The sequence below is a fragment of the Phaseolus vulgaris genome, chromosome 9 (assembly GCF_000499845.2).
Source record: "Phaseolus vulgaris cultivar G19833 chromosome 9, P. vulgaris v2.0, whole genome shotgun sequence".
In the NCBI taxonomy this organism is placed as follows: domain Eukaryota; kingdom Viridiplantae; phylum Streptophyta; class Magnoliopsida; order Fabales; family Fabaceae; genus Phaseolus; species Phaseolus vulgaris.
Window position 1 is genome coordinate 30,630,518 of NC_023751.2, and position 72,089 is coordinate 30,702,606.

The 72,089-nt window shown below is 31.8% G+C and overlaps 7 protein-coding genes across 20 annotated transcripts in view; 4 read left to right on the forward strand and 3 right to left on the reverse strand.

The window, feature by feature from the left end:
- The window catches only part of LOC137821795 (putative phospholipid-transporting ATPase 9), a 6,448-nt gene extending 942 nt beyond the window's left edge, over window positions 1-5,506 (forward strand). For both annotated transcript variants that reach the window (XM_068626548.1, XM_068626549.1), the window contains 11 exons: window positions 1-46; window positions 398-1,746; window positions 1,861-1,971; window positions 2,235-2,511; window positions 2,709-2,797; window positions 2,881-2,989; window positions 3,231-3,440; window positions 3,605-3,730; window positions 3,841-3,939; window positions 4,259-4,450; window positions 4,563-5,506. The exon at window positions 1-46 is cut by the window's left edge. In XM_068626548.1, coding sequence (XP_068482649.1) covers window positions 1-46; window positions 398-1,746; window positions 1,861-1,971; window positions 2,235-2,511; window positions 2,709-2,797; window positions 2,881-2,989; window positions 3,231-3,440; window positions 3,605-3,730; window positions 3,841-3,939; window positions 4,259-4,450; window positions 4,563-5,192 — 3,238 coding nt within the window. In that variant the 3' untranslated portion in view covers window positions 5,193-5,506. The remainder of the gene's footprint in view (window positions 47-397; window positions 1,747-1,860; window positions 1,972-2,234; window positions 2,512-2,708; window positions 2,798-2,880; window positions 2,990-3,230; window positions 3,441-3,604; window positions 3,731-3,840; window positions 3,940-4,258; window positions 4,451-4,562) is intronic.
- A 2,601-nt stretch (window positions 5,507-8,107) lies between these two features.
- On the forward strand, window positions 8,108-8,938 carry LOC137821699 (probable calcium-binding protein CML15). The gene has a single exon (XM_068626414.1). The coding sequence runs from the start codon at window positions 8,253-8,255 to the stop codon at window positions 8,787-8,789; it is 537 nt and encodes a 178-aa protein (XP_068482515.1). The 5' UTR covers window positions 8,108-8,252; the 3' UTR covers window positions 8,790-8,938.
- Window positions 8,939-14,422: 5,484 nt separating this feature from the next.
- On the reverse strand, window positions 14,423-17,478 carry LOC137821352 (exocyst complex component EXO70E2). Its single transcript, XM_068625904.1, has one exon. The coding sequence runs from the start codon at window positions 16,507-16,509 to the stop codon at window positions 14,608-14,610; it is 1,902 nt and encodes a 633-aa protein (XP_068482005.1). The 5' UTR covers window positions 16,510-17,478; the 3' UTR covers window positions 14,423-14,607.
- A 9,150-nt stretch (window positions 17,479-26,628) lies between these two features.
- LOC137823031 (uncharacterized) lies at window positions 26,629-29,569 on the forward strand. Its single transcript, XM_068628100.1, has 2 exons — window positions 26,629-28,334; window positions 28,921-29,569. Exons 1-2 carry the CDS (start codon window positions 26,929-26,931, stop codon window positions 29,093-29,095), a joined length of 1,581 nt encoding a protein of 526 aa, XP_068484201.1. The 5' UTR covers window positions 26,629-26,928; the 3' UTR covers window positions 29,096-29,569.
- Window positions 29,570-33,288: 3,719 nt separating this feature from the next.
- LOC137821983 (ninja-family protein AFP3-like) lies at window positions 33,289-36,160 on the reverse strand. 12 transcript variants are annotated; one of them, XM_068626814.1, is made up of 4 exons: window positions 35,970-36,160; window positions 35,716-35,813; window positions 35,296-35,620; window positions 33,289-33,902 (listed from the first exon to the last, which is right to left on the reverse strand). In XM_068626814.1, the coding sequence occupies exons 2-4, from the start codon at window positions 35,764-35,766 to the stop codon at window positions 33,496-33,498; spliced, it is 783 nt and encodes a 260-aa protein (XP_068482915.1). In that variant the 5' UTR covers window positions 35,767-35,813; window positions 35,970-36,160; the 3' UTR covers window positions 33,289-33,495. The 12 variants fall into 12 exon arrangements, with proteins under 12 accessions (XP_068482915.1, XP_068482913.1, XP_068482919.1 ...); XM_068626812.1 differs by having other exon boundaries at window positions 35,710-35,813; XM_068626818.1 differs by having other exon boundaries at window positions 35,761-35,813; window positions 35,970-36,152.
- A 7,232-nt stretch (window positions 36,161-43,392) lies between these two features.
- LOC137820149 (uncharacterized) lies at window positions 43,393-45,234 on the forward strand. Its single transcript, XM_068624005.1, has 2 exons — window positions 43,393-43,731; window positions 44,784-45,234. Exons 1-2 carry the CDS (start codon window positions 43,507-43,509, stop codon window positions 45,204-45,206), a joined length of 648 nt encoding a protein of 215 aa, XP_068480106.1. The 5' UTR covers window positions 43,393-43,506; the 3' UTR covers window positions 45,207-45,234.
- Window positions 45,235-57,834: 12,600 nt separating this feature from the next.
- On the reverse strand, window positions 57,835-60,237 carry LOC137821924 (transcription factor TCP5-like). 2 transcript variants are annotated; one of them, XM_068626730.1, is made up of 3 exons: window positions 60,109-60,237; window positions 59,742-59,799; window positions 57,835-59,321 (listed from the first exon to the last, which is right to left on the reverse strand). In XM_068626730.1, the coding sequence occupies exon 3, from the start codon at window positions 59,266-59,268 to the stop codon at window positions 58,144-58,146; it is 1,125 nt and encodes a 374-aa protein (XP_068482831.1). In that variant the 5' UTR covers window positions 59,269-59,321; window positions 59,742-59,799; window positions 60,109-60,237; the 3' UTR covers window positions 57,835-58,143. The 2 variants fall into 2 exon arrangements, with proteins under 2 accessions (XP_068482831.1, XP_068482832.1); XM_068626731.1 differs by having other exon boundaries at window positions 59,906-60,237.
- Window positions 60,238-72,089: the final 11,852 nt, after the last annotated feature.

The window sequence follows — 72,089 nt, forward strand, 5'->3', positions numbered from 1 at the left end:
TACAATGGGGAAAGAGGCTGTGGAGGATTGGAGGAGGAAAAAGCAGGTAATGTTCTGATGACTATGTCTGCTTTTGCTTCAAATCTGTTATGAGGCTGTTCTGTTCTCTATGCAAATTGAATATGGTTGATTTTGCCTACAGATATTATTTATTATTTTAAGAGTTGGTTTTGGGAAATTCTGGTGAGGTTTACTGTGATGAGGGAATTGTGAGGGGCAAAGCGCCTACTTTGCTGAACTCATGCCTATTCTGATGAGAATTATTTTAGGAATATCTACATGTGAGTGGATGAATGCAAATTTTGCTAGTTTGTCTTTTCAAACGTGTTTGCAATTTTTTTTTCATGCTCCTTTTAATTATTATTAGGCCTGTAATGTAGTCTTGTGATTTCATCAGGATATACATATGAATAATAGAAAGGTTAAAATGCACCATGGAGATGGTGTTTTTGACTATTCTAAATGGAAGGATTTGAAAGTTGGAGACATAGTAAAGGTTGAAAAGGATGAATTTTTCCCTGCTGATTTAATCTTACTTTCATCAAGCTATGATGATGCAATTTGCTATGTTGAGACCATGAATCTTGATGGAGAAACAAATCTAAAACTTAAACAAGCACTGGAAGAAACATCAAAGTTGCAAGAAGACTCGAGCTATCAAAATTTCAAGGTTATCATCAAATGCGAAGATCCAAATGCAAATTTGTACTCCTTTGTAGGGAATTTGGAGCTTGAAAATCAATTGCATCCTCTTGCACCTCAGCAGGTGCTGCTTAGGGACTCAAAGCTAAGAAACACTGAGTTTATCTATGGTGTGGTAATTTTTACAGGCCATGATACAAAGGTTATGCAGAATTCAACAGAACCTCCTTCCAAGAGAAGCACAGTTGAGAAACGGATGGATAAAATCATTTACTTTTTGTTCGTTGTCTTATTTTTAATATCTTTCGTTGGTTCAATTTTTTTCGGGATTGCAACTAGGGAAGACCTTGAAAATGGAGTTATGAAGCGATGGTACCTCAGACCAGATGATACGACAATTTACTTTGATCCAAAGAAAGCACCAGTTGCAGCAATGCTGCAATTCTTGACTGCACTCATGTTGTACAGTTACTTGATTCCAATTTCTTTGTACGTTTCCATTGAAATTGTAAAGGTTCTTCAAAGCATTTTCATCAACCAGGATTTGCATATGTATTACGAGGAAACTGACAGGCCAGCTCATGCTCGTACCTCAAATTTGAATGAAGAACTTGGTCAAGTTGATACTATACTTTCAGATAAAACCGGAACTTTGACTTGCAACTCTATGGAATTTGTCAAGTGTTCTATTGCTGGGATTGCCTATGGCCAAGGAGTTACAGAAGTTGAGAGAGCTCTAGCCAAGCGAAAAGGATTACCTATAGGTGAAGAGTTGGCAGAAGATGGTTATGTTCCAAAGACTTCTGAAGTAAAGTCTTCCATTAAAGGTTTTAGCTTTATGGATGAAAGGATCACAAATGGAAATTGGATCAATGAACCTCACGCCAATGTAATCCATAGGTTCCTGCAGTTGTTGGCAGTATGCCATACTGCAATACCTGAAGTTGATGAAGAAAATGGTAGAATTTCATATGAAGCTGAGTCACCTGATGAGGCAGCTTTTGTGGTTGCAGCCAGAGAACTTGGGTTTGGGTTTTATGAAAGGACACAGACAACTATCTCACTGCATGAGTTCAATCCCAAATCAGGAAAAACAACTGAAAGGTGAGGTTTTTGTCCTTGTATGTGTGTGCTTGATTTCCTATATCTTACCTTAATCTGCAACATTACTCTTGGAGAGTAGGTTGTGCATATAAGAATATAATTTCACTTTTGCAGGTCCTACAAACTTTTGAATATGCTAGAGTTTAGCAGTACAAGAAAGCGGATGTCTGTAATTGTAAGAGATGAAGAGGGGAAATTGCTACTATTTAGCAAAGGAGCAGACAGGTTTGTGATCTTGTTCATTATTTTTAATTCCTATTGTTAGGAGTCCAACACTGAGTTGGATAAGCCATTTGATGTGGTTCTTAAGCCTTGAGGCTTTCCCACCTAATGGACTGGTCATTTTAGGTTACCCTTCAAATAAAGCATAACCTACTTTCTTTTGAAGTATGAATACAGTATAGGGCAGGGATATCTTAAACTAGGTGAGTATCATTTGTTTTATGTTCAAAATGTTAAATTTTTTTTTTTGTGGCTTTTACTGTCAGTGTCATGTTCGAACGACTTGGAAGTAATGGAAGAGAGTTTGAAGAGAAGACTAAGCAGCACATTGATGAATATGCGGAAGCCGGTTTGAGGACCTTGATACTTGCATATCGGGAACTTGATGAAGAAGAGTACAATATATTCAATAAAGAATTTATGGAGGCCAACAACTTAGTAAGTGCAGATAGGGAGCAAATTGTGGAGGAAATATCAGAAATGATTGAGAAGGAGTTAATTCTTCTTGGTGCAACTGCGGTTGAAGACAAACTTCAAAATGGGGTATGTTAAACAATGTTTCTCTTTCAGACATTAGAGTGAATCAATGACCAAATTTCTTTTCTTTTAATGCGATACTGAAACTGCTTGAGTATTCAGCAGAGCTATGTGTTCTTTTGAAATTAGCCATGTTCTATGATGTCATTGAAACTTGTAATTATTCTTTATGCTATGTTCCTATGAATCTTTGTGTCATACAGGTTCCTGAATGCATCGACAAGCTAGCTCAGGCAGGAATTAAACTATGGGTTCTGACTGGTGATAAAATGGAGACGGCAATCAATGTTGGGTAAGTTCAAAGTATATCAATAGATTCTTACATCTTTTGTGATAATGGGACCTCACTGATTGAATAACTCTATGTGACTGCAGGTTTGCATGTAGTTTGCTCAGACAAGGAATGAAGCAAATTATAATCAGTTCAGACACTCCAGAAATCAAGTCATTGGAGAAAGTGGAGGACAAGTCTGCTGCAGCAGAGGTAAACCCCAACTCTGATTTCTTTATGTTATATGATTGAAAGAAAGCAGAACGTATAACAGTTTTATCCCATGCACAAGACATTTAAATCAAGGCACATGCATCTGAAAGTCCTTTATGTTCCGCTGCCAGTTTGTGATCTATATTGTAAGGCATAACCCCATACAATAAATTAGTCTTTTAACCATTGAACATCAGGGTAATGGATGCTTGATTTTGATGGAAGCTTTATGATTCTTCAGGCAATCAAGGCAAGTGTTATTCTTCAACTAAGGAAAGGAAAGGAATTACTTGCTGAATATGATGAAAACTCCGAGGCATTAGCTCTCATCATTGATGGGAAGTCTCTTACTTATGCACTAGAAGATGATGTGAAGGACTTATTTCTTGCACTTGCTGTTGGCTGTGCATCTGTCATATGCTGTCGTTCATCTCCCAAGCAGAAAGCACTAGTAAGTTTTCCATGTACTTCATAGTCTTTGTAGTTGCTCGCTCTTCCTTTATTGAGAATATTCTTGCTTGAAATAAAACAAGAGTTTTATTTATCCTTGAACTCCTCCTATGGTGATATCCACTTTTTCAATCTGTTAAAGTATTTACTATTATGATACTACAGGTTACTAGACTGGTAAAGATTAAAACTGGTAGTACAACTCTAGCAATTGGTGATGGAGCAAATGATGTTGGAATGCTTCAAGAAGCAGACATTGGGATTGGTATAAACGGTGTCGAAGGAATGCAGGTAAATCTGAAATGTCCTACTTACAACAAAAAAATTTCTTTCGATTTACCTTCCTATAAACACGACCCTTAATTTTTTTTTCTTCTGCTTCGTTTCTATAAAAATTTCAGGCAGTTATGTCAAGTGATATTGCCATTGCCCAATTTCGGTTTCTAGAGCGTTTACTTCTTGTGCATGGACATTGGTGTTACAGAAGAATCTCATCAATGGTAACAAACTTGTCTTTGACAAAGTATATACGTTAAAGCATAGGCTACTCCATTTAATATTCACAAAGACTGTTCTAATTCCAATGCTTAAGTCATTTACAAGAAATCTCGTGTTCACATCAGCAGTACTTCTTCAAACATATATTCCTTGGTTGGAATGAATATTTTGTGACGCATGTGTTGCATGGTAACATAACTTCATAAACAACCCTGTCTGTGTTCTACTAGTCAAATATTTTGCCATTCTTATTCTCCATTACTCTCACCACACATTCCTTCAATTAATAAAACTATATCAACCCTTTTTTTCATTTGGCAGATCTGCTACTTCTTTTACAAGAACATTACCTTTGGCTTCACCCTCTTCTTCTATGAGATCTACGCCTCGTTCTCAGGGCAAGCTGCATACAATGACTGGTACCTCTCACTATATAACGTATTCTTCACTTCCCTTCCAGTAATTGCCTTAGGAGTATTTGACCAGGATGTCTCTGCTAGATTATGTCTCAAGGTACCCCTTTATCTTTATGCCATTCTGTTTGATGAAATTTGTTTCCTTTGATACATAAAACACACCATTACTTTCACCCCATAACATCTTTCTTAATGAATTCTACTCTCAGTTCCCATTATTATATCAAGAAGGTGTGCAAAATGTCCTCTTCAGCTGGAAACGGATCCTGGGTTGGGCATCTAATGGAGTATTGAGTGCTAGCGTAATATTTTTCTTCTGCATCAACGCAATGGAGAATCAAGCATTCCGCAAAGAAGGGGAAGTTGCTGACCTGGAAGTTCTTGGTGCAACCATGTACACTTGTGTGGTGTGGGTGGTGAATTCCCAAATGGCACTATCCATCAGTTATTTCACTTACATTCAACATTTGTTCATATGGGGTGGCATTATTTTCTGGTACATATTCCTCATAGTGTATGGAACAATGGATCCCACTGTATCAACCACTGCCTATAAGGTCTTCATTGAAGCATGTGCACCAGCACCATCATACTGGCTCCTCACTTTGCTTGTGCTTGTTGCTTCACTCCTTCCATACTTCGCCTATGCTTCAATCCAAATGAGGTTCTTCCCCATGTTCCATCAGATGATACAATGGATTCGAAATGATAAACAAACAACTGACCCAGAATACGTTCATGTCGTGAGACAGAGATCCATAAGACACACAACAGTTGGCTTCACGGCTCGTTTTGAAACATCCCAAAGTTCGGGAGCATCAAAGAGCATTCAAGTTTGAACATGTTCTGTTTCTTTGCCGCATGAAAATGGTCCTGAACATAGATAGGCCTAGATTTGTTACGTCCTCGGATTGTATATATTTAAGGTAGAGTTGATAAAAAATGTCTAGTGATGCTCCTTAATAAGGGAATCCTTTTAAGGTAATCTTGTGGATCAAAATAAAAGTGTGATAGAAAAGGAGACTCCAATAAAAGTATTTGTAAGAGACATGCACTACTACATGAGATAAGAATAACTTCTAGAAAATATCTTAGTTATGAATCATGATTAAATTATAATATACAACTACTGAGTGCAAACCAATTATATGGAGTTTTGGTTTATTAAATTGAGCTAGATTTTCATTTTACTAAGAAAAAATTATAATATAAATATTCTAAGACCGTGTAATATGTTTTGTTAAGCAGGAGTATGAATAGTTAGTGATTTTTTATTTTTTTCGTAAATGATGTAATTTCATTTGATATTCTTTTAAATAGAAAAAAAAATATTCCAAAATTGAGCAAGTAGTATTTGTAACCTACTATTTCAACTTTTATATTAAATTGATGAAGTTGTACTTAGCATGTACGGTCTCAATTATTTATTAAATTTAACTAAGTCAATAGTCACATGTAAAACTTGTTCAATTTTAAGACAATTTATTTTTTCCGTTTTCGAAAATATTAAATGAAATAAAACATTTAGGAAAAACACAAATTTAGTCTTTATATTGGTTATAAAATACACTTTATAATGGGTACAATAAAGGAGCAAAATTCTTTGTTTAGACAAAATTTTAACGAGAATCATTTATAATTTTGGGAACTAGTATTCTTTCCACACGAATGAATATTTATTATAGAGGAATCTACCCTTGCATTTGCCGTGATTTTAGTTAATTACAGCCTAAATTTCTCCATTATTTGATCTTAAAAAAATCCCTAGTTGTTTTAAAATTTCGTTAAATTGTTAATAGAAAAGTAGTTTATGATGTTGTGTTTTTCTGTAAATGAATTCCAATACCTCTATGTTAATTTTTTTAATATATTACTTATATAAATACATACATATACTAATATTTTTTCTAAGACAACATTAATTATTATTATATCGTAATATGTATTGATTATATCGTTTTTAATTGAATTTTTTATATAAGAATTATTATTAAATAAGAAGTAACTATAAAAAAATTTAATATGTACTTTTATATATATTGAAAGTGATATGTTGAGACAGGAGTAAGTAATCTATCTAAATTATAAATTATGTTATTTAATTGGAATTCTTGTTTAATGTTTATTATTTTGAAAATATCTTGTTTGTTTAATTCAAGAGTTAAAAGACTAAAAATTTTATGAGCAGATATATGGAGACAAGTAAGGTACTAAATGAATTAGTGGACACAGATCTCATTAAGTAGATTATATTGAATTGGTGGACACATGTTTGATCAATTTATTATATATATGTTAAACCCAAAACCTTAAACTCGATTTTCAACCTTCTTTTTATCTTCTTATTCTTATCTTTTAAATTTCTTTTCAAACAAATACAACCTCCTTTTAACTATTCTTATTAACTAACAATTGTTATAGAAAATATTTGAAATCTATCTTATTAAGTCTATAATTGAATTTGTTGGGAGACTAATTGTAGTTAACAGAAGCTAACTATATTTAATTTTTGTTTATCTCATTGTAGTAGATGTTCTTAAGCTTTATTTAAGTCTCCTCTTTCTACAACTAATAATTTCTTTCAACGATAATTTAAACCAACGCTTTAAATTTCATATTCTAAAATACACCTTTAATATTCCAAGTATTTTTCTTAATTTTATTTTGCTCAAAATTAATTTTTAAATATTTGAAGTTAATTATTACTCATAATTATATTTTATGTAATTTTTAATAATATTCATAAATTAAGATTAAATATTAATAATGATAAATCATAGCCACTTAATTCTTAGAACAGATGCTTTTTTTTAATAATGATTAACTTTGAATATGGTTTTTTTTTAAATCATATTAAATATAAAACTATCAATCAAATTTATTGTTTCAAAATTATTTTGCATTGAAATTTAAAAAAATAAAAATAAGTTGGAGTTAGAGTTCAACGAGCCAAATTGGAGAACCGTGACCAGAAATTGGATCTGAGACCAATGTAAACTTTTTCTATTGTTCTATTAAGGATTTCTTTTTATTTAGGTTTATTGGAGAAAAAAAAAAGTTGTTGGTTGAAGGCAAATTCGGAGATGAATCCACCACCATGAAATTAGAAGAAGCCACCTAAAGCGCCTCCGCCACCGCCTTTTGTGGTGAACCACGTGACCAGTGCTATCTAAAATACGATCATCAATAATGGATACTAGAAGACACTGAACAACCGTACCAGCAACACCAAAAATATTAATATAATAATGGATTAAAGAAAAAAGGAATATGCATATTTGTTTATTAAAATTTAATTTTGTCAAATTAATTATTATGCATAAATATATTAAAATAAGAGAGAAATAATTGTTAAAGAAGTGAATTTAAATATAATTCAATCTTATAAAATCAATTTATAAAATAAAGTTTGCACCAATTTATACATTATAAAATGTAATAATAATTATAATTTTTGTAAAATCAACATCCATGTAAGAACGTTAATAAATAGTGTTAATGGACATGTGTATGATGACATGAGAATGAGAATGAAAATTGGGAAAGTTGGTAAGTAATACAATGTAAGACAGTTTCATTGGAACGTAAAACCAACTACGTGTTTTTTGTTCCTAAACTGTCTCCTTAAGATATTAAAATGAAATAAATGTCACCTATTAACGAATCAAAACCAATGACACTTCATCCCATCATACTAAAATAAGCACCTTCATCTTTTCTTCCTTCTTAACCTCTCCAAAATTCTGTTAGCGTGGAACTCATGTGTTTGCATGGTTCCCCGTCTTGATATTGAATTCATGTTTTCTTATTCACGTCCAAAACTTTTGGATTGATCACGTCAATCCAAACATTTTGTTTCATTTTTTCTGGCACTTTTGTTTGTGGGACGCATTTCACCCATGTATTGTACATCCCTATTGCATTGTTGTTTCGTTGATTACCTTGAGAACAACATGTCAAAACTTAAAGTTAATCAACTTCGCCAATTAAGGGATATTTTTGAAAAATTCGACACAGATTCAGATGGTAGCCTAACGAATATGGAGCTAGCTGCCCTCCTTGGGTCGTTAGGGTTAAAGCCCTCAAGTGAGCAAATCCATGTGTTATTAACCAACATGGATTCAAATGGAAATGGATTTGTGGAGTTTGATGAGTTGGTGGATGCAATTTTGCATAACATAAGTGCAAAGATATTGTTGAACCGAGAGATGCTTCTTGGAGTATTTAAATATTTTGATCGTGACGGGAATGGTTTTATAACAGCCGCAGAGTTAGCAGGGGCAATGGCCAAAATGGGTCAACCCCTTACGTATAGAGAGCTCAGAGAGATGATCACGGAAGCTGATACAGACGGGGATGGTGTCATTAGCTTCAATGAGTTTGCCACTGTGATGGGTAGATCAGCCTCTGACTTCTTAGACTTTGCATTGTTGTAACCAGAGGTTCCTCATTGTAAACACGATTTTGCGAATTGGAACATGTTTCTTGTCCTTGATGTTGTGCTAAAATAAGGCTTCATACAAAAAGGAAAGGAAAAGCTTCCTCATGTAAATTTTTTTCTTCAATTTTTCATATTTTCAGATTATGTAGCATTTTTTTTACTCATTTTCGGAACATATCATCTGATTGACAATTTCAGAAGATTAATGTTATGTTTAGTAAGGAATGATTCAATGAATCAAATATTAATATTGTTTTTTGTTTCTTCTTCCAATGTGTCCATAAATTATGGTAAATATATTTTCTTATTTTAACTAGTTTTAAAAAGGATAAAGATGTATGGACATCTCGGTAGTTACATCGACATGAAATTATATATTTAAAATTTTCTAATAGTATTTTATAGACTAATATATTGTATTAATAATATTTTAGCAAAGTTTTTCTTCTCTTCTCTAACGATTTACTCTCTCTAGCCTTCTCCTCTATCTCGTCACCTCTCTGTCCTCCTTTCATAACTTCTTCTTTGTTTGTGGTAGTTCTTGTTGTCTATTGTTGGTAGGGTATCTTGTCTTGTTTTTTCGCATGCTCTTTGTGGTCCTTTCTTTGTTTGGTCGCTCCTGACTTTCCTATCGTTATTTTTGGTGGTTCTAGTTGTCTTTATTGTCACCGTCGACATGGAGTTTTGGTGGGTTACCATTGTTGTTGGTCGCAACATTACTTGTTGAAGACATAGTTGAAAGATATTTATATGGTCACATGCAATTATGTTTTGATACCAGATACATTGTGGTTCTTGCCTTTTTTCTTTGTTACAGTTAACCTTTTTTGCCCTAATTTTCAATGTTGTCCTTGAAATCAAATATATTGATTTTCTCTAAATTTTTTTATATGTGCCAGATTCTCACAATTCTAATATTGATTTAGGCACACAAATTGAGTGAATGAAGAGAAAATATCATGAAATGAGCATGTTCCCACTTAGAATGGTAGGTTGATTTAATTGTATGATCTTATACGAATTTTGATTAAATCTTCCAGGAAATAGAAGAATAACATCAACTAAACTAAAGTGGAGCAAAATAGACAATCCATTGAGCCCAAGCATGAAGCACTGAGTGGATTGATGGTAGATAAGGCCTACAAGAAACACCATCAAGCGTTGAGTGACTAGAAAAACATTGAACGGATCTGTGCTAGAGAGATGCATAACCAAATGTCACGATCTGCTAAGCAAGGCCATGAAGCGTTGATCATAAAGAAAACCCCAAGACCAAAGAAACCGCTTGACACAACAACAGAGGAGCTGGGCGCATAGGATTCCTCATGATGAAGAAAATCAATCCGCTAAGCGAATGCATTATGCACTAAGCTGAATTTATGAAAACAGAGCCAATGACTCAATATTATAAATAGAAGATGCATGGTTCATAAAAGCATGTGGAAGATAATGTAACAATTTTGTTTTGTATTCATCATTATGAGTAACTAAGTTACTTATGTTGGGATTGGAAGATAATGTAACATTTTTGTAATATTTTTGCTACCTAAATGCATGTATATTTTAGTCCATTTGATTTGATTTTATGTTTAATGCTTGATATGTGAGGGATCACTATTATTGCCTTTAGAACTTCAATGACTCTCATTTTTTGAACTAAATCAAATCATCCAAAAAATTTAATGTTGAGGGACATAATTGAAGTGTTTGACTTATATTGTTCCATCAATAATGAAGATTCAAACTATTGGAAGTCAATGAATTGACTATGGTAGTTTTCTTTCTAAATAACCATGATTAAGGAGTTAACTTGGTTTGACTTTAGGAAGCAATGAATTTGAGATACATTGCTTTTATAATCATTGAGTGTAGATGAGTCTATTCAATCTCAATATCAAATATGAATTCTTCAACTTTTGCACCTATTTTCAGTTATATAAACTTATGTTTGTTTATTTCATCAATATCTACAAGATTTAGAATGATTGCGATTATACTCTATATTGAAGAGTGTATTTTCTATATTTACACCTAGTACTTGAGAATACAAAAATTCTTCTTATAAGTTGTATTACAGTTGTCACCCCTCTATTGTCCATTCAAAACTTTCTCTTTTTTGTTTGTGGTGGTTCTAGTTGTCTATTGTTGGTGGAGTATCTTGTCTCGCTCTTCTGCATCCTCTCTATGACCTATTCTATCTTGGTCGTTTGTGAATTTCTTGTCGTTGTTTTTGGTGCTTGAATTAGACAGAAGCAACACAAGATTCTTGGGGGAGGAAATAGTCAACCCAAGAGAAGTTAAACCAGTTGAAAATTTATCGTTAAACTTGATGAACGATGGTTCGATGGTAAGAAGTTCTAGAAACTTCATCTCTTGTGTTCTCATGACCTTCCTATGTGCAAACATGCCCACCATGATTTCATCATATACATTAGCCATGTGTACCTGTTGGATAAAGTGAATAAAGTTTACAACAATTTGTTTGGGGAGCTTAAACATGAAGATATTGACCAACACACAAAGATCCTCAACTTTGCCCCAATCTACTAATAAGAAGAAGATCCAAATGTCATCCAAAGTCATCAAGAATTAGAATCGAAATGAATATCTAAAAACAAGATCGACCAAAGCTATGCTCCCATTATCACATCAAACACAAAGAAGAAATCATTGATTTTATGAACCTTGACCTCAACTTTACACAATTAATTATTTTGTATTTTTATAATGTCATTATCAATGAATAAACAACTCATTTCTTTATACAAATCAAAATTATGTAGTCACTTCTACAGAAATTCTATTTCTTATTTAATTACAATTTATTTAAACTATTAAAGATATTATTTATTATTATTATTATTATTTATGCAAATTGTATTTCTTACTTAATTACAATTTATTTAAAATGTTAAAGATATGATCTATTTTTTTTCATTAAACATGTCCACCACCATAACTTTGTTCTTCAACATTTTAAATTTATAATTTTTTAAAAATTATATATCACAATATTTTATACATTAAATAATTTATTATGTTTTTCAAAAAAACTACATCATTCATTACAGTTCTCAAAATTATTTTTCAAAATTACTATTTTATACCTTATCTCTAAATTATTTATTCTTACTAAGATAACATTTATAAATTTCTATTATTCCTTACTTTTTCTCATATTTATTCCTTACTTTTCCCATAAATAGTATTACTAAATATAATTACCTTTCTCATTTTTATTTTAAAATAAATATTACATTTATACACTTTTAGTCCAATTTTTTTCCTCGAATTATTTCGTCCTAAAGCATTACCTTTTTTTTTACAATTCTTTCTCTCTTCTTCTTCTTCTTCATAAATTTTTATTATTTATATTTCCTTAAAATAATTTTATTTTCAAATTATTATTTATTCAAATATTAATTTATATTTCCTTAAAATATTTATATTTTCAAATTATTATTTATTCAAAACATTTATTTCTCTAAACTAATATATTTTACATACACTTATTTTTCAAATTATTATATTTCTTACAACTCAATAAATTCAATTACATCACGTACTTTCCATTACTTTCTTACAAATTCTTCTTTTTATAAAATTTTCTTATTTAAATTTTTTACTAATTTGAAGTTCTTTAAAATATATCTATCTATAAATATTTATTTATCTATTCTTTTACTTGTCTAAATAATACACACTTACTCAATATAATTAATTTTCTCAATTTTTTAAAACTTTAAATTTTTTCTCAAATTATTTTATTTAAAACCATTACTATTTATACCCTCCTTAGTTAGTGTATACATATATACACCTCTACCATCATAAGTAGGAGATACCTAACCCTAACAAAAAGAATTGAGAAACAAATCAATAACATCAATCTTTGTAAGCTTACATTATCTTGAATCTCTAGTACTTGTACCTTGTTTAGGACAATCATTGACAATATTTTGTGAGTCTTTTTCTGAACCATTTATTTTTCAGTTTTATCTCTGCTGGTTTTGTATATTTTGTGATATACTTTATTCTCTTTACAGTGATTTCCTTTCTGAGTGTATTCAATTATATTTTTATAATATTTGAATATAAAAACATGTACCTTTTTAAAAAACACTCTTCTACAAAAGTTTTACTTTGGTGCAAGATAACTTTTTCATATTATTATTTTTACAATATTTATTTAAAAAATATATTAAAAAATAGTTTGTAATAGTTTATTTTACACATTTCATATGTTATTTCAATGCATAATGACTAGTATAAATATATAGCACCTATGAATAAAATAATACTTCCAAATTATGTGCATACAGTAAAGTTCTAGAATAAATTGTAGAATTTCTTTTATATTTTAAACTTTTATTTTTAACTAGTGTATATTAATTTTAATTTATAGAAAATTTTGTTTTCTTATTTTTTTAAAAGTTCTTAGGAAAAAAATTTATCTATTTTTTTTATTTCTTTATATTTAAAATTACTCAGTATTAATTTTCTGTTTAAGAAACAAATTTTAACTTTCTAGATTTTTGTATTAACAAAAGTTCTTATCTGATTAGAGATTAGTAAACTCATTTAAGAGAGCGAATTGCAATTTTTTTCTATGGTTTAAATGTGTTTTGATTTTTAAGAATTATAATCATTTTTACTTTTACATCTTTATTTATTTTTTCATTTTCATTTATGCATTTTTTCTTCTAAATTTATTTTATGGATTCTGAAACAACAAACAAAAAAAAATATTTGTAACGAATGAGAACAAAATTTTCTAAATTTTTTCAGATTATAAAATGAAAATATCATATTTTATTCTATTTCATAATATATTTAGGTAAAAAAAAATATTGATGTTAACGGTAAAAATTAGGTGAATAAATATTGTACAGATCTATGTAGCACACGAACACGAATTCATATTATTTCTAAAATGTAGGATATGAGAACATGAATCTATATATTATATAATTATGAATTATATAAATGAATAATAAATATTTATGTAAACTAAGTACGTTTCAGTTTTGTTTAACAGAAAGATATTTTTAAAGGTTGGCTCAAAATGATTTGTTCCTTATTTTTATAATCATAATAAAAATTTATATAATAAATTTAAGTTTTTAAAAAATTAATGTATTTTTTCTTTTTAAAATTGTGTTAAACCTGTGTTAGAATTGTCAGAAATCTAACAAATATTTTTTAAATTGGACAAATATAAAAGGAATGTCTTTTTGAACAAACTAAAAGCAAAAAACTTTTATATTTTCAAAATTCAATTTTTTAATGAAGCATTTATTGAAGTAAACATTAATTAAGATTTATTTTCTTTTTAAAGTAGGTAGGTTAGTTGTATAAAGAACTAGCATAGAAGATGCTCCAAAAATATATAATAAAAGAGATTATGATGGTGTAGATTGAAATTTGGGGGGTTCAGGAAGCAAATTCCTTTTGTTTTAAGACTTGTATTGCCATTTGTTATTTCTCTTAAGTGAGATGCTAGCTTCAGCGTGCTTATACATAGATGCTCAAACCTGCAAATACAAGTGGAGAACACCTCTGATTAAGAACCACAAAGAAGCAAAAATTAAGAGTGATTAAGCAATTATCATGAAGAAAAAGTCACTATTTTCATCCAAATGACCAACAGGTAAGACCATATTCATTTATTTGATATCAACCAAGAACAAGCATAACGGCCTTCCTTAGCTAACTAAGGCCGTGATGTCATTTTTTCATATGACAACTAAAATATACAATAGTCTCTATGAAAAATGAAACTGAAACTGAAGCCAAACCCTTCAATCTTTTTGCTAAGAATAGTGCAAAGATTTTGGTGACCCTTGAAAAAGGTCCAAAATATAACTCTGTAGATCCTCAACAGTGTACTTGATGTACTTGTCTGCAATGTTAGATGAGTTTCTTCCAGTGTATGATCCATATGCAAGAACCAGTTTCTGAGACACAGAAATTTGTAGATCCTCACGAAGTTGAGGGTCTGGGATGCACCACCCTGTCTGGATCCTGTACACTTCACGAAAGGCAGTGCAGAACTTTTTGCAACTTTTCTCTGAAGTTCTCTGTGAAACATAATTTGGCAAACTTTCATCCTTAAGCATAGAAAGTACTGAACCCCAAGAGACCCTCTCATAACACCTTGCATCCCGCTGATACTCAGCAGTGTGCTGCCGAAGCCAGGAGTCTCCAAAAAAATGGGTTAGCTCAGAGCATTTGACCTTTTGCACCATGTAACGAATGTTGTTCATCATGAAAATATGTTGCAAAGCCGAATCTTTGTATAATTTGGACTTGTTGCTCAAGTTGGATTCTAGAGCTGTGGTGATTGACCGAAAGCAGAAGGCCACTGGACACGATGAGAGAGCTGAGGTGTCTTGTTCATAGCTTCCAGGCTCAGTTGAACATTCATCAACAAGAAGGAGATTAAGGGTATCACCATATTCAACTAGTGTCGTGATGTAATTCATGACATACTTGGTAACATGATGAACACCCCCTTGAGGAAAAGGAGTCTTTGAATGGTTCGTTGCAATAGCATTTCTGAATGCCAGAAATGTAGACTTAATAGTGTCACCAATGCTCGTTAGAAGCTTCTGAAACTCTCCTCTAACAAAAGAACCAACTTCTTCAAAGAACAAAATATCTACATCCACAGAAAGACGCTCCAAAACCTCGTGCATATCAAGTAAACAAAACAATTTCTCTGGGGTGTGTGTTCCCATTGCCACGGCCTCCCCAAAATTCAAAAGGAGCAGCATAAAACTCTGAGAAATTTCAGAAAAGCAACATTGGGAAAAGGATCCAAACTCCCCTAGGATGTCTTTACACAATCGTTTCTCACTGACAAGATATACCTGAACAATGATCTTCACGGCCCATATCCATTTCTTTATCTCATGGTTCAAGCACTGCCACTCCAGTTTTAACACATCTTCAATGCTTAATTTTTCCATCTTAAGAATGTCAAAATACTCAGCCAAGGCCTCCCTCCTGGATATAATGAAGACCTGACAGAACTCATGATGGTATTTTGAGTCAAACATGACATTTGCAATGCTCTTGAGATACTGAAGTACTGCTGGATTCATCAGATCAACAATGCTTGCCTCGGATTGGCTAGAACCGGTACTCCTGTGGACCTCGTTAATTTGTTCATCCTCAACTGAACGAAATGATTGATCATACGTCATATCCCTTTTAGAATTGAAAGACATGTACTCAGGCTCAAAGTATTGCTTATGTTGAACAAGAATGTGGTCTAATTCTCTCTCAAGCCTTGACATAGCATCCTGCAGAACTGCATTAGCTCTTTCAAGAAGTTCCTTCTGCCTCCAGTTATCATTCTCCACAGAAAAGCTTTCCAAACTCTGAATCAGTGTCTGGATTTCACCAACAACTTTCAAATAGTCAGAAGACTCATCGGGACTAGAGTCCCATGTCATGGAAGCGTTTGCTACCCACCTCGTTACCTTGTCTTCAACACACTTTAGCCGGTTCTCTAATTGCTTGATACCCTTTCCTTTTCTCTCCTTGACTGTGGAAATTGCAGACAATTGGGTCTCAAGATCCAAGAGGGTTTTTCTCAAGTCATTGGACACATTCTTGCTTGCTGCTAGTGCCTTTAAAACGTGTTGAGCAGCAGCAACCACGTGTTGATCTTGTTCACAAGCGGAGATAACAGATTTATGTTCCTCCATAACAGAAAAAAAATGCAAGAGCAAGGAGAAATCCAAACCAGAATGCTGTGGTTTTAATTTGTCACAAACTCTAAAAACCTTGACCTTGTGGCCTAAATAACTATTGCAGACTTTAAAACCTTGCACTCTCTACAACTGAACATGACTACCTCATCTCCAAACTAAAATCGTTGCTTAGTTTATACAGTAAGGTATGGGTTAAATAAAGAGCTAATGGTTGCAAAAGCTTACCTTATAGAAAAAAAAGGAGTAAAGCAAGCTTTTATAGTCCTCAAAGGAACAAGAATTAAGAGACAAGTGGTTTAAACCTTAAAAGCTTGAACCCTGCATCTGGAAATTATGAAGAAGAAGACACGGATGAATAATTTGAAACTACGCTTTGCAGTCTTCTCATACCCTCTCCATTATCAAGAAAGGCAAAGCAACCAGAACAAGCCCCAACAATTGGAAGTAAGAGAGCTGATAATCAAATATAACCCACCAAAACCAAGCACAACCTCCAAACTCAAACTTCTATAAATAGAATTGCCACAGGAAGTGGTGAACTCAACCAATTGACCCTCCCAATTAATCACTGGTAAAGGAACCACCAAAAGAATTTCCTTTTCTTTCTTTGGAAAAAGAGAAAGACACTGAAAAACACACGCAGTTCATAGATTTCAAAACATGATTCAGACAAAAGCAACTATAAACCAGAACAAAGAATCAACCAGATGAAACTTGGGTCAAAGATGCAACAAAGCAGAAAGCATAGAAATTGAGAAAGAGGGGGCGAATTTTGTCTAGCAAAGAGAAAATTGTTTTTTGTGTGGAGAAAAAGAAAATTGTGGAGGACCTTTGCTTTGCTCTTGGAGTTTTTCTACCTACACAATTTCCTCAATCTTTGGCTTTTGACTTTTGACGGACATGTCACTAGGATTTAACGAAATTAGAATTTGAAGAAATTCACCAGAAAGTGTGTTTGTCACTGTGATCTCGTTAACACACTTCATTACTTCCTTTTCTTGGTTTTTTTAATACACTTCCTTTTCTTGATTTTTTTAATACACTTCCTTTTGTTGCTTAGTATCTTCTTACCAACAACATACATTTAATTACACAATCACATATATTTTTATTTTATATAAACTATTTACAAAGACAAATGAAAATTTATGTTTAATTTTTTAAAAGAATTCAATTATGGCACTTTTGAAAAAATTCAGACGTGAAATGATTCAACTACTTATACTTAATTGTAAATAAAAATATTTTTAATTCATTTTATAATATCCAAATTTTATTATTAATTTTCGAATAATTTAAAATATAAAAATAGTTATATTAGATAAAAAAAAACTATTGTAATATTTAAATAGATTACAATAGTTCTTTTCCTTATATTTATATCCTTTATATATTAAAATATTGATTTTGATCCTTTAACTTGTAAAGTTATTCAAAATTATTTTTTATTATCAAATCACTAATATTTTTTTATTAATTTTGTTATAATAGCTATTAAAAATTATCCCAATATTTAAATTAGTTATTATAATGAACTAAGTTACTGTTGAAATTAAAAATATTCACTACACATACCTAATTAATAATATTCATTTTATTTTTTAATTTATATTATATATGTATATATATTATTAAAGTGGATTGTAAAGTAAATATAATTTTTTTAAGAGAGAGTGTCAAATAAACATTTTCCAGCACAACCTATGTGCACTGACATAGGTGACACTGACAAAACCATTTTTTAATAAACTATTTTTTAGCTTATATGCAAGTCAAAGTTTACTAATCGAGAGTGATATAAATTATTTTCTAGTTAATATTATTGAGATTATTTATCTGTCAATATAAGTTAGAGTTTTTTCTCAATTAATGTTTGTCAAAAAAAATTCAACCAAATAAAATGAACTATTTTTCATGGATGTAAACTAGGTTTTTTCACTTGAAATATATATTGTAGATGTTTAGAGGATTAAAGTACTAATTTTGGTATTGGTTGGTAATTTAAAATACTTTATTAAAAAAATTAAAACTTAATAAATCTGAATTGTCTTATTTAAAAAATAAATAATTTGAAATGAAATAAAAGTAATTCAAATTTAGTATATTTTAATTTCATAGTATTTGTAAAATTTCTTATCTAAGCACAAGGTTAATATTTTGAGAAGGATAAAAGTAGGAATCATATAATCAATTTTTTTAAAATTTGATAAAAGAAAAATCATGGTTAGTAATTTTTATAACAGGTCAATTATATTTTAATTTCTAATATATCATTTATACTTTTTAGTATATAATTGGACACATATGATAACGTTATATAAGATTTTGCATCAAAATATCTTATTTTTTTTATAAGAATTTATTAAAATGGCAAAAAAATATATTTAAATATATGTTTTGAGTAAATTATGTTTGAAGTGAACAACTTTAAACAAGGAAAATCGTGTTTAAGTAGTACAATTTATAGTTCTCATAAATTTTTGAACTATAATTTTATTTGGTATGACTTTAGTGAAGGACACAACAATAATTAACACAAGTTTAATTATAATGAGAGTTGTGATTATATAGAAATTGTGCATGAGAATAATGACTTCAGTTGTATAATTATTTTCACATTGAAGTCATTGAAGTCGTACATTGTTTGTATCATTTTATTCTATTTTATTTATTTTTTAAGTATTTGAGAATTTAACAATAATAAGAAATAATATATAAATTTAAATATTTTCATAAAAAATAATATATAAATTTAAAAAGATTGAGTTTTTAATATAATTAACAGAATTTATAAGAAATATTATTTAAATATTATTTTATTAATAAAATTGTTGTTTTTTATTTATAAAATGAATGAAAAATAAAATTGGTACTAAATTTATCTAACAAACTATTTTAGAACAAGTTTTGAAAACATGACTGGAAACAATATTTCTACAACAAGATTTTTAAAATAGGACTTTGAAAATAAGTTTTCTTTTAGAACAGAAATAAAGAAGATTTCTAAGATAAACTTTTCAGAAATTATGAGAAGCTTTCTTTCGAAACCAACTTTTCAGAACATATGAAATCCATTCTAAAACAGAATTTTTAGAACAAGTTTTTTAAAATATATATAATATCTTCTAAAACAAACTTTTAGAACCGTTATTTTTTTCTTCATAGTACAACAACAATAAAGAATGAAAATATAGTTAGAAGTGCAATGATCACGAAACCGTTATAACAACAATCGAGATGACAACAAATTATTTTAGTATTTTTTTAATATGGGTACAATTTATATATATATATATATATATATATAAAATGTCATGATGATGGGACGCTAACGTTTTTACTTGCACATCAAGTCAAGCATTTGATTTGACTTAGAAAATATTGAAATTTAGACCATCAAAATGCCTACTTTGAACGAAGACTATGTTTTCAATATTTCTTGCATGCGGACAAATGTGTATCACTCTTCTAATTTAATGAATTTATAGAGAAAGGCACTAATTATTCTTCTTCATACTGCTCCAAAATGCTAAATAATTTTACTTTTTAAATATTTTCTTATTCTATACGTTCTAAAGACGTTTAATAGTAAAATAGTCAGAGTTTTATTTTCATATATTATTAGTAGGCGTTAAGATTTTTACAAACCATGAATAGTTAAAAAAAAATATTTTTTTTATTTTTATGGTACTTATAATACAATTTATATTTTTTTATTGCATAGTAATGATTGAATTAAAATCTTTTACCTAATATAATGTAATTAAATCCACAACTTTATGGACAGGCACTAATTCAATTTTAAGGAGAACTAATGTAAATTAAACTAGATATAATTTTACTTGCTAAACCCATGAATTGTTACGGTATAAATTTCTTTTATAAACTAATGTAACCGAAACTAGTTATTATTTTACTTGTGAAACATGATTAATTTTTATAAAAGAGATTTGTATAATTAATTTTTCGAAGGAATTTGTGTAATTAATTAACAACCACTTTTATTGTACCCTTTGTCTGAAGCTCAAGAATGCAAAGTGCAAGAGTTATATTTTTATGTGGCTGAGACTCAACACGCTTTCACTGTGGTCTAGTCATCATACTCATTCATTTTCTATCCTAAGCCAACAAGGCAACCTTAAAATTGTTTTAGCCACAAACAATTCCATGCTTCAACTAGCACTAGAGGCTCGTGACCAAGATATCAATGAAGCTTCCAAGTGGATAATTATGATCTTACTAGGACTCGAACTCAAACCCCTAGTGCCAACAACCTTTTCAACTCCAAAGGTTCTTTCATTAGATGTTGAAGATATGGAGCAAGTTTATTGGTATTTAATATGCCCTTTTGTGCTTCTTAAGAGGGGGAGAATTATATATGATTACTAACATGGAAAAGAGAGTTATGGGGGAGAATTACGTGATAAGGGGAGATATAATTTAAGGGGAGAGATTATATGAAAATCGTGAGAGCTCACACTAAGGCTTTGTTTGGTTCTGGGGGTGGTACTGTTGTTGACGACGGAAGTCTCAGTACCACCCCGTTTGCTTCCAGTGTTCCCTGCGGGTGAGGGAGGGAGTGCAGAGAAAGTGGAGTGGGTTCAGGGTCTTCTCCAAGATGAAGAGAAAGTAGACATGAGTAGAGCGAGTGCCACGTCAAACCTAGGAAGTTACAGTTGTGCCCTTGCTTTTCTCCTGCCACGACAAAGCCAAAGCACTGCTCCCTGCATGCATGCGACATCAGAGCATGAGATTCTTGACTTGGTTCAGGAATCGTTTGACCATTGAAGGATGTGAAGGCTGTGAATGCAGTGGGTGAGGAGTGGGTGTGTGCAATAACTTGGTTCTTCAGTATATAAAACTAAACCATGCATGGTTGTTTCACTTCACTAATCAAAGAAACCGAACCTTCTCCTCATATGTATTGAGTTCTACTGGGGTTGGAGAGATTAGTAAGGCATCAGAGTGTGGTAAGGGCTTCACTTACGTTGTGCTTGGTTCATCTCAGGTGAGCATTGGCTTTGCTTCAATGGTGGTTAGGGGAGCTTTCAATCTTCGAGAAGAGAAGAGAAGATGAAAAAGCAAGAAATGAAGAGAGAAGATCAGATGTCACAAGTTTAGGGGAGCTTTCAATCTTCAAAGTTTTTAGTATTGTTTTTGCTTTTGTACTAAATTGTAACATATTGTGTTAAAGTCTGATGTTTTTGTTGTTGTTGAGAAAAACAATAATTTTTTAAATACTCTGCACTAAAATTGTTCTATAATAAAATATTAAAAGGATGTTAAGCTAGATTTAATCTAATCTAATGAGAATTCAGTATTTAGTTTGAAAGTTTTACAACCCATTAAATTTATGATTTATTATATATTTTGTAAGTTTGTTTGGTATTGAAACTATTTTTGTGAAAACATGATATGTTGAACTTATTTTTGAAAATATTATGTTTAAATTTTATTGTTTTAAGAACATTAAAAAAGAGAGTAATTGTTAGAGAAAAAGTCTAACACCCATGATTTTGATTAAGTATTAAAAATAACTAAGTGTAAAATATAGTCATGGTTTATCAGTAATTCAATAATATTCGTTCAATAATAGATTATATATGACGTAAATGTTTCATCCATGAGATGATATAACATTGCGCAGTCTTAGTTCACGTATTGTATGGATGATATAACATTGTGCAGTCTTAGTTCACGTATTGTAAAATATGGACATGTTCAAACAATTTGCTAATAGTTTTAAGCTAACCTCATATTTCATGAACATATACATGCCTATTCTATGTTGCAGTGAATGTTCATTACTTTCATCTGCCATAGAGATATGTTCAAGTACAAGTCACATTAAATATGAAAAGACTATTTGTTTCGTATGACTCTGTGCTTTAAACAAATTCAAGTAAAAGAACATTGTCCAAGAAGAGATAAGTACATCCAACTATTAGGATGTTACATAAAGAATAAAAAAGTAATTAATATTCCATGGAGTGTATCTAATGCATCCTTCACAATCAAGCTCATCAGACACAACAAATGCCTTCAAGTGAGCTAAAGTTGTTCAACAACCATAAATGGATTTCCAACAACTATATTCTTTAATGCTTATTTAAAGTCATCCATCAAGAAGAAGAACAAGTGAGATCACATTGCATGGTGTTGAAATGTTGCTAATGTTGTACGCCAAAAAAGCTTCAAAAAGAACACAATTCGTGTTTAGTTAGCAAATTAGAAGAGAATGAATAAACTTAATATAAGTTGAATGATGCTATCCCTATTTAGTGAGCAACCATGTGGTATATTGATAAAATAACTATAATTTAACCCTTAATTTATGAATTTAATTTTTTTTACATATTTTGTGATTATAATATGAATAAGAACGATTTATTCTCACATTTGTGTTAATTTTAGGATTCTAGGAAATAATGGAGATGAAAGGGCAAAAAGAGAATATACAAGATAAAAAAGGGAAAGCTTGAACGCTCCAACATTCACCCAAACTCGCGTAAGCCAGAAGCCTCCTAGAGGATCTCGCCCAACCGAGCCCAATCTCGTCCTGGCGAGATCATTTCAGAGACGTTGAGCTTGTTTTCGTCCAACTCGCTTAGGCGAGCCCTATCATGCCTAGGCGAGAAGTCACTTAGCCCAAGCCCAACTAGGTTAAATATGAGGCATGAGGCACAACCCTATACATTCATTTAGAGAATATGAGATATTAGAAAACTCTAGAGGAGGCATCCGTCAAGGAGAAACATCCTGGAATTTTTTCTCTTGCTTTCCATGCTTGTAATGACCAACATGAGTGGCTAATTCTACCTTTTGGGATTGGGAGTAATCTGTTCAAACTCTTATGCATTGAGGTAATATTTAAATATAATATTTTGTTCTTGATTGATGATTAATATTGTCATTTTATTTTTAATGCTTGTTTTACCATGATTTTGATCCTTAGATTTGACTAAAAAGTACTTGTAAGTTTTTGACTTAAATGATAATGTTTAACATATTTGAATGTTGGGAATAAATTTGAAATGTTAATTGCTATCAACATCTAATCATAATGATAAAGAGTTTTTATAAATATGCGAGGATTCGATATTTAGGAGACTCTCTTAATAATTTTATATGCGAGAAATTGATATAAATGGGTTTTATATGGGCATCAATATCAATCAAAGGATAGAATTATTACTATACTTTTCAAAATACAAAAGAATAAGAAAGATGAACCACAATCCCAATTTTCTCAATTGAATCAACAACTCTTTACTTTGTTTTTATTAAATTTTCATGCAAACGGTTGTCATTATCAAATCAAATCAAATTATTGTATATATTCTTATACTTAGTGAATGTTACTATTAGGATTTAAATAATATTCTCTATGGGTTCGATATCCGTCCTTAGGGACAAATTATTACTTTTTGACTTGGTACACTTGTCATAAAAGAGTCATCATATATCTCATGCTCCATCTAACTCACTCATTCATTACCAAAAAAAACATCAAAAGAGATATATGGCCTTAAGCAAGCCAGTAGAGACTGGTTTGCCAAACTGTCATCCTTTTTTCTTTTTGTGGGTTATACTCAATCTATGAATGATCATTCCTTGTTTATTATTTCTTCTGAAGGATCCAACATTATTGGTGTATGTGGATGATATAATATTGGCAGGGAATGATAATGTGGAGATTGAATGAATCAAACAAGCCTTGAATCAAACATTCAAGATTAAGGATCTTGAGAGTTTAAGATATTTTCTTGGTCTTGAAATAACAAAAAACAAGAAAAGGATAATGATGAATAAAAGGAAATATGCATTGTAATTGTTAACAGATGCAAGTCTTTTTGCCTGCAAACCTGCACTTACTTCAATTGATAATCATGCACAATTATCTTCTACTCGAAGTGATCCTTAGATTTCAAGCCTATAGAAGATTGATTAAAAGTCTTATGTATGTCATTAATACCCGACCTTGTAAGAGATCTCACATCGACTAGAGATTAGAGTCTTTCATAGTATATAAGTGGGTGCAAACCTCACCTCATTGAGCTGGTTTTATGAGGTTGAGTTAGGCTTAAAGCCCACTTCTTACATGGTATCAGAGTCATTTCGAGCTTATCCTAGCGAGTATTTGTTGGGTTTATCAAGCCACCCGCTATCAGGCTGTTATCAGACCACCCATAACATATATCTCCACGCACGAGTTGGTAGCCTCGGAGTGAGGGAGGGTGTTGGAGATCCCACATCGACTAGATATTAGAGTCTTTCATAGTATATAAGTGGGTGCAAACCTCACCTCACTGAGTCGATTTTATGAGGTTGAGTTAGGCTTAAAGCCCACTTCTTAACCGACCTAACATAATCTTTTCAATGACCACTGTTACATGTGAAATTCAATTCAATGGCTAACACCACTGCCATTGAATATTTACTCCCGAGCTTGCAGGGCTAACAAAGGATATGGATATAAAGTTTCTAGAAGGAAGTTGATATTAATTTTGTCTTTTCTAATTTTTAACTAATTTTCTTTGTACATATGTTTAACATTTATTTTGTCTTTTCTTATTCTAGTCTTTGTTGACTCTTTATTTTACATTTTGTTTTTTTAGTTAGACTCAGAATAAGTGTATTGTTGATATATATTTAGACTATTAATTTAAGTAAGAAAAATAAAATAGAAGAAATATTTTTTCTCATATATCTATCTTAATTTTTTTTATAATAAAATTATAGAAGAATGAAGACACTACATAATATCAAGAAAAAGTGAATAAGTTCAAAATTTCTTTTAATAAAAATAATTATTCTTTTAAATTACTTAGCAATAAATTTTAGAAACAATATCGGTAGTTAACGGAAAAAAACAATGAAAAAGTTAAAAGAGATAAAGAAAGAACACAATATATTTTCGTATAAGTTAACTAGTATATATAATAAAATATTTATTTCATGATATTATACATAATAATATATTTAATCTGCTTAGTTTTTTTACCAATTATTTGAAATAATCCTGCTCAAATTTGATAAAATTGTTGTACAATAACTTCTTTCTCTTTAAATATTTATTACAATTACGTATTTGAAGTCAACATCCTTATCCCTTTAATTTTACTATAAGTGATTTTTTTTATTTATACAAAGAAAAATAATTAGAAAGTACTTATTTAATTATATATTGACGTATAATAAATTTATTTATTTTCAAACGTAAAAATCCTTGTCTACTTAATCTAATAAAATTTAAAAATTAATCTCACAAAAGTTAATGGCATAAAAATTATTAAATATTTGCATAACTCGGATTTTTTACCCTTAATTTTTTTAGATTAAATCTGCATAGCAGCAGAAGTTTGTGAGTAGAGGAAAATACCAGAGATTGAAACGGCTAAACTTGTGCAACGCCTTCTCCTTTATTTAACCCTTTCTTGTTGCATCTTCTCTCTCTTTTTCCCTATACTCAATTTCTTCTAACTTTCACACCTTTTCTCTGGTTTTCCTGCAAATTGTGTTTCAGACAATGGGACTGCTTATTACCATGCCATCACCGGCCTAGTAATAAACAGCAGGATCAGGCACTGGATCATTTGAGCACATTGTAAATGTCCCCTTTTCTGGGTACTTATTTTATTCAATCTTTTCAAATTCAAATGCATTTTCTCTTTCAAAATCCTTTCTTTTAATTACTACAAGAACATATGTTCATTGGGTTATTTGATTGCCATTATTTTCATCCTCTAGTATAATGTACATTCATGACATGTAATAACTTGGTTTCTATAGTCTCTCTCTTCTATTTTAAACATTTGGTATGTTGAAATTGCTAGAAGAATCATCTTCAATAAAATAAATGGATATAGCAATTAAAAATGCAGGATCAAAGTAGGGCCAACACTTAACAAAAATGAAGATTTGTGATTTTGTGCATGCAAGGAATCTAACACCTTTGTTGTCTTACATATTATGGGGTCCTAGAAACTTTTAACATAGCCAAATTGCATGTATGAATCTGCCCCTTCAACATTGAAGGAGAACACTACTTATCTATGCTTTCTAGTAGTTGATTTGAAACAAATCCTTGTATTTGAGATTCTGGTTTTACAGAATATCCCGACTCTGAAAGACTTTGATATTGTTGGCTGATGGAATCCGTAAGTTACCGTGGATCTAGTGTTGATAAGAGAACTGGTCCTTCTACAAATTTAGGTGCAGGAAAACAATTTTACAATGAAAAGAAGCACCTACCATCCACTTCACCCTTTTCATCAGAGTTGACATCACAAGATCACTTTCACTTTATGCCAAATGCAACAACCACTGCGACGAGCCGCATAGGCCTCTAGCTGCAACATCTCCTAAAGTGACCAAAGATACTTTTAGTCTGAATTGTCCAACACACATTCAATGGCAGAAAGGGGAGATAGAAGTCCAATTAACCCCCACTTGGAACCTAATAACCCTTTTGGTGCTACTCATCCTTCTCCTTTGTCAAATAACTCATCTCCCTCTTCATCAGCACAAAACCCCTTCCTGTTCATGAGTGATGCCCCCAACACTAACCATGTTGGTGCACATGAATCTGAAAAGGAGCATGACCATCTACATTCATTATCTGCCATGACACAAGAAAGAGGTGGCATGACTAACAATAGTGTTACTGGATTTCCGGATGATGGTATACTAGACCCCCATTTTTCACTGACACCGTCTAACAATGAATCATCACCAGAGAATCCCTTCCAAGTGCCAACAAGTTCAATCGTTGGTAGTGAATCTCATCATACACTTCCATCACCAGATCGAGGTCATTGGAGCACGGCTAGTGGCGAAGCATGGACACATCCTTCTAATACACATAGTGGAACTCTTGATCCCTTTGCAAGCCACCAATTAGAGCCCTTGTTCTCATTGGAATCAGCAAATTACCAAGAACAAGATGATACAAGCTCTAAGAACCGTGCAGGTGCTAGTACTACCCCAACAAGTGTTGAACCGTATGACCCATTTTCAGTTACAAACGAAAGAAATTATGGCATGTCTAGTAGCAATTCAGGAACAGAAGACAGGTCAAGCTCATCATTTCCCCCAGCTTTTGAATCTTCAACTCAAGACCACATGCCTAATTCTGCAAACTCTGCCACTAAAGCACCCCAAAAACGGGGAAAGGATGTTAAGTTCGCCACCGAAACAACTGAAGATGATATCCCAATCAGCTCTTTTCCCAACCATGGACAAGAACCTAGTGATGGTTCTCCTTCCTTCGGCAATGGCTCAGAAAAGCAAAATCCTCCTATACAGGTAATGGAGCGTCCAGAGAATCCTTCAACTTCTTCCAATTATAGGTTTCCATCTCACGTGTTTGACAGACACAAATCAAAATCAAACACCCAATGGAGCACCGCCTCTAATGAATCATTGTTCAGCATTCAAATGGGAAATACTAGTTTCTCAAGTGACATAGGTTGGATGACCAAATCTGGCGAAATGGAGAAACTCGGTGACATGAACACATCAGGTGCATCATATCAAGGAAACCAGCCCCCACTCCCACCTCAACCCCAACCCCCATCAACAAAATTCACTGATATCAGCCAAAGCACTGCCAAACAGCATGAAGGTTCAAAAGTTACTGAAGAAAAAGCTGCTGAGACAATGAGAGAGGTTATAATGGAAAGCAGTACAAAAAGAGACAGTACAAATAATGCGGATTTGATAAATCTCAAAGGGGCAACAAGTTATGATATACGTAGTAATTCTAAGTCTCATTCTCAACATTCAGATGCCAGCACCAAATCCTTTGCGTTTAATGTGTAAGCTCTTCCACTGACTTCTTTTATACGTAAATATCCATGCTTATTTCACTAACTTGCTATTTATAGTGCTTTTTATGGGATTCAAATCACGCTGGTACCATAAAAATCTGGAAGCAAACCTCTGTTGCTTTGCTTTCAACCGATTTTAGCAATCTTGAGGTCAAACCAAAAATGCCATACCAATTACTAATAGCATGTTTGGTTTGGCTTCTCATTGCTCGCCCAAATCAATTCAGATTTTATACTTTGAAAGCAAAGTAATACAGAAATTCTTCCAGTCTTTCATGATGTGACAATCCAGTAGTAGTGTATTTGGACGGTGATTCTATTATATTTTTGTTTACAATGTGAATAATTTTGATATGGAAAGGGTAAAATTTAGTATTTGAACTCATACTCTAAGAACTGTAACATATAATATAGGGAACATGAAAATGCATCAACAGTGAATTGAGAAATAAATCTTAACATCACTAGACAAAAATTACTCTAACATTGATGACGCTTCCTGATGGTGGCTAATTCTTAACTTGATGCTATGCTTTTTAAGAAAAAAATACTGAACCTTTTTTGTGATGTGAAGATATACTGATGGAGACAAAACTCTTTCACCAAAGCATGAAGAAGAGAAGAAAAAGCAGCAACAACAGCCAGAGCAGGATAACCTTAAAGCAACATCAGATGCAGTTCAGACCCCCAAGCAAACCCCAAATGCTCCTCAGAACAAATCGTGGCTATCTTGCTTCTCCTGCTGTTGATTAGAACTCGTTAGATCCCCATCTCATCATAGTGTTTCTTGGCTTCTGCCGAAATTTTTTGTTGTCTCTATCATCTTTATAGTTTAGCATCACGCACATGCACTACATGATAGCTCTAACTGGCTAGTTCTCATTCTACTTTTTCCATTACTAAACCTGTACCTCAAGTTTGGAGACCAGTCACAATTTCTCATCAACAATGTACCATAATAGGTTAGTTTGATAGCACTGTTGGTAGATAAATGAATCATAAGAAAAAATCAAGGTCCTGGGATTCCTCATCAGGTTCTTTTGAGAGCACACTAAGACACATGCACACACAAGTGTTCAAGTTCAAACAAATTTTGTGGTATGTTAATATTAAGAGATTGACAACCTGCACCAGATTACAACTAAATTTTTTTTTGCTGAAATGAAACCATTTTAGAATCACATTAGTCAAATCACAGTTATAAACTAAAATTGGTGTCTTTCAACGTGGAGTGTCAATGTAACATTTTCCTTAGATTAATATCAGTTTGGTTATGCCAATATTCCATTGTCATTTGGGACGTTTAAGGAAGTAGTGAAGTAGCTAAAAGTCTCTCACAGAGGTAATTGAATAAGGAAGAACCAATCTTATAAGTGTTAATGCAATATAAGTTTTGAGGAAATAAACTGAACTATAATTATTTGGATTGTTGTTTAATTATTTAAGGGTTTCTTTGATGCTTGAGGATTTAAAACACAAAAATGAGTTTTACATGAAAAATTCATCATTGACAAGATTTGTTTTGGAATTATCTTAGAAGTTTCCAAGTTCTTATTTTCCATCTATATGCAGACAGGAACCATAGTTCTCTAGTTTCCTATAAAAGAAAGAAAGAAACATATCATGATAACTAATTTCTAACCTTTCTTTGGCTATTTGAAAAGCTTCTGTAATATTATTATTATTATATTTAAGTGAACAAGTTGTCTTTAGCTTGTTGCGGTTGTTAAAAGGCTAGTGTAAGTAACTTTTTGAAGCAACAGCTACTAACATTTTGCTTTTATTTTTATTTTAAAATGTTAAGTTTCATACCCATTTCTTCTAATTTTCCTAGTGATTTTAATACAAACATATTTATATATCTCTTCATTTTTTTAAATTAACATTATTCTTTCTCAAGGTTTTGATAAAGGACATGCACTTCTTTTATAATTGTAATAAAATAACATTATTCATATTTTTTATTTTATTTAAAATTATCATATTGATCAAAATTTAAATAAAAGCTTTGAAAATTTAAACATAAAAATTAGTGATAATAACAAGTCACTCTAAACTTTAGTGTTAACAAATAATATCAAGTTTTTATATATGTAATGAGTTTGTTAACGTTTTGATACATATATAATGAGTTTGTTAAGTGTAAATTACTTCAAGTTATTTCAAACTTAAACATTATCATTTGTGAGATGTCTTTTGAAGAACCACAAACGACCAAAAGACTAAACAATATACGAGTCTAAAGAAATTTAAAAGACTTTCTAACTTAATCAATTATCAAATCAAACTTTAAGAAGAAATTATCCAATCAAAGTTAAAGAACAAAATTATAAAAGAAGAAATTATAACTTGATTAAAGCTCAAATTCTATTGTATGAACAAGACAAAATACATATTTGATACGAAATGTATTTATTTGACAAGATGTGTCAAAATCTTAAAAAAAGAGTTTTGAGAAAAACAAATCTTTTAAGGTTGGAATAAATAGATATAAATATTTAAATATTTCCCTTTTTCATTTATTGGAGTTATATTAACTTTATTATCTTTTACTAGTTATTTATGAAAAAAAAATTAATTCACTATTGTATCTTTTCTACTATTGTATCTTTATGATTCTAGTCTTTATTGATTGTCTCTTTATTTTTTGTTCTCTCTCTTTAGTTAGACCTAGAATGGATGTACTATTTGTATATGTTTAGATCTTATCTGCTTTGATTTCAATAGAAAAACATAAGAGAAATTTTTTCTCATATACTTTGTCTTCCTTTTTATCTTTTGTTCATATTTCTTCTCATATCCTTTGTCTTCCTTTTTATCTTTTTTTCATTTCTGTTATTTTTTTATAATTATAATATGGTATCAGAATGGTTTAAGTTTATCTTAATGATAGACTTATCAGGTCACCTGCTATTGCGTCACTATCAAACCATCCATAAATATATAGTCTCATGCATGAGTTAACAGTCTCGGCGTGTGGAGGTGTGTTGGAGATCTCACATCGACTAGAGATAAGGATATTTCATAATATATATAAGTGGATGCAAACATCTCCTTATGTGATGATTTTATAAGTTTTGAATTATACTTAAAGTTCAATTCTTAATATGGTATGAGAGTTTTGATTAAGAGGTGATTTTTTCTTTCAAACAACGTGAGTTGATTATTATAAACTATTTCACTCAACTAAAAATTCTTTATAATGAGCTTGATCTTGTCTGCCTGCTACCTGCTTGTTCACGTGCCTTTAAATGCACTTGCAATGCTCTTGTAAATGTTTCTAAATATAAAACACAAGACCAAATTATTAAATTTCTAGGGAGGACTAAATGGTAATTATTTGAGTGTGAGAACTCAATTCCTATTGATGGACATTTTGTCATTCTTGAACAGAGTTTGTTCTCTCATTACACAATAATAAAGATAAATTTTTGGTGATCAATTCAAGGAAATGATTGCTACTAACAAAGGAAGTTATAGAAACAAATGTTACAACTTATGGAAGAGGTTCTGATTGTGAAAGAGAAAGCTATGGAGGAGGATATATTTCTAAAATCTGCAGTCATTGTAAAAAGACAAGGCATACCATTGATACATGTTATAGAAAACATGGCTCTCCACCTCATTCAAAATTTAAAAATTAGAACCATGATAAGAGTCATCTAATGCATTTTTTCAAAATACAAATTCTAATAATGATGAAACATTACTCTTGTATGAAACATTGTTAACTCTTTTACAATAATCCAAATGCAGTGACAATATTTTCAATCAAGTTTATGTTATTCCTTCCAATATGATAATACACATTTGTAATAAATTTCTCTTTACCTTAAATTTTTGAATTCTTGATAATGGTGCTACATATTTTAGTAATACTTCATATTAAAACAAACACTTATGAATATTTATTGATAAAATAACTATAATTTGTTCCCTAATTTATGAATTTAAACTTTTTTTTTACATATTTTATGATTATAATATGAATAAGAACTATTTATTTCTAAATTTGTGTTAATGTTAGGATTATAAAAAAAAAAAAAAAAAGCTGGAAGGTTGATTCAACACGTCCAAACTCGCGTAAGCCAAAAACACTTCAGAGAAACTCGCCCAAGCAAACTCAATCTCGCTTAGGTGAGATCACTCTAGAGAAGTTGAGTTTTTTCTCGTCCAAGCAAACTACAGCCCGCCTAGGCGAGAAGTCACTTAGTTCAAGCCTAACTAGGTTAAATATGAGACGTGAGACATAATACTAAACATCATTAGAAGAATAGAAGGTGATAGAAAACCCTAGAGGAGACAAACTGTTAAGAAAAAACATGTTGGATCTTTCCATGCTTGTAATATCAACATTAGTGACTAATTCTACCCTTTAAAATTGGAAGTGATTTGTTCAAACACTTATGTATTAAACATAATATTATGTTCTTAATTGATTATTGGTATTGTCATTTTATTCTCAAGACAATTTTTATCATAACTTTGATCCTTAGATTTAACTAAAAAGTACTTCTAAGTATTAGACCTAAATACTTAACATATTTAATATTATAAATAAATTTAAAATATTAAAAAATCAATATTTAAAAGACTATCTTAATAATATTATTTTATAAGTTTAATCTTTATATTATTAATATTTAATAATTATTTATATAAATATATCTATATCTATATTATTATTTGTTTTTATTATATTATATTATTATAATCGATTGTATGTTACAAAATTGCGGCGTAATGCATATAAATTTTATAATATAATTAATTATTATTTTTTATAATATATATATATAATATTTTTATTTTTTATAATATATATAATATTTTATTTTTGTTATAGATATATCTAATATTTTTAGAGGTTTATAAGAATGTAAAAGCTACACATTTTACTACCTTTCTACATATTTGTCGATGGTTAGAAACAAACACGTGATGAGTATTGGAGAAAATTTTGGCCTAAAACATAGATTTCTCTTGGTTTAACATTGTATGACATAGGTTCACAAAAGTACACACAACCATTGATGAAACTTCCTTTGAATCAGACCACTTTTTTTCAATAATTAAATCATGAAAACTAAACTAACCAAAGCCAGTTTCATTGCTCCACTTACCTCTGCATTCCAAGATTCCCTTGTCTCTAAAATGAGTTGGAAAAAACAGTGATATGCTTCATGGGATTGGCCACTTCCTTGCCCCCAGCATGCATCACAAACTCAGCTGGAGTGAGGAAACTACCATGGCAGACACAAACAATACATACTTCACCAGTTCTGTACTTGTACAGAAACCCTTCTATTCTCTTCCCATCAGCTCCATCTCCAGTTGTACTCACACTTGGCATCCGTCTCAGGATCTCCATTACATCCCCTTTAAGACTGCAATAGTTCCCAAGTTTATGTTTTTTCGCCTGATTCTCCAGCTTAGTGTCAGCAGGCCTAGGTAAAATTTTCTTGGTCATTGTCTTCTTGGAAGCCATGGAATTGTTGTCCTGCTTGGTTGAAGTTTGGACTTTCAAAGCAACTCCTTCAGCTGAATGTCTGAGACCTATACATGGAATGTTGTATGAGACAACTGTGAATGTGTAGGATGGAAATCATACAAAAAAGGTTTAGTTTCAGATTAGCAAGATCAAATGAAAAATACTGAAGTATTTGCATTAGTTAGACAATGGGATGAATGGTGATAAAAAAATAATACTAAACTGACCTAACTTATACAGAAAGAAAACTAAACCATAGGAATTGTCTTGCAAAGAAATCTGTTTATACAAAGCACTTACAGATTTAATTATTATTCAAAACCTTGAAATGATTCAGACAGAGGTATATCTCAGCATTATTACCAGATGAAAAAAATCAGTTTCTATTGTATATGGTTGTAATCAAGCTATGAGTTAATGATGCACTAAAGAAAAACCTTAACAACTCACATGTCTTGTTTCTCTAAAATGGTTTTGTATGGAAAGAATATGGTAGTTTGGGACCTTTTGTTGCACTAAGAAGAGGAAACTTTCTCCAACACACCCATCACTTAAAAACTACCATGAGAACAAAACAGAAATAAAGACCTCATCCCAACTTATGATTATGGTTTTCTTTTACAGTAAAAGCAAATTACTTTTGATGCATCAATCTATCTTGGAAAATTGTGAATCCAGCTTTGATGTCATAAATGTTAAACAAATGAAAGAGAGGTATGCACCAATATAAGACTAGCTACACACATGCAGCATCTGTTAGTATGTAGAAAGAAAGTAAAAGAAACATTTTATCAGAAGACAGAAATAATAAATTAACAGTCTAAAAATTGATTCAGACATTAAATGGAACATCTGAAACAAAAGTTATAGTCCAGAGGAATGACACACAAGCAAACCAATTTCTATATGTAAATGAACTTCTGGATCTGGAGTATGGTGTGGCATTATGTCCTGGTAAATCAAGGATACATACACTTTATTTCTAGTGTATAATCGTTAGTACAAAGAAATGGTAACCATTATTTACTTATAAAACTAGAAGTTTGAGTTAGTGAAGAGTAGTCAGACAATGAATATCGATGTAATTTATACAAGATCAACTTAGTTGTGATACTGAATTTATTTAAGGAGTAAACTCAACACTGAGGGAGATAATTTACAGAGCTAAACATAACTCTTCAAGAACAAATAGATTGCCTTTAGAAATCTAGGTGATAGGGAACTAAAAATCAACGGAGAGAAGCAATTTCGCACACAGAAAGGGGGGTAGGGGGAATAGTCCTCAACACCAAAAGGTTTCTTCTTATTCTTTTAATCATTTAACTGCAACACAAACAAAATATCATTACTTTCTAAGATGCCAATACAATCACAGAAGACATAAGAATACACAGTTACAAACCATTATAACATATACAGGTTGGCAACATTCTGATCCCCAAAAAATAAAAAGTATACCATGATCATACAAAATAGAGGACATAAGTGAAAGAAATTGATTACCACGAAGCTCTGAAGCCTGAGAAGGATTTGGGTGTGACTTGAATTGGGGAAGTGATGCTGGTGTATTGATATTGACAGCAGAAGCAGCCACCCAGGCAAGCACTTGAGGTGAGAGTCCAGCCACCCTCCTCTGCCTCTCAGCTGGCACTGAGCAAGATCTGCCAAGATATGGGCCCCGCTGGACCCCACTTGCCACACCCTCTACTGATGATGACCTTGTCAACCTACTTTCTTCTGCATTCTTACCGCAAGGAGAAAATGTTTTCTCCTTGTAACACCTCTGCACCCAAAAAAGTACAAAAATTAAAACGAATCTCACAGTCTAACAAGCTCCTAGCTTCATGATGTAAAATGAAAATTAAGAAAAACCTCAACTTGATCAACATTTCTTTTCTTTTCTGTTTTGTTTTGTTTTTTTACCTCCATTGGAACAGAGAAGAAAGAGAAAACCCCTCAACCGAACAGGTTTCTCTCTGAAAGAAACAATATGCATGAACAAGTTAGGCACAAAAGTACAATCGGGTGGTCCACAAAGAAAGAAAAAAGCAAATTTCAAGAGTGTAGAGAGCTGTGCTAAAACTTGGTGAGGAAACTAAGAGAAGAAAACAAATGGGGGCAGGGCGGCATACAGTGTTTGTTATGCAGATGATTTTAAAGAAAGAAGAGAATGGTAGAAAGAGAACAAAAAGTACAGGAAGAATCCGAGGGAGAAGAAAAGAGGTTGAGAGAGAGAGAAGAAAGAGGAAGTGAAGGAGAGAAAGTTATGATTGTTGTTGATGTTAATGTTAATGTTGATGTTAATGTTGTTGAATGTTCATGGATGTATTCATGGGTGTAGTTCGTGAACAATGAGGAAGCGTTTGAAAAGTTCCACGTGGTAATCAATGGAGAGAGAGTTTGGTTCACATCATCTACAGTTACGTTACACTTGTGCCTCGTCTCTCTGCGATTTGCAGGCACCACCCTTCTCCGACACCTTTCCTTTCCCATGCCACGTAATTCTCACAGTGAATTTCGGTTAATAACCCCTCAGACAAATCTTAATTTTTTTAAAAGATAAAAAATAATCTTTTTTATTTTATAATCTAGAAACTTCATTTTTTTATCATGCTACTATATTTTAACGATTAAACCTTTTGTCATGTTAGTATCTCTTAAATATTTGCAACACTTAAATAATATTTTTGTACTCATAAATTTATTAATTATCTACATTATCTTAAACTTATTTTTACTTAATTTTGATTGAAAATTTTATTGACATTTATTAAGTTACAAATTATAACTTAAGTAATAAATCATTAAGTGAAACCGAATTTCAACATCAGCATCGACTTGAGTAAGGTAAGTAAGTCACAAATGTCAGCTAGAGAGATCCAAAAGTGGGGATGATTAAATGTAAAAGTGATGGTTTGATAGCGTATGTGGGCATTTTTCGAGGCAATAATGATGAATATATAAGAGGTTTCACTATCTTTATTGAAAGTGTTTGCCCATTGATATAGAAGTGTGAAGTATAAAGATTCAATTACAATCTTAAAGATTTGATGATATTTGATGTTTTCAAGCATGCTAATAAGTTGATAATGATGCAAGTGTGATGTTGATTTTGAATTTGTTTTTTATTTGAGTTATAATTTTTGTTTTTAACAATGTTGTAAGTATCCTTTTTGGTTTGTAATAAATTGAATTGTGTTTTAATGTTTTAGATTTGAAAGAAAAATAAGGAAGAATATTTTATGATTAATATGATGATTTAATCTATTAAAATTATTTAGAATTTAAAGTTATCATGTTGATTCGATTTTAATTGATTAAAATAATTTTACAATTGATTAAAATTATTTAATTCAATTTAATAATTGTTTTGTTGATTCTATTTTAATACGTTAAAATAATAAATTAATCGATTAATTTCACGAGGAAGTGAAATTAACAAATTGATCATATTTTTAATTTATTAAAATAGAGTTTTAATCCATTATAACAGACAAATTAAAATCTATAGTCTTTCATTTAACACAAAAATAAAATTATTTTTTCTAAACATATTTATACTATTGAAAAAAGACTTTGATTTTAGATTACAAAACACTCTTTGGAGTCTTCTTTCCTTTGGTTCAAATAATTGATTTTAAGAAATTCAAATTGTGATCACTTTTGTATCTTTTTTTTTCTCAATTGTGCTTGAACTATCCAAGTGATCTTGTTACTTTTTCTATAATTACTTTGGTGTATTTTGTCTTGACTAGTTATCTAGAGTATTGCTTGGGATAGTGTTTCACAAGTGGTGGTAGAAGATCTTGTAAGGTTCAAAATCTTATTATGTATATTATTTTTCTTGTTTTCTTGAGGGTTCTTCTAAATTTGAAAATATAATGATTTGGTCTAATTAGAGTGATTAGGCAACGGTGTAGCTTTTGTGATAAAAACCAATATAACTCTTGGTGTATTTTTCTCTCTTTTTATCTCTTTGTTCACTTTACTTGTTATATTGCACATTATTCTTGTCACATACTTTGCATCTTGAATTATCTTTTAACTAATCTTCAATTATGTACTTAATCTGGTTTAAACTAGTGTTCAATCAACTAATCGAGAGAGTGTTCAAATTCTACATAGTCTTCATTTGATTATCCTCTCCAACAAGCTTCAACGTGATCAGTTGATCCCCTTGTCTGAAGTCATGGGTCAAGCTCAATCATAGGATGAAAATAGTCTTGAGTCGATCCTTAAAACTAATGAAAAAATCTCATTTACTTCTCGATTAGGGGTAGTGATTGTAGAAATTGACTAGATATGCGAGATTGTAATTAATTAGGAAATATAGCTAGAAACGATATCGGATACAAGGAGAAAGAAGGAGAACATTACTGAATATAAGAAGGAGAGGGAGGTCCGATCAAGGACGACAACAACTCAGCTGAAAACCACTATTTCTGGCTAAACTAAACGCTCTAGTTGGGAGACATCCTTCTTGGCTAGAACACCTTGCATACTACCTCTTCATCTTCAGTGATAAGTGGTTGTTTAGAAAAGAATACTCAGTTAAGATAAGAGTGATTTGTATTAAGAATACTCAAGAATACTCAAGTTGATTAAATAAATTACAAATATATAAATTACAAATATATCATTTGAGCATTCACTATCATACGATATTTGTAAAAATTGCACAAAAATTTTGAAAAACACAATTCAACCCTCTCTTCTTCTTCTTGTGTTCTTCTTATTTTCACATGTTCAAATAAAGACTTGCAAATGGTCTTATATAATATGTCCATGCATTAACAATTATTTCATTAAAGTAAAATAAAAATAAGATTACAAAATGAAATTTTAGAGACATTATACCAATGAAGTATGAAGAGTTGGAGTACGGGTTGTAAGATTTATAACATTAACCCAACTTGCAATTAAATTGTCAGTAACCATATTTTTTCAATATCTAAGTTATTTATTTTATAGTTAGAGACGTCTTAGCCAAGATGGGTAACCTAAACTACTCCCTATTAAAAGGATAGTTTGATATTTATCAACTTAAGAGGCGTTGAAAAATACAAAACTCATGGAAGACCTAAAAATACTTGTAGAAGCATAACACATGGTTGTAGTATAAAAAAACCAAATTAAAAAAAAAAACTAAGAACAAGTTGCAAAAGAAAAGAGAAAATGAATTAAAGAAAGGAATGAGTAAGAACATGTCACCTTTGAAGAGTTTAAAAGAGAATAAGTGCAAAGAGGATTCATTACTTGAAGAAGTTCTCCAAGACAAGAATCAAGATAATAATACAACACTTTCAAGGTAGTCAAAGATATTCACAAATCAAGGAGAAATTCATTCATTCAAGTGTAAATTTTACTAGAGAGTTTGACCTCATTTATAGACATAGAATTTCATCCAAAGCCTTGAGAAATGGATTTTAAGCAATGTTAAAACAAGAAAAAGGAATCCTAAGAATTAATACAAAAGTAATGACAGACAACAAGAAAATCATTAAATAAAAACCAATTTTAGATACAAAAAATAATTAGTCACTAAATTGATTAAATTATATATTATTTTATATACCAAACAAATTATTGGTATCTAAAATTTTCTATTATTAATAAAATTTATAAACTAGTTTCTAAATTGGTATCTACTTAGCTACCAATTAATTTAAATTCTAAAGTTGGTAATTAAAATCTTGGTAGCTAATTAGATACCAATTTAGAAATTAATTTATAAATTTTATTAATAATAAAAACTACTTTAGATACCAATAATTTGTTTAGTCTCTAAAATAGTGTCTAATTTAGTCAATATAGGGACTAATTATTTTTTGTCTCTAAAATTGATTTTTGTTTAATAATTTTTTTGTAATGACAACATCTAGTGTGAACACAAGCCTAATTAAGCTACTAATTACATTTATCATTCACTAATCCTATGATTAACACAAACTTAATTCCTTATCACTGGGATGATCTTTGAAAGTTTGAGAGGTACTTGGATAAGCACATGGGATGTTTCTTAACTCAAGGGAAAGACATGTGAAGTGGTTACAACCTTCACTTTCACGTGTACTTTAAAGTGACATGTACAAGTTACATAAGCGTGCAAGTAGTTATATTACTGGACAAAATCATTATTAGACTTAATTAGACTTAATTACAGGAATATAATCACTATTAATGAGTCTATAATTAGACTTAATTATAGGAATATAATCACTATTAATAGGTCTATAATTAGACTTAATTACCGATGTTATGTTAGGAAAAGAATCTGTACGGTTCTCTACGGTTCTAATGCTATGCTATGGTTATATATATGTATCATTGCTATAGATGAAAGGCAGATTGAATAAAACAGAGAATATTCTTTCAAGTTACATAAGCACATAACCTTGAAAGTGACACGTTGAATGTAGAAACTCTTCATCGTGCCTAATATTCTTAGAATGTTCCATAATATATAAAATTTATAAGTCATCTTACTTCTTTATATCTTCTTCAACTCTTTTTAGTCTCCCTCTTGAATTTTTTTTTTTCTTTTCTTATCATAATTATTATTTGTGTTATTAATTCATCTTATAATTCTTTTTCTTCTTCATTATATTACTCAACAATCCTAATTATATCATTGAGATTACCAAAAGGTGACATGGATATCTTAGATAATATCTTAAACATCTAACTAAAACATGGAGAAACCAATTTAAAAAATGATTGGCTATTAAATCATTAAAATAATAATTATAATAATTAAATATATGAAATAGCATGAAAGCATAATTTTGTAATATTAATTTGACGAAGATGATCACATGACTCTTGGTGGATTCCATACAACAAACATCTTTGAACTAAAATATTAGCCAATAGTTATAATATAATTGCATTATTATTAATCATTCCTTCGTCCACCTTAATTATCTGTTTGGATCCACGTATTTATTGTTGTTTACGATGGAAGTATGAAATTATTCGTGTTCGAATCAAGGTAAATGTGCATTTTTGAAGGCGTGAAAACATGCGAATGAATTAAAATCTTCTCTTTACATACATGCAAAGAATTGAGCTGAAAGACACATCAGTGGTATTTTTCACTTTTATCCCCGAAAATGTATGTGCATGATGCAGCGTGGTATTAATAAAATAATTTAAAAATATTCTTTACATATTGCAATGTTTTTTTAATTATTTTTTTTGTATTTATGTTATTAATTTTGATTTTGTTTAATATATATATATAATAACATAGTTTAAAATAATATAAATTAAATAATCATAAATAATATTAAAACTATCTAAATACATTAATTTAACTAACAAAATTAATTTAAATTAATAAAATGAAAAATAATATAATTATATTTAAATTTTTAATTTTATTTATTTATTTTATTTTTATATTCTTTTATTCTTTTATTTATAATTATAATTTTACATATTATTTTAATTAACTAAAATATACACAAATTTTTTTTTCTTTTTTATATACATAAGGATAAATTTGTAATCTTATAATTTACAACATTAAAAATAATTCAAAATACACTCGCAACCATCACATCACTCACATACTTCAATAAACTTTCCTCCCACATCCACTCTAACATACCCCAATCCAAACAACCTCAACTTTCTTCACACTTCCACTCCCCCACACCCTCTAATCCAAACAAAGCCTAAGAGAAGGCAAGTTCTCCTTGTTTTGTACCTCAATAATTTCTTTGTGCACCTCCATAAAATTTTGAAATGATAGACCCTATATATAGGGTTTTAATTAAGTGGAGGAGTTGTTCTTGAAGGTTTTGATTCAATGATGTTTGTAAGTGGTTGTCAGAGGTACTATCGGAGGTGAAGGTGAGTTAATTGTTTCTGTTCTTTTTTATTTTCATTTTGTTGTTGTATACCATATGGTAGACGCTGGTACACCTTATTTTTTGAAACACATATTGGATTGGTTCATACGGTATACAAAATCGAATATGATATTGTATACTGAATGGACCAATCTGGTATATGTTGTAAATTTACATACCAAATTGTGCTATTTGGTATACAATATTGGATCCAGTTTTATATACTAAATGGACCAATATGATATTTGTTTCAAAAAATGAGGTGTACAATTCAGTTTGTTTAGAGAAAATGCATATTGAATTATGCAAATTGTATGTTCCTCAACAATGTTATATTTCAAGTTTATATAATCATGATTTAACACAACACAATTTTTTATTTTTACATAAGATTTAAAAATGGTGGTGCAAAACAAGGTACAAAAATGGGATTTAAAAACAAAAGTTAACTTACTCTCATGTAAATGCTCTCTTCAACCCTATCTTGACTGCGCTCAAATCCTCTCTCAAATTCACTCCTGTTGAAAAACTAAAGGTGTTGCTGCTAAAGAAAAAAGGAGGTAAAGAAGTGCGCTGATTTTGAGAAAGAATGGTTAAGGGAGGATGTGAGGTTTTGAGAAAATTAGGATTTTAAACTTTGTTAAACAAGAACATAAATGACGTTTCACATTTTCTGTGGAGGTGCTAAGAGAAATGTTGGAAGTGTAGAGAGAATCCGCCTTAAGTGAATATAACGAATCCAAAAAAACAAGAAGCCCAAAAAAACAGTGACTGTGCAACAAAAGCCCATACCCATTAAGTCCATATAGTGCCAAAACATAAGGACATCTTAATTCTGTCATTGTTGTTGAACAGATAGACAAGAAAAAAAGTATAGCTTTGATTCATATACCAGTGTACTTAGGATAATTAATTGATGATGATGAATTTATTTGTGTTATGATGTAAAATTAGTTGATCAATTAATAGATAAAAATGGAATCTTAGGATAAATGATTTTTTATATGCCAATCTTTTCGTTTTACCAAGTAGAAAACGTAGACAAGAAAAGAGAGAATAGTATCTATTTTGATATCAAAGTTTTGTTTAAGCGACAATTTTATTTTAAAATATAGTCTAAATCATATATATATATATAAATTATTGATATAAAAAAAATACATTTGAGTTTTAAATTTTAAACAATACGCTAGTATTTAATTGAAAATAGTATTTTTAAGTCTAAATTATATATGTGAATATTTTTATCCAAAAAAGTTGAACATAGTAAGGAATTCAAGGTAAATCAGATACCTTACTTTTTCTTAGGTTTAATATGTATTTCGGTCATTGTATTATATCAATATTGATTTTTTTTCTACATCAAACTTTGTTTTTTTATCCTAATTCAAAGGGTAGATATGGTACCTTAGAGTTAAGTACTTGTATTAAAGAATTTATATATATTATAATGTTATAATATTAAAAGTCGTCTATTACATAAAAGTTTCATTTCAATATTTTTTTTACTATAAACATAAAAAATATTTAAAAATTTTAAATTAAAAACAAAAACTAATTTTACCTAAAAATATAAGAAATTAAAACATATTTAATCCAATTTTTTTCGACCAAGCAGAAAGATAATTTTTGGGTACAGTGCTGTGTTAAACATAGTTTATCGTTGCTAAGAAATAATGAAAAGCAAAACATTTTCGGTGGAGTAGAAGGAGTGAGAAGTGAACACCAACCAGTGCATGACACGTGGACATGGAAGCAAAGGAAAACCAATGAGTAATCTTGGTTATGCATCATCTTCATCCACACAGTGCTTATGAGAGCTTTGTTTGTTCATCTCAACCAAGCAATAACGATAAAGAAGTTTATGGTTATGGAGGCCTCAGCAACCATTTGCAAAATCAGCTTAGGATTACCCTTCATCTTCTCTTCCTCTCCTGCCTTTTCACAAAAACCTGCTACTTTCTCTCCAATGCTTGTCAAGTCCATGGCAACTCCCAAGCCACTTTCCTCAGTCTCTAAAACTGTGGGCTCTAGAAAGGTCAGTGAAAGGCAAAATCTTTTGTGTTCCAATGGTGTTGTATCAAGAGTGGCTGTCATGTCTTTTATTTTACTACTGAGGGAACCAAAAGGGTACTGTGAATTTACATGTTTTTGAACCAAAAATTAGAAAGAAAAAGTTATTGGCTTGTAGTATTTGGTAGGTCAGTGTAATTACATGTCTATATATACATGTACCAAAGTTCCTCACTCAATGATTCTTTTTGTTCAAATGATTTGTAAAACTGAAACCTGTCTGTAATGTTTCAATTTGATCACCAAGAAATGAAATAAAAGAATGCTCTGGATTGCTTGATTTGAGCCGAAAATGACATTGTAATGGTTCTAGTTTTTAATGTGTCTCTATATCTATATATGTGTATAGGAAAACATTGCATGAATGAACACCCTTCAATCTTTTTATATCCCTGAGACACTTAATAGAATAATGGTATTTTTACTTATTTAGTTTTTTCATTTCAGAGTATTTTGTATTTTGAAATAAAAATATCACATCATTAATGTTGGCTGAGTGTTTAGTGGAAGATGAAGTGTTTATGTATCATCCTCCTATATATATGTATAAACTTGCTTAACAATGATTATTTTTGCTGGTTTGCTTTGAAGAGTGAGACCTATATCCAGAGGTTTAGTTAACCACTTTCCTGTGAACCAAAACTTGCTTTAGAAATTGTAATGGTTATTAGCTCTTAAAACACTATTAGACTTGTTCACAAATGATTTGACACTTTGAAGTTATGTAGTTCACTAGATAGAGAGGATAATGACAAATCTTAATTGTTGAAGGAAAAGTTTATATATTCATAATTTGTTATGCATGCACATATAATATGATCTTCTTGTTAACAATTGAGATTTGTTACTTAATCCTCTAAAGTAAAATGCTTGCTAGAGAAGTCAAATACTTCATGATACTTTCCAATGTAGGAAGGAACACCAGGTGAAATACCTGAAAACATGTTTTCTTTTTGCTATCTGATTATGCAATGTTTCACTAGAATAATAAATAACTGAGCCAAGTGCACACTGCAGAATTCAACCGTGTTCCCACTTGGAGAGCAACCTAGGAGCAGTCCTGTGACAGCCAATCCTCCCATAAAGCTTCTGACAAGGATGGAGCAACTGAAGCTGTTGAGCAAAGCAGAGAAAGCAGGGTTGCTATCTGCAGCAGAGAAGTTTGGGTTCTCCCTCTCAGCAATAGAGAGGTTGGGACTCCTCTCAAAGGCAGAAGAGTTGGGTGTGCTATCTGCTGCCACTGATCCTGGAACTCCAGGGACACTCTTGACCCTCAGCTTGGGGTTGCTGCTCCTAGGACCCTTGTTTGTATACTTGGTTCCTGAGGACAACCTCGGTGAAGTGGGGTTGCAGGTTCTAGTTGCCTTGATCACTGTACTTGGGGGTTCTGCTGGTTTTGCTGCATCAAATTTTGTATCCAACCTGCAGAAATTGAAATGAATTTCGTGATACTTTTAATTTCTCTTTAGATCTTATTCTAAGATATTAGAATTTGCTTTCTCCCCTACTATTTTTTGCCTTCACTGTGCTTCTTACAAGCATTTTTGCTTTACTTATAATAATCAATTGTGGGTTTTATAGTCTTGAGTATAAGAGAAAGACTGTGTTGGGACTTTACAACGAATATATAACTTGTTAATGTGTGAAACATGCATCAATCAAGATATTGTTAACTATATCAAATGGGGTCGTGCAATCTTCAACTTCACCTAATGTGAATAAACGTTTCTTGTAATATAATGATAATGTTTTTAACAGTGCTGTTGCAGTTACCAATTGTGAATGATGCGACTGATAACTATAACATAGAAAGTCTTTTAACATAGGTTTGTCTTCCTCATTGCAGTTGCAACCCAAATAAAGCTCTCTTGCAATTTCTCTCTTCTATAGTGATGACAACTTTTATTAGTGGCCCTTGCTCAAGCATCAAACACTTCCATCTTCGTGCTTCATTTTTTCACGGTGAATATTTGTATTCAGTCACATTGGAGAGTCTCTCTTTATAAGTTAGTGGTTTTCATTGGGTTAGGTTACCAATGACCAACTTGACCAATCCAATTCAAATAGATTGGGTTGAGTTTTATTCATAATTGGATCAAACTCTACCAAACTTAAACTAACACACTTTTTTATAGGTTGAGTGATGAATTTAATACGGATAACTCGAAATCTAATTCCAAACTCACTTTTATACTTGTGTTATGGACAAATTACGTTTTGTTTTTGTTTTATATCTTGAAATTAACCTTGTTATAACTTGACAAAGTTAAAGACTTGAATTAAACTTTGTAAAAGTTATGTTATTTTTTAATTAGTTTAATACTTAAAGTTTAACTTTTAATAAAGTTTTTCAAAATCTTGATACAATTGATCCAACCCCATCCAAATGACTCAAAAATGCATTGGGTTTAATATAAAAAATTGTAGAAACACAATCCAACCAAACTCGATTTTTTAGTGGGTTGAGTAATGGGTTTGTGCAAATCCTACCCAACCCAATAAACAATAAACGAACACTCTATTACAAGTGTTGAACACTACATGACTTATGTAAGTGTTATTAATTTTCATTTTATATTTGGTACTAAATACATGATTTTTTTTTTAAATTTCAACTACAATCAATGTAAGAGTGATTCCATTGAATTAATTCTGGTTATTGAAATTGAAATTTTGAAAATAAAATAAAATAAAATAAATGTAGATATATTTAGATATTTTTAAATTTAAAAATATATTATTTAAATTATTCTAGTTTGTAAGAGTAAATATTTTAAACTATTTAAAATTATAGTTGAGACTTTAGGAGTAATCTTTTAAATGGTTAAACAAGGAACCATTTTTTTCTCATAAAAGCACATTAAAAAATTATAGAAAGGAAAATAAAGGCATACAAAAAGAGAAGCATGTGACAAAATATGTCAGCAGACAAATAATAACATGTGAAACTAGGTAAATTGAAAATCAATTTTTAAAATTAAAAAATAATTAATTATTATATTTATTAAAGTAAATATTATTTTATAAACTAAAAAATTATTGGTATAGTTTCTATTGTCAATAAAATTTCTAAATTGATATTTGATTAGGAATTAAGCTTTTAGTTATCGACTACTTTAAATTCTTAAATAAATAGTTAAAACATTGATAGTTAATTCAATACCAATTTAAAAATTACTTTATACACTAAAAAAAATATAAAATAGAAACTAATTTTTGAGAAAAAAAGTTGCTAATTATATACTAATTTAAAAACTATTTAATTATAATAGAAACTAATTATTTTTTGTCACTAAAAATTAATTTCTATTTCATGATTTTTTTTGTGATAAATCTAGAAACTACTTTAGACACCAATAATTTTTTTAGTCTCTAAAATAGTATATAATTTAATCAATATAATGATTAATTTTTTTTTTATCTTTAAAATTAATTTTTATTTAATAATTTTCTTGTAATGTTATTAACACCTCAATTTAGTACTTTTGAGAAGACCGCAATCTATATTAGAAATCCTTTTATAATTTATAATGTGGTTGAATCAAAAGTAAATAAAACATAGGAAGGATTGTTTTCGTAAGAAATTGAGTTCAAACAATTGCAGGATTGAACCTTATCAGCATGAGTCATCAAAATTCATTTGTATACAATATAGCAGCAACTAGGGAATGAAATAGCTGGATTATGAATTGCAACAAGTGAGTAGTTTTGTTTAGACATGAATTAAAGAAGGTGTTGTAAGTGATGAAAATGGCTTTAATTAAGCATCTATCTGTGTGTGGCTCATAATGTTTTAAGAAGAATGCAGCTAGCTAGCATAGTGAAAGAAACGTCTGATAAAATGTCATTGAGTGATTGCTATTCTAGGGTTAAGATGATCACGAGACAAAAGGTGTAAGGCAATACTTCAATACCTTCATTCATACTGGACCTCAGCTTTGCTTCAATTTTTTCCAATTGCGTGCCATTTTATTGGACCACGATCATTGTTGTTTTTTCTGTCCTAATTATTTTATATACATATATATTAATATATATATATATATATATATATATTTATATATAGTTTCTTAATCTGATAAGGTATAATTGTGTTATTTTGTAGATCATGGATCACACTAGACCCCTTTCCCATGTACCTACACTTTCTTTTTCCCTCTAAAGAGAAGAACATTTTGGATGTGTGTTCATAGAAATAGCCTATCTGATAACTGCTAAATGAATAATGTAAGTCTTTTTTGTAATTAATTGTATATGTGTATGGCTAAACTTTTATAATTTTCAATTTTTGCCATTCATATGATGTTTTGAGGTGTGTATATACTAAAACCTAAGTGCTAAGTCTTATTTAACAGCTCAATTAGAATGAAATAATAGAGGCAAGTTGGGAAGAAACCGAAGAAACCTAAAGATGGTTTATATATATATTCTTTATATTTTGTTTTGGTTTTCTTATTTTTCTATTAATATAATATTGGATTTTATATAATATTACTTTATACTCTCTCTCTCTTTCCTCATTTTCAAGTTTTTTTATTTCATTTTTATTTGATCCTCTCTTACCTGTTTATGTGTGAGAGGATACAAGACTATTTTTCTTTCCTAATGAGTGAAACTTATTTTGTTGATGAGGCCATCATGGATAAATTATTTATCAAATTTTCATGGCCTACCGAGTAAAATATGTCCAACTTCCATAGGGACTATGTTACATAAACTTCATTTTTATAATTGTCTATTGAAATTGGGATACTCACTTTTTGATTAATTACTATACCACCATCATCTCTTATCCATTAACGTTGTAAGGTTTTGGATGAGGTGTAGTAGTTAAGGCTAACTTATCTACCAACCATGAACTACAACAGTTACAACAAGAGTCATTATTCATAATTAAATACCAATTGTTTTCAAAGACTTTACATATGGTGTGGAATAGGTACTCACTTTGAGTCTATTCAAGTTCTATGGATTGACTTTCAAGAAGTCTTCTTACCATTAATGAGTCTCCTTCACAAGGTATGACTTATCTTCAAAATTTAGAGTTTCATCTTCACCAGGTGAGCTTCATCCCTCCTTCTTATATTATTTCTTAGGGTAAAAGGTGGTGGGGTAGTCATTCCAATAGGTAGACCTTCTTTTCAATTTTTGTTCTACCATCATATAGTTGAACTAATTCATTCAAATCATTTTATGGAAACAACTCAATCATATCCCTAATTTAATAGTTAAAGGCCACTTTGGAACCTAGTAATGGTTATATGTGGTTCTTCCTTAATGCTATCCCTCATCATAAGTTTTTCTTTTAGTTATTTATATTGTTCAATACTCATGTTTCTTTGTTGGGGTCTTTGGAGCTTATCCATCAACTCCCCGTCATAATATAAGGGTGCTTAGAAAGACTCTAATATTCATAACAATCGAAAAAACATGCAATCAAAGATCAAGAGGTCTTCATAAGGGATATAATGAGGCTAAGGTAAAGGGAGATAAAAGTGGGAAAATAGGCTTAAAAACCATAGAAAAACAAAGGAGCAATGGACAATAGGTCTAAAAACAAGTGTAAGTATTATGACAATTCAACTCCTCTTTTTTATTTCAAGATACAATTTTTTTTTCATATAGTAGACACTAAATCCTATGTATTAAAGGATTCACTCTTATTTTCTTTATTTTGCTTTGCTTTTCTTTTCTTGTCGTATTCGTTTTTTTCTATCCATATTTTTTTCTTTAAAACTGAAGAGGTAAATTATGAAAATGAGATACAAAATAAGAAAATTAAAACAATGCAAATAACAAATAGAAAATTCTAAGAATTCATAATGAAAGACATGATATAATTTCAAGAAATAAAGGAATCAAGAAAAATGTGAATGAAAATTCCTATATTTTAATATACAAGCAGGTAATTGAAATTGAAAGTTGAATCAAAATTGACAGAACTTCATTGGACACTCTCCAACTCTCAAGTGTTTCGGGTTTGTATTTACACTCAACACTCATGCATACAAACACTACCATATGCTTAGAAAGACTATAATATTCATAACAATCGAAAAAACATGCAATCAAAGATCAAGAGGTCTTCATAAGGGATATAATGAGGCTAAGGTAAAGGGAGGTAAAAGTGGGAAAATAGGCTTAAAAACCATAGAAAAACAAAGGATCAATGAACGATAGGTTTAAAAACAAGTGTAAGTATTATGACAATTCAACTCCTCTTTTTATTTCAAGATATAATTTTTTTTCATATAGTAGACACTAAATCCTATGTATTAAAGGATCCACTCTTATTTTCTTTATTGCTTTGCTTTTCTTGTTGTATTCCTTTTTTTTTCTATCCAATTTTTTTCTTTAAAACTGAAGAGGTAAATTATGAAAATGAGATACACCCCCACACTTATTCAAAAACCTATTCCCAAATTATTTCAACGCTCCTTCATCTTCTAAGGTAGGGACAAACATGGTTTTTCTGTTTTGAGGTTTGTAATGAGGGTTAAAAATAAGAAAAAGGCTATAGGCTCAAGGGGCTAACAAATGGATTATCATAAAGGTAGGCTAATATGGTTAGTGGGTTAATTTACACAAAGAATGCCTCTATCATATCAGTTCATGCACATAAATCACAGTTGTAAAACAAAAAAATCAAGTTAAGTTCTAGGTATAAGCAAACATGAGTGAAAACACACTAAAAAAAGGTATTAAATGATATATCAATTAAGGCTTAAAACTTACTAGGGACAGTTTATCAAAAGATTCAACCCAAAATTTCTCATAACCAACTTATTTATCAATTTTTAAGAAAATCCAAACGAAAAATATCAAGAAACCAAAATTTTCAAGAATTATAAAACATGTCAGCCATTAGACAATCCTAAAAAGCTTATTTATTTTAACAGAAGCAAAAAGAAATTCAAATAAATAAAAGAAAAACAAAAAAACGCAAAAACAAATCAACAAAAGATAAATCCTAAACTATCATTCTCCTCCCCCACACTTAAATCACACATTGCCCTTAATGAAAAATCAATAAATAAATGTGTACGATAAATGTGCGAAAAGAAGTACTCCCTCATTCAGCTTGAGGGAAGTGGCAGTTGAAGTTGTTTCAACCATCCCCTCTACAATACAAGCCAAGACTCTTCATCCATAGTGGTGTAGAAACACTATCAGCTGGAGCGTCTAACCAAAGCATGCAGTACCTTGGTAAATTATGTAACAAAAATATTATGGTGAAGAAGCCTTGAAATAGTGAATGGAACTGGGGTAGGTCTGGAGGGCGTGTGAAATGGTACAGTTTCTTCCATGAATGGATGATGGTACTTTCTAGAGTATAAATGGAAGACAAAAATTTATTAATCATAGACGATCTGATATGGTTAGCTATTTGGGGATCGTATAAGGGTAGTGGTCTAAGGCTAGACAGTCTAGCTAGGGTAGACAGTCTAGTTGGGGTGGGAGATGGAATGAAATGTAAGTTAGGAGGTGGTGGTGGCTGGTAGAGGCTGCTTTCAAATGTTCTAATTATGGTAGAAGGTGTAGCCAGTGGAGATGATGGAATGAGTGATATGGGATTCATCTTAAATAGTGGAGGTTGTACTCTTTGAAACTTTAAGGATGGAAGAATAATATCATCTTCTTCTCCACTAGCAGTGTCTACTTGAAGGATGGGTAACGTCTGCTCTTCCTCTTCTTGTATTACCTCCAAAACTATGTCAGAGCCATCTGCTAGTGCGCAATCTTTTTCAGTAGATTTGGCAAGTATAGCAGCATCAACAACTTCTCTATCAAGATATGCATCACAAGAGTTAGTGCATTCTAAGAACTCATCTATCTCATCATTTGTACATTTAATTGGATTGAAGAAGTTAAAATCTCCTAGAAACTCAAGCACATTTTCATCCTCAGTGTTTATGTGATGCACTAAATGATCTTCACATGTCACAACTTTTAATCCCTCATGATTTAGCAATGATTTCTCCTCTATCAGTAGAGGTTGGACAGTAGCAGTCAATGGTGTAGCAATCTTATGTTCAGCCAGCTCAGCTTCATGCAAATCATTCGGATTAACTTTAAAAATAGTCGATATGCCCCACTTCTTTTCGAGAGTGTCTATGGCAGAGGTAGGTGCTTCAAGGTTAGACATTCCATCAATTCTTGGATCAAGAGTTATATCTAGATCATGAGGTGATTTCATCTCTTGAACATAATCTGCAATCTCTCCAATCATTTGATCAATTTTCTCCCTTCTTACTACAACATCAGCCTCCTTTTGCATTAAAATTTTTTTAGTCTCCCATTTTTGATCATATTTCATGTTCATCTCCTTCATCCGCCTCACCAACTCCTTTAAAGTTGGTTCTTCCTTTTGAATTGCAATTTTGTTAGCCGCCCATTTTTTTTATCATATTTCATGTTGATCTCCTTCATTTGCCTTGGTTCTTCCTTTTGAATTGGATATTTGTCAGTCGCCCATTCTTGAAATTTTATGTTAATCTCCATCATTTTCCTCATCAAATCCTCTAAAGTTGGTTCTTCAAGATTATGAGGAGTATTACCAGTTTGCACAAATGGTTGAAAAGATGTTTGACTTTCATCAAAATAGTTTTGCTGATAATATGGTTGTTGTTGAGGTTGCTCATAAGACTATTGACATAAGCCATATGTTGAGGCTGTTGAAAGTAAGATTCACATTGCTGCAAAGGCTGTTCATATTGCTGATAATATAAATTATAATGTTGATGCTGTTGAAAGTAGGGTTCACATTGCTGCAGAGGCTGCTCACATGGTTGATAATATGAATTATAATGTTGAGACTGTTGAAAGTAGGGTTCACATTGTTGTAAAAGCTGCTTATAAAACTGTGAAGATTGCTGCAAATTTGGCTCATAATGAATATCATAATTGTAAATTTCTTTAGCTAATTTCTCTTCCATTTTGGAATTGAAAACATGGATATGTAACAGACACCAATACCTATTAGACGCCTCAGGGCAAACTTTAAGTTTTTTTAATTGAAAAGCAAACCATGTAAACTCCCAGGAAAGAGAGGTGAGTCACAAGCGAAAAAACTTAAAAACCAAGTCTTTCCTAGCCAGAGTCTTCCCTGAATTGCTTTCAGTTTAAAAACTTAAAAAGTAGCAACTGAAGTATCTACCCTAAATGCAAAATCCTATAAAAATAAAAGCTAATGCAAATGCTACACTTATTGTTTTTTAAAAAAATAGTTAGAGAAACAAAATTATGCAAAAATAAATAAATAAATAAAATATAGAAAATAAAAATAAAAATATTAAAAATTAAACCAAAAACATAAATAAAAAAATGGCAGAAAAAAGAAGAAGAAAAAAAACAAATATAAAATAAAGACAATACAAAACATTTAATTTGAGAATTGTTATGAATTCTCAAGTCTCTCACTAGGGACAAATGGACAACATGCCCTTGAAAATTTAGGGTAGTCAAAGGCACCCTTTTCTCTTGATCCATCTGGTGGCAGTTAAAGATTTTTTTTACCTTCATCTCCCAAACTAAATACTCTTATACACTGTTTTTTTCATATAAAGGGGGAAGATCTACCTTATATTCCTTGGGATAGTTTCAGTTTCTAGGCCTAGGTGCTTGATTAACAATCAACATTGTAGTCACTATTATACACCTCTTCACTTTGAGAATGAGGGTCGTCATAATGTTCTTTTTCTTCTTTGTGGCCCATTTACATGCTTATTCATAGGTGTTTCTTCTCTTTGTTACATGAATTGAGCAAATATGGTCTTAATTTCTTTTATATCTTTTTTTAGTAGAATGAATTACCCTATTGTATACCAACTCTATGTGAGGTATATGTGTTTCCCACTCTTTGAGATTTTTAGCCATCAAAAGTTAGCTTAAAGTTCTATTAACTAGTTTTGTTTGACCATATATTTGAGTGTGGAAAGTAGTTAAGAAAAGAAGTTTAGCACCTAACTTGCCCCACAAGGTCCTCCAAAAGTGACTAAGGAACTTATAGTCTTGATAGCACTTTGATTATTCATGTTTTAAATACTTATTACATTCCCTAAGATTGTTATCTTTCTTATTTTTTTTAGAATAAATTTGTATTTTCAGTCGTAAATAAGACTTGTAATAAATTTTGTATAAAAATTATATTTTTAACTGAAATTTTGTATAGACGGTTTAATTAGTTCATTATGATTTTTGTAGATATCTTTTTGGTTGATTTGTCTTTTTTTTTGACTTATGAAGCTTCAATGAAGCTAATTAGATCATGAAAATTGGAAGTTTTGAGCTCAAAGAAATTGGTTTTTCTCCCATTTGAATAAGCTACTTCTCCTTTCTAAACACCACCCATTTATAAGTTACCCACCCACCAACATCCTTAAGAGTTATGTTCCTAGCTTTTGCATTTCTAAAGACTCTAGGATATTTCAGCATCAAAGGTAGATGGCTACACCACCTATCCTCCCATAAGTTTATAGTCACTCCTTGACCTACCTACCAATATACATTGTCATCAAACCATTCTCCATTTATGCCTTTTCCAAAAAACTCTTCTAAGATCTCTCCACCACCACGACTCGTATTTTACATTTTCATTAGCATTCAAGTTCTTCCAAGAGTCATTTGATTGTAAAATATCCTTCCAAAATTCCTTTCGATTTATCATCCATAATCTTTAGTTTCACTTAACCAGTAATGATATATTAAATAATTTAATATCTCTTTACTTTAATTGACATTCATCCTCTCACTTTAACCATACTATTTTTCTCTTCTCTATTCCCTAACTCCATACAAAATTCCTCAATGTTACAATAAGATAACAAGTTGAACCAGATTCTATAATTTTTAAATTATTATACATCCACTAAGTATTATTATTTTTATAATGAAATATTTATGTAAAAAAATAAAATAGAATATTTTATCATACTTTATTCATTTGTTTTATATTAATTATACAAATTGAAAAATTGTCATAATATTATTATGATTATATGTTATAAAACTAGAGTCTCATGCTTTAAATGATCATATGAAGGTTTGTTTGAATGGAATTTAATAAAAAAGAAATCATAAAATTAGACCAAAATGTTAACTAATTAATACCGTTTGGTTTTAATTTGTCTTCCTTTTAAGTTTAATTAAACTGACTAGACAACAACTGTATTCAATTTCATAAAAAAAAAATCATTTCATTTAATGTAAATATTATAATGAAAAATAAATTCATTTTTTAACATAATGTGCATATATATGTATATTGTTTGTTAAATAGATATTTTGATATATGAAATGTGAATTTGGTTTCTTAAATATTCAATTGTATTATTCAAAATAATTTTAATTCCTTTAATAACTGAAATATGTTAACATAATATTTATTTATGACATATTTAAGAATTAAAAGTTAAATGTATTTTAAGAATATAATTAACATAAATAAACTTTAAAAAAAATAAAATTGACATACTCCAAGGTGCACATTATTTTATCAATAACTAACATTACTTCCTCTACTATTTCCTTGTCACATGATAGTGAAGTTAGTCTTGTATAATAAAATATCACACATGAGATAGTACAATACTAGTAGTAAACATGGTTGATTATAACAACACTTCAATCTCATCCAACCAACACAATATTGGATCAGTCAAAAGTTTCACATCACTGCCACATAATAAATTGTTATTAATAATTTTAATTTGTTTGGTTTCATTCATACATTAATTGAAGGGTTGAAGGATGCGTTATGAGGAGTGTCAGAAACTGCAAGTCCTTTGAACAAGATTCTATGCAAATTAATAGAGGCTAGTGAAACACAATGTTATCGTGTAAGCAAAAAAAAAAAAGGTCTTTAGATGATAATGTACTGTGCAGTCTGAATTTTTTTTCCTTGTTTCTATGTTTTAAAGCCGTTGAATAATTAATTAGGACCACACAGACAAATATGAAAAACTTTTTGTTCATTTTTCTTTGATGACTCTATTCCAGAGGACCCGTTGAAAACCTAACCGCTGCTGCAACCACTGAGTCTTAATTTAATTTTTATCTTGGATCTTGTGATATATTATTGTATACTACAGAGACTGCTTTCAAATTCAGTCTCTGCCAGTGATTTTATGTCGCCTCCTTTTCATTGTCAGTGGTAACTGTAGATGTGGAAACATTTTTCTCTCTTTTCCATACTTTGTATGGATGGATGCTTCCATGCCTTCATCACGATGCTGTCAAATAGGGTACAAAGATGAGGACAGACACGAGACTCATTGTCCATTACGCTCTACAACGCTCTGAATTTCTTCACACACATCTATGTATATATGCAGAACTTTGGACTGTAGCATGCATCTTCACAGCTTTTCTTTTCATTTTCTTACTTTATTCAATTCTCATTAGATCAAACACAACCATATGTATTTACAACTTTATATAATTTTCATACCATTATTTTCTCTTTATCATTGGACCAATATTCTTTCTCCTCCTTTTCCATCTTACTATATATAGGGTGTCATGGTAGGTTGAATCTCCAAGCCTTTTCTTTCTTCAAGTTATCTTTAATTACAAAGTTTGTTGCAGACCTTCACATGCACTAGGTCGGCATGCATTGCTAGCTGCATGCATCGGGAATAAATCATATATATTATCATCTAAAGGCATCAAAAGTTAGTTGTTTCTGAATTCAGTTTACATATAATTAGGGTACTTCTCTTCACCATATTCTTTAACAATATTCAATATTCGTACCTACTTTGATTCAAGATTAGGTTGCATTACTAGCTAGCTTCTGAATGTTACCATATATATGTTAATTCACAAGGACATGGTACACATTTATTAACAATTCATCACGCATCTTTCCAGATAGCGTGTTAATTATATACCACGGTATTGTGACTGCTACTTATGTATATGTACACTAAATGTAACATATAACTTTATATGTTCCATACCGTACCACAAACAAGGCACAATTTTTTAATCTTTTCACACTCTTCAATCTTTCATGTATAATAGACATGACATTTAGGTAGCAAGGAAAAGGAGTCATGCATCCTGGAACTAGAACAGGTTTATGACAAAAACATGCATCGAGCAAACCGACCATCACTACTGTTGCAAGACACTGATACGATTGCAAAGCATATATACAACACCAACACCATCCCTAAAAGTTTCCAAAGTTTCCAAGGTATTGTTGCCTTGCAAATAAAAGTAATCCATATAAGTTTATGTTAGCTCTAGAAATAACATGTGTCAGTGGTTGCAGCTCTTGTCAAATGGAAAAAAGAACCCAATTTGCGTGACCGGTTCTTTATTTAAAACAGCACTAAAATTATTGAAAAAGGAATTGAAACAAAGAGTGATATTTACCTAACAAACTAAGATAACTAACAACTATTTTTACATATACTTTACCAATCTCTTCATTCAGGTAAAATGCATTTTCTTTGAAAGCTTAACCAACTAATGCCCACCTGTGAAGTTACTTTTTTCACTTTAATGTTTGAGTGTGTATGAACTTCATCTAAGGATGATTTCTTGGTTAATCAGAGACATTATTACTCTTAAAATTAATTCTAATTAAATGTAAGAGCTGTTTGATGAATTTGGTGGAATGGACTAATTGCATAGAAGCAACAAATACGTAAGGGAGATTTTCTGTGTTCTCTGACTAATTACTCCTCAGCAAAAACGAAAAGGAAAACTATTAATAAACAAAGTGAATGCTAGTTTTCTTAATAACGAATATTTTAAATTGGAAGGTCAAAGAAAAGATAAGAAATAATAATAGGTAATTATTATAACCCTTACTCAAGGACATCGTACGTACATTTGTTCTTCAACTTTATTTTATGGTCATCCTTTGAAGCTACATCGTATGCATTATTCAATGTCAGATGTTTGCTGTGATCAAAAGAAATTATAGCTTAACCCTTTCAAGCTATAGCACGTTGGTAACTGAATTAGCTTGGATCACGGACCTGCACTGCTAACTAACTAAAGTGACCGTGACTTCTTTTTTTACATAAATTAAATTAAATATGATGGAATTCATATATATGCATAGAAGAAAGAAAGAGAACTCCTTCATTTAGTTTGGTACTTATTCTAACGTGTACCCAGAATGGTTTCTCAACAAGGTACCTATAACTGAAATAACAAAGATTCAAATACAAAATATTCATCCCATATGTATAGCTAGCATTGCCATACCTACAAACATGCATGTACTCACCTTGGTTCAAGTGTATAAAATATGATGTGATTTAGCTTCTTGAGTGATTTCTATGGAGAATCTGCTCACATCCGTTGCTGCCTGCTTAGAGGCAACAATCTAACACTTTGGAAAGAACAATGGTGAGGAGACTCAAGAAGTGCTACCCTTATCATGTTGACTGCGGATGCTATCTGACTCCAAAAGCTTTGAACTAAAGGGTGTTGCTGGGAAGGGTCTGACATATGAATTGAAGGAGTGAAGAGATGGAATGAGAGGATGAGGCAAGATTTGAGAACCTGAGTTGAGGAACTGAATGTGGTTAAACTGTCTAGGATCATTGTCTACTGAGGGTGTAAGAAATGGAGCATAGGTAGTGAACATTGATGGTGTAGCAGAAGATGAGCCAAAGAAAAATTGAGAAGCCGATGAAGGTAATGGCAAAGAAGATGGGAATTGAACACCATTTCCAGTGCTTGGACCGGGATCTACCTGCTGGGAAGGAAACAAGCCATGGCCTCCAAATTGGGATAACGACAAACTAGAAGGGTCGGCATTGTAGGGGTTATATGGCATGGTATTGTTTAACAAACCAGGTAAAAGGGAGTGAGTAGTGGTGGTACCACTACCCATAGGGAAAAGCCTCTGAGTAGATGCATGCAAGTTGCTGTAGCTTCCAACAACATCGTCTTCATGATTTTCTTGCTCATTTGTTTTGACCCACTTGCCCTTTTCAGCTTCCTTGCCTTTTAATCTTGATATTGAATCTACACTTTCCCAATACCTTGACTTTGCCATGACGTTTTGAACGCCCCCATCCCTTACAAATGTGGAGCTAGCATCACCGAAGGGTCCGAGAGAAAGCTGAGAGGCAGTTGAATCATGAAAGGGGAGTAGGGTTTGTGGATGATGAAATTGACCAAAGCCCTGAGGAAATTGAAGTGGAGGGAGCTTGTCAATGTCAAGTTTAGTTGCTTCAAGCAACCAATCTATGACTTTGCTTGGTTGGTTTAGCCCAAGCTTGTCTTGAAGATCATATAGCTGAATTGCTGTGGGCACTGAGAGCCTAATCCTTCTGTCCCTCAACCCTCTTATGGTGCAAACCTTGCTGTGCCTATCTTTTCCTCCAAAAGAACGTGACACTCTCACAATTCTTGGATTTCTGAACGCTGTCCATTGTTTTGTACTGGAAGATGCCTTGGAAAACTTGTCAATATTAATGGGGCCACCTTCTTGCTTCGCTTGTTGACCTTCTCTTGAACTCGCCATCATCATCATCTACTTACTTCATCTTTCTCTCCAGTATATATATGGCGCGCTGCAAGTAACCCCTGACAAACAAAGAAAAATTTTATGCATTGGTATTGGAAATAGAATCCCTTTTCTGATATTATTACACAGTTTCGGTGGTAAAACTGACTGCAAGATTATTCAAAAGTTGTTGCATTCTTGACTACCAAAATATTCTCATTTTCGGTAGTTGGTAAATAAAAAGAGGTTCTGGAGAAGTAATATAAAAAAGAAAAAAAAAATTAAAGTTCTGCACTGAAGTCAGATTTCCCATCTGACTCCACTGCAGTTGAAGTCATGTTGATTCCCGAAAATTGAAGCGAGTACAATTCTATTTACTCAATTGATAGCTTGTGAAACCGAATTTGGAGCAAAAATAATAGCCTTGGAAGTCGAAAATTGTACATATGTAAAATAGGATTTGAGTGAAAATATAATTAAAATGACAAGAACCAACTTACACGAGAGAAAAATTGTGGATGCTATCTGGTTATTCTGTTCTATGCCTTCCACCATAACCTAGAAAGAGAAGAAATGAAAGGGAAAGGATATAGAAATACCCTAAAATTAAAGTGTTTCCGAAATGAGCACCTAAATGTTAATTATTTGAGCAGATGACCCCAACCTTATATTTCAACCTATTATCTCAAAGGGCAAAATTCACTCTACAATTCAGAATTTCATGAACGAGTAGTGAAGTTGTGAGTTTTATAGCATTCAACTTTTAGCATTTAAATGTAAAGAGTAAATGATCATTGATAACGTGGCATCCTTTTGAAATGACGCGTAAGCAAAGTGGCAGTGTTAATTTCCTCGATCTGCTCATACCTCATACTGAACAATCACTGCCTTAATCATTAACTGTTATCAACATAATTATTCAATTTAGTGTTGCAAAAGCTTCAATATTGGACTAAACACTGCCGGCACAAAGGGAGAACGATAAAAAGAAAAGACAGAGAAAAAGATGAGCTTCAATCCATTTATAAAGACGTTTTATTTACAAGATAAAACTCATAGAAAGCAGGTTTTACACTTTTATGTGCAACCACATGTATCTTTATCAAGAAATTCGCACTGTTGTAAAGGAAACAAAGAGAATTCCACAAAGCATTATCTAAAGAACTAATGCATTTCCGATAGTATTAAAAGCAAGATCTTCCAAGACTGAAACCTAAGAATATTTACAAGAATGAAATCCCTTTGGCGGTGTTATATTGACTTAGAATTATTCCTATACCAAAATATTCTTAACTAAGATGATAAGACTAAGATTTGCAGCAAGTTATAGAAAACTAACAGAAACAAGAGTGGAAGAAATTCAACTAGAGTCATAATCAGTTTCAAAAGATGTGGTGTATGGTATTTGAGTGTGATCAGTTGGATTAGATTATAGATCATAGGTAGCTGCGCTGTAGATGAGGGACCAACTTAGGTCTTAAAAAGCATCCACTCAACTCATAGAAAGAGGGACCACAGGCAGATGGCAGTGAGATTTGCACGGCACAACTTGTAAGATCTGACTTTCATTATTCTGTAACATAAGTAACTAAATTTGGTTTAGTAGCCTAATTGCATGAGTTTATTACTCCATTAAGATGCATGTGCTTCTCCAATAAGATGTGGATACATATATGCTACAGTTGATGAAAAGTGTGCTATAAAGCATCAAGAATTTTAGAGCCTGGATTTGACTTGCTAACTTGAATAATTTGGCACACCATAGGCTCCATCGTTTGCTAATTGTGTTGTTGTCTTGAGTAGGTCTTTAAATATTGAGAGTACTTTGTAGCCTGCCAAACAAGAAAAACCCTAACAGACAATTATTGCAGCCTCTGAAAGAGTGAACTCAACATTTAACACTTCAAATGTGGTCTGGATCAACAGTAAACGAGTAAAAATAGGCTTGTACCAGATTAGTTTTTCAAGGCTTGAGGGAACCCTAGGCAAGTCTTTACGCAAAAGGAGTAAAAGAAATAACGAATTCATTTTCTTACAGATTTCCTAATAATTCAAGTGAAGTTGTAACAGTGTTAGTTGGTAATTAAACAATGTGCTTTTAAGAACAAGAAACCTTGAAAAAGCTGTATTGTGTCCCGCAGTGTGCGAGGGTAAGAGCCTGCAGATTTTTCCTTCAAAACCAAGCAATATATATCTAGAATAAATTGGGATTTCACCAAAATAATTCAGAGGTTTATCTCAGAACACTGCAACTGCAGTTTTATTTGTTAAAAGCTGAACCTACTTTATATTGATTTTAAGCTTCATATATAAACCTAAATCAATTCAAACCATATGAACCCCAGAAACCTACCAACAATATGCATTCAATGTGAAATTTCTTTTGTTTTCCACCGGAGCCGTACTAAGGTATTATTTACACACACTTTACAACAATTATATAATATGTATCCTAATTTCAATTATTAGGCGAAAAACACAAATTTTGTCCTTTGAAAAAAATGGCAAATTTGAAATTCATCTTTTCCTTTTAGGGAACCAAAATGATTATGACTATGACATATTGTTGAAACATATCTTTGGATAAAGAATTTAAAAGTTTTAACAAAATAAAATACATTAAATTTGTATTATTTTCAATTCAAATTATATTTTCCAAGTTTTGTAAGGAAAACGTTATTTAAATTTATTTTATTTTATTGTTTTGGATATAGTATTTTAATTAGCATCAAACATAAAAATTTATTATAATACTCCTATATTATAAAGTAGTTTCTATATTTATATCTAACATCATTTCTTTAATAAGGATGATCTTCTTTCTTTTATTAAGAGTGATGGTAGTCCTTTGGTTAAATTGATTAAGCTTGTTGTAATAACTTTTTCTATTTGGATATGAGAAATTATGTTAGATTTCAGGATAATATTGAGTTTCTAGGGCTATTTTGGTAATTAAATATTTAACTTGTCTAGTGGGAAATTCGTCTAAAGCTTCAATGAAGAATGATATGTTGGATTTCAACGTGATTAAGTTTTTTGGTATTAATACTGATACTGGTAAATTTCTTCGTCATCTTCCTGTTAGATGGGAGTTCCCTTCATCATGCTGGGTTAAAATTAATACTCACGGGACTGCTAGGGGATATCATGGTTTTGCTACTTGTGGATGTATTTTTCGTGGAAGTATGGGAGAGTTTATTGGTGTTTTCTCTATGTTTCTTGAAGTTCAAACTGCTATGGAGGAAGCTCAAAAGATGCAGTTTACTAATGTATGACTTGAATGTGATTATGTCTTGATTTGTGTTGTGTTTACTGCTAAGACTAATGTTCTGTGGATGCTCTGTAATCGATGAAATACTTGTCTTAATTACTGTGGGAAAATCAGGTTTAGGGTTACTCATATTTTTCGTGAAGGAAATGTGTGCGCTGATAAGTTGGCTAATTTAGGATTTACTCATAGAGAATCATTTCATTGGTATAATAGGCTTCTATCTAGTCTGTTCTTAGAATTCTTTACGAATAGGTATAGTCTACCTATGTATCGCTTTTGTTAACATATGAGTTTTGGTCTAGTCCTCCAATTTTTTTTTGTATCTTCTTTCTTTTTTTCTTTTTTTTAATAATAATTTTTTCATGTGATGGCAGATGATTGTTGTTATTTGAGAGTCAGCCTAGATAAGATGTCAAGTTGCATAGAGATGCCTAACGTGAAAGCTTTTATAAAAAAAAAAATATCTAACCTAGCCAATATAATGAATAGTGATTCCTCTTGTTTTATTGTTGATTTCTTCTTCTTTTTTCATTCAATTTATGCACTCCCTTATCTCCTTTTGGGTGAAGCATGATTTTTTTTGGAAAAAGACATTCTTTCCATGCCTAATTTGATATGAAAATTAAGAACATTTGATACTTATCTAGCAACGGACTCCAATCTTGTCTAAGGTTGAACCTACTTTAGTACCAAATTTTTCACTTCTCTATTAAATACTTCAGCTTGTCCATTAGTTTAAGGATGATGAGGTGTAGAAATTCTGAGTCACTCCATACTTTTGGAACAAAGTTGTTATAATATTGTTGCAAAAATGACTTCCTTGATCACTAATCATGGCTTTAGGCACACTAAACTTGCATAAAATATTTATCCTGATAAAAGTTGAAACAATTTTAGAATCATTAGTCTTGATCACCTTAGCTTCCACCTATGTAGATACATAATCAACAACAAATAATATATAAGAAAAACAACAAAATTGGGAAAAGGTCCCATGAAATCAATGCTTGAAACATAAAATCTCAAAGAAAATCATAGGTTGTCGTGGCATCTCATTCCTTTTATTGATTATGCCTCCTGCTCTTTGGAATTTCTCACATCCAACACTCCTTGTTGTTCCTTAAGGTCCTGAATGGCCTCCTACAAGGTTGTCATGGTAGTAATGCAAAATGTCCTGAATGTTGTGGTTAGGTACTGATACAAACCAAGTAGCTATGAAAATGACCAAGGAACCAAAAGACAAAACACATGGTGAGCAGTCATCTCAGCAAACAATTCAAGATCCCACCAAGGAGGTCATGGACCCAACCAAAGGAGATGGGCACAAACTAGAGGACCAAATATTCTTCCTACTGGTTTTCTTAAAGAATAGAATATGTTGTAAATAATTTGGGCTCACTTTAGGGGTCCAATAGCAAAGATAGACTATAATAAGGTGTCTTTAGCATAATAGGGGGTGTAGTTATCATTTTAGTTTGTTCCTAACCCATTAGGAAGGAGTTTTGACCTAGTTTATAAAAGGACAAGCCTATGGTGCGGGTTTAACTTAGTCAAATCCTAAGGCTGCCTTTTTTTCCTTTTTCCCATCCTACCCCTCTTGTTTGTTTTCTAAGGCTCCTCCACCTATAAATAAGAGGCCTACCCATTGTATTTTTCAAGTTGAATTTGAATGAAGTAAAGAAACTCTGCATAAATTGTGTGACCTCTTAGTGAGGCTTTTGTCCTCTTAGGTTTGAGGTCTTATCTTGAGTGATTTGGGAAGCTCTCAAGTGGCGGTCAACACACTCATCTTGAAGCAAAACCACCCTCCAAGTGGTGTGACATTTCTCACCCACCATCATCCAGATCAGCAACGTGTTGATCCCTTTCTTCCGAGGTGACGACCATGTCGTCCATGTAGGCTTGCACATTTTGCCCAATCATGGGGACGAGAATCTTATCCATCAACCTCTGATAGGTAGCGTCGTCGTTCTTCAACCAAAAAGGCATGACTTTATAACAATAGTTGGAGAGCTCTGTCATGAATGCGGTCTTGCACTCATCGCAGGGGTGCATGCAGATCTAATTGTACCCCGAGAACGCATCTAGAAAGTTCAAAAGTCAGCACCCTGAAGCGTTGTCCACCAAGGAATCAATGTTGGGCAACAGATACGAATCCTTAGAATAGACCTTATTCAGGTTTGTAAAATTGACGAACATTCTCCACCTTTCGCTTGCCTTTTTCACCAATATCACATTCGCCAGCCACTCAGGGTACTGGATCTCCCTTATGTGACCAGCTTTCAAGAGCTTCTAGGTTTCCTCTTTGACGACTAGGCATCTTTCCTCATTGAGCTTCCTTCTCCTCTGTATCACTGGCCTGACCTTCTCATCCATAGTGAGTCTAAGACACAAGAAGTCAGGATCTATGTCGAACATGTCCGCAGAAAACCATGCGAAAGCATTCATGTGTCTCGCTATCACTTCGGCAATCTGATCTTGCATCTCTTGGCCTAGTGATGAACTGAGCTTGAACTTCTTCCCTTTAAACTCCTTTTCTTGAACCTCACCAGCAGGCCAAGGTCGTCTCTCGTTGGTGGCTTCCGCTTGGGTGGTCATCACTGGCCCCTGTGTTTGGGAGGTGACCATACACTCCCCTTCTGCTTTTCAGGCTATTCTCATAGCCCTTTCTCGCCGCCTTCTGGTCAGACATGATGACGATCTCCCCTCCCTTGAGGGAGGGTCACATTATGTGCCTCGTCGAGGCCACCGCGCCTAACTTGTTCAAGGAGAGCCTACCCAAAAGCAAATTATAGGTCAAAACAACATTGACCATTAAATACCTTATATTGATCATGCGAGATGAGACGCCGTCTGAGAAGGTCATCCTTAGCTTCACATGTCCCCGCATCTCCACCTGGTCTCCAGCGAAGCCAAACAAACAGCTGTCATACAGTCTCAACTGGTCAGGTGACAACTGCAAGTTATTAAACATTACCCAAAACATCACATCAGTCGAGCTCCCATGGTCAATGAGAACTCGGTGTACTCTTCTCCCCACGGTAACGACGAATATTACTATTGGATAATCCTCGTGTGGGACCACGCCTCCTAAATCAGCACTTGTAAAGCAAAGATTTGGCTCGGTTGGCTGGTCAGACTCCCGCGCCTCTACTATCATCACCTCCCTCGTGTACTTCTTAAGCTTGGAGGTGGAACACCCCCCTCCTTAAAATCCTCCCGAGATGGTGTTCAGCTTGTCGTGGATAGGCACTTCATTTCCCTGGTCCACTAAAGGGTTTTCTTCCTTTGATCCCTCCTGGGTCCCTTCCAAATACTCCTTCAAAAATCCATCTTTTATCAAGCCTGCTAACTGGTAGCCTAAGGATATACAGTGTTCCACGTCATGCCCGAAACCTTTGTGGAACTCGCACCAAATGTCCTTGCACGGCCCCAAGTTCCTATCTGATTTCGAGGGGAACATCAGCTTATTCGCCATTCCAGCATACCCAACAACTTCTTGTAAGTCATCCAAAACTTTGGTCAGAAGGGCAGATCATCTTTCGCCTTCGTCCTAGGTTGGCTCCTTCTGGGCACGTAGGGTGGGCGTCGTGCGTATGACCTCTTCTCAATCGCGACTTCATGGACCCTTAAAGACTGAGATCGGTTGCCTTCTTTGGGCTTGGCTTGGCCTGGGTGCATTCTCCTGCGTTTCACTGATACGGCATCCTCTACGATGATGTGGGCAACAGCTCGTCGTCGCATCTCCCCAAACTTCCTTGCTTGATTTTTTATCAGCGACTCGTTGATTGGTCCTAACATGACCCCCTGTCCAAAGGCGTGGACCATCAAGGCCTCATCCTGGGTTTGGAGCTTTACTACAAACGCCCCAAATCTATTTAAAAAATTTGTCTTTGCTTAATGTCGAAAAGATCGAAAGAGACTAGCTGATTAACAATGAATTATATCTTGAAAAATCCATAAAACTAATCGAAAAATTTATGTGGCCATTAGGAAGGCCGACAAACCACTGTAATGTCGTGCCTGGGAAAGTTCCCATGAACATCTTGCAATGCATAGCATTTGTCCCTCACGAGATCATCATCTGGGCATTGAATGTTGTAAGATGGCTCTCGGGGTCTTCTACTCCTGTAAAAACGATCTTGGACATTATGAAATTGGCTTGTATGACAACGTCCATAATCGCCTGCGAAAATGATCTGAGCGAGCCCTTAGTTGAGTAGTCAGGCATCGCTCTCTCGTGGAACGTTCGTTAATCTGTTGTAAACTCCTACGCAATTCCTCATTGGTCCTGCATAACTCATCGTTGCTTGCTCGATACGCGTCTATTTCCGCCATTAGCTGGTCTTGCCCGAGTAGCTTCTCAGCTCGGACTTCCGCCATGAGTCTCTCCTACTCAGCCTTGGATGTCGCCATTGCCTCCTGGAGAGCACTCACAGTTTCCATAAACTGTTGTATGGTGGGGTTGTCATTCCCTTCAAATCCTAATGGGCCTTGCCTTGTATTCCTCATCACGTCTAGGAACTCGAGCACGACTGCGGGTGGGATCTGGTTTCATCGGGCCCCACGGTGGACACCAAATGTTCTTGCCGGTTGACTTGCTCGCCAGTTGACTCTGATGACAAGCTCTAGCTTCGTCTGTTTCTTCACAAACCCGTCTTATCTCTTGTTGCTCTATAACGTAGCTCCGTTGCACTCTAACGATCAAGTCAGTACAGGGCTTATAAGAATTTTAGAAGTAGTAAGTTTCAATCTTAGAAACAGCGTACCTTAACCTGGGGACTCAAGCCCCTTTTATAGCTTACCTCTTGTAACAACTTTCTATCACGAGAATCTAATCTCAACTGAAAGCATACTCAATTGGAAAATATTTTGTTTAAGGGCACAGTCTCACGGTGCTGCAACAAAACAAAATTTTTCCCCTAGGGAGTGCATAAAATAATAACAGAATAACCATAGGGTACCAACTGATGTAACAGCATCAGGGGTCCAGTCTGTTTACGTAGGCACCCTCAACATGGCGCTCTCCTTCTCATCATACATGCAACCTAACATGTACGTGCCCTAATACACATGGGCTTAGGCTTAAAAGAAAGCATTTTACTTGAACTAGGCCCCATGCGCACTAAGTGCACCTCTAGGTTAGGCCTTATGCATGAAGGATTACCTTAATTATACAAAGACGAACTTACCCATTCAACTAAGGCCCAATTTCATGGCTCGCTATTCTGACCTAAAAGCCGAGTTGATCTGTCTACGCCATGTGCCGAGGTCCGACCACCGAGTGCTGAGCTTTGAGCGCTTTGGTCCAGTACAGTATCTAATTAGCTTCCAAGGTTTTAGCTACCAACTTTAGAATCTAAATAATATTTAATTAGTTACCAAGGTTTTAACTACCAACTTTAGAATCTAAATCATTGGTAAACTAAAAATTGGTAGCAAATTAGATACCAATTTAGAAACTATTTATCAATAATAGAAACTAATTTAGATACTAATAATTTTTAGTCTCTAAAATAGTATTTGTTTTAGTCAATATAGCAACTAATAAATTTTTTTTCTATAAAATTGGTTTCTAATTAATGATTTTCTAGTAGTGTACCATGCAGTCTAAGCTTCCCTTTTATCCTAGCTTGGCACGCAAGATTCTACCTAGGGTTAGGGTTTTATTCTACTTTGAATACAAAATTTATACCTAAAAAATTCCTATTCTATTTTGCCTGGAATACATGACCTAAAAAGATATCATACACTGTTATGTACAAATATTTACAAGGCCTAAAAGAAGGACTTAAAGATTGAGTGTTTCCTTCGATAATCTTCAATCTTCTAAGGTCTTCTTAGCCCAAGATGTTGTGACTAGGATGGACCTCCATCATTAAGAGTGCATGAATTTTAACCAAGCTCTCTTTCAAGTTCAAAGCACGAGTTTCTAACTTCTCTCAAGTTCAAAGCATAAGTTTCTAACTTCTCTCAAGTTCATCTAAAGACTAACGAAACTACTTATGCACGTATCTTCTAATCTCATATTCCAAAGCTTAGAGTCTTCCTCTGGTTAGCCTTTCTTGGAATATCCCTTTCATTTCCTCTTCTCTTTTATTCTTTGTCATCCTTCTTGTGTTTATTCTTCCTGTCTCCTTTTCTCTATCTTCAATAGTTCTTCATCATCCTTATTTATACCAGGGTTAAAGGTTATCTATAGTCCCTATTGCAAGTAAATCAATTGTCTTGTGGCGAGGCTAGGTAGACCAAATCACAATAAAAAAAGTGTTATTCCTAGAAAGGTAATTATTGATGGAGATTGTTTTTTGATGCATTATTTGTCCCGCTATTTGGGTCAAGTGAGTTAAGTTACAATTGAATCATAACACATAAATTGTTATACTAAGTAAAAAAAGTTGTATCATAACTATTAAGTATAACTTTTGACCTAATAATAAATTATTGATCCATCAATCACAGGTTCGATTCCAAAATTACAATTTAAAATGGAGATTAATTAGCCCAAATATGAAAAAAAAAGGGGTTAAGTAATTGAAGAAAAAAATTGATATCATAAGTCATTCTCTTCCATTATAGATGACTAATTCATCCTAGTTTTCATAAGCAACTAATGAAATTACTTTTGTTTACTATTATATTCCATTATATACCACCAACCCAAGCATAACCTTGAGAAATTTGGTAAGGAATTTTTATAAATTATTGCACCACTAAAAACATAAGAATTAATAAAAAAAATTAAAGATTTTTTTTATTTTGACTAAAAACTTTGAAATGTTTTCAATTTAAATGAATTTTAAAAAAAAATGTTTTTCTTACTTTTAGTGTTACTTATAAAAAATGTGGAGATATAAATAACAATCCATTTCTAATAGCATTATGTTTATATTAATTTTTACATAGTATTTTTATTTTAAAAATAAATATTAATGTAACATTTGTACAGAAGTAATGAAACATTTTAAAATATAAGTTAATATTAAAAATGTTTGATTAAAAAAAGAGAGCTTTGAAGTAAATAATGACATTAAAATTTGGTGTAATCTTTTGAACTCATTATGATATTTTTCTTGGAAGAATGAGAGGATTTGATTATTCAAAACCCATGGAAGAGAACTAACAATGACATAAGCTTGTATTAACCATGGTATTCAATTTGACTTTCATAAAAACAAATAGAAAATTAATTAAGAATGAGAATACGCCATCTTCTAAAGAACTCCTAAAGGGTAAATTTCATGAGGATTAACCATCAGAAAAGACATTTTAAGATAAGAACCAATTTAAGGAATAACTCTTACTCTCAAAGAGATATATTTATATTAATTTTTACATAATATGTTTGGTTTTCAAAATAAAAATTAATGCATTAATGAAAATTTTTAAAATATAAGTTTAATATTAAAGAGATTTGATTAAAAAAAGAGATAATTGTAAATAATGACAGTAAAGCATGAGGGCTCATCTAAATAAATTTCAATAAAAAAATTAATATAATTTAAATGGAAACATAAAATCAAAATATAATGCTTAAATCGATTTTAGTAAAAGTTTAATGAATATCGTAAATGTAAGATCAAGATAATAATTAAAAAAACGAAAACGAGAAATCATAAAAGAAAAAAAAATTACTTGAGAATATAAGATAAATTTGAAATAAAGAAATGATTAGAAAAAGAAATTGTCAAGGAATAAATACAAACCTGTATAAGGAATCCAAAAAAATGGTGAACAAGAACATCACCATTGATAATCTCTATTAGTCCATGTTTAAGTTTAATAGATCTTTTTATATGTAGTATTTTTGTTACTTTAAGAAAATTATATTCAAATCTTATGTATAGGTACTTTCAGTGGTTATTTGATCCTCATGACTCCTACAGCACATTTTGTTGATGATCCATTCTTTACCACTTCTAGAGAAACACGCGTATCCAACAATTACAACTTTTCATGTTCAATGTACCTTTCTGTCTTGATGAATAACTACCTCCTCCAGCATGTAATCTTGATAATATATATATATATAGAGAGAGAGAGCGCTTTTTCAAACAATAACTCATTTTTTACATCAAAATTAGGAATATAAGAATACATATCCTTCTCTTCATCCACATATTTCATTATGCCTTACTTTTATATTTTTCTCTTGTTGAGAAGGTAACATCTTTCCTAGCGTGGATTTTTTGTATTACGATTTCTGGATGGTCTTGGTCATTTGATCTTCCATTCAGACCAAGGAAATGTTTATAAAAAGTTTTCTGCTCAAGTCAGTATTTGATATTTTGTGGTTAATAAATTTTATTATATGTATATTTAAGTTTGGTATTGATCAACTTATTTATATAAATGGGTTGAACTTTCAAGTAGGTCTAGATTATTAGATATATCACACTTAATTCATGTATTAGTTTTATCTTTAACTTTGTGCTTAAGTCATTTTAAGTTATTTTAACTACACCGTGTCCATATGTGTTCGAGGTGGGTATTTGAGTATTATTCGGTAATGTATCCTAGAAATATTTAGAACACCCAGACAATCTCGGTAGTATACGATACACTTACCCCCAAGCTCGACAAGATTTATATTTTGAGAGATTTAGTACATCTTGCTTGTTGACGTGATCAACAATGAATCGGGTGGATTCGACCATATGAGATGGTGTTCATAGGTTTCGGGTCTCATCGGGTATTTGTCGGCTTATCGTTTCCAAGGGGCTAAGGTGCTAAGAAATCTAGAATATTCCAATGTTTTGGCCAAAATGAGGGAGAATTTTTGCTCCAGGATCCACGTCCTACAAGCATTAATCGTTGGATGAGATGTGATCCAAGGGTCATGAGGTGTCATGATGGTTTGGTTTGTCGCGTTATTGATAAGTGCCTAATTTCAGTAATATTTCATATTAAAATATAGGCACTTATGAGTATTAATTGTCAATTTACATATAAAATAATCTCACATTTATGAATTTATACCTTTTTACATTTTTATGATCTTTATTTGAATAAGAGCATTTTATTTCCAAATTTGGTGTTAATTGCAGGTTTCTAAAGAAGATTGGAGATTTGGATTAAAGAGTAATGATTTGAGCTAAAAAGAGAAAGTTGGAAGGTCCCAGAATGGAGAAAGTGCCAAAAAAACCAATTTTGCAACAGGATGCTCAAGCGAGATATTCTCGCTCAAGCGAGAATGCTCCAGGACTGTTTTCGGAAATCAACGCCTTTCTCATTCAAGTGAGAATTCCTCGCTTGAGCGAGAATGCATCAGACAGATTGGGCATTTTTAAGTTTTATCACGTAGCTCATCAGCGTGACACAAGAAGCGACCTAACCCTAGAAAATTAGGTTAAATAGGGGGCTAGAAGCTCAACTATATGGTGCCAGATTGAGAGGAAAACACCATAGAGTGAATTGTAACCCAAATGGGAGAATGGAAGGTGCTAGAAGTATGCGTGGCTAATTCTACCCTTTGGGATTGGGAGTAATCTGCTCAAACTCTTTTGTATTAAGGCGATATCTTATATATTAAAATATTAAGTTCTTGATTGATTATTGGTATTGTTGTTGTACTTCT

What these genes read in the sequence shown, in the direction of transcription:
- LOC137821699 (XM_068626414.1), top strand. Translation starts at nt 8,253, where the DNA reads ATGTATTGTACATCCCTATTGCATTGTTGTTTCGTTGATTACCTTGAG.
- LOC137821352 (XM_068625904.1), bottom strand. Translation starts at nt 16,509, where the DNA reads ATGGAGGAACATAAATCTGTTATCTCCGCTTGTGAACAAGATCAACAC.
- LOC137823031 (XM_068628100.1), top strand. Translation starts at nt 26,929, where the DNA reads ATGGCAGAAAGGGGAGATAGAAGTCCAATTAACCCCCACTTGGAACCT. An exon ending in AAATCCTTTGCGTTTAATGT is followed by an intron (nt 28,335 to 28,920) that starts GTAAGCTCTTCC and finishes TGTGATGTGAAG; the next exon opens with ATATACTGATGGAGACAAAA.
- LOC137821983 (XM_068626812.1), bottom strand. Translation starts at nt 35,766, where the DNA reads ATGGAGGTAAAAAAACAAAACAAAACAGAAAAGAAAAGAAATGTTGAT. An exon ending in GAAATGTTGATCAAGTTGAG is followed by an intron (nt 35,621 to 35,709) that starts GTTTTTCTTAAT and finishes TTTTGGGTGCAG; the next exon opens with AGGTGTTACAAGGAGAAAAC. An exon ending in CTCTATTTTGTATGATCATG is followed by an intron (nt 33,903 to 35,295) that starts GTATACTTTTTA and finishes TTCCATGTATAG; the next exon opens with GTCTCAGACATTCAGCTGAA.
- LOC137820149 (XM_068624005.1), top strand. Translation starts at nt 43,507, where the DNA reads ATGAGAGCTTTGTTTGTTCATCTCAACCAAGCAATAACGATAAAGAAG. An exon ending in AAACTGTGGGCTCTAGAAAG is followed by an intron (nt 43,732 to 44,783) that starts GTCAGTGAAAGG and finishes TGCACACTGCAG; the next exon opens with AATTCAACCGTGTTCCCACT.
- LOC137821924 (XM_068626730.1), bottom strand. Translation starts at nt 59,268, where the DNA reads ATGATGATGATGGCGAGTTCAAGAGAAGGTCAACAAGCGAAGCAAGAA.